Consider the following 72,089-nt stretch of genomic DNA (forward strand, 5'->3'; position numbering starts at 1 on the left):
TGGTTGTTATCTTTTAAGTTAATTAATCCTACTTATTGTTATTAAGTGTTAGAAGAACTTCAAAAAAGTATTATGAATTGATACCACTTTTATAACAATATATTTAAAATAACCAAGAAATTTCTACATATTTAATTAAAAATACATTACATTAAACAATAAATCAATCTAGTTAATTAAAAATTAAAACTCCTCTTTTGCATAATTTCTAACTTTCTATTTTGAAAATACGCTGCAGAAATTGGATCCAAATTAGAAATATCCATTTTCATATTTTGTTCTTTTTTCTCAATCCTGTCCAATTCTTGTTTCTCCTAACTTTGTTGAATCATCATAGCTTGTTGCTCTAACATAATTTTTCTATCTTGTTTCTTCTGATCCTACATTTCAACTAGAGTATCCCTGAATTATTGTAAGAGATTTGTTACAGTTACCTCCCCAACTTTATCTTTTGCTTGTTTATGTTTAGGTCATTCCTTTGCAGCCTTCTGACCAATTGGTCTATCTTGATAAATCAACGGTTCACTGTCTTCTCCTAAACTAACAGAATCAGAGGTAGATGGAGCTGATGAAGCCGGACTTGCATTGACATGACCTTTTTGTTTCTTGTTTGACCTTTGATGTTGACTTGCGCGCTCAAATTGCCATTTGGGCTCTTTTCTTAAGATGACCCAACAATGTTCTAGTTGAAATCGTTTGCCAACGCAAGAAGTATATATTTGTCAAGCATCATTAATCTGGTAAAAAATTAGAGAAATTAAATAATGTTAAAATATGTGTTAAACAATTTAATATTAAAATTACCCTTGATTCTTCGGTCATTCCACTTTGCTGACGATTTTCAATTTGAGTAACAAATCCAACAAATTTACCGACTTCTCTATTTATTTCTTGCCATCTACTTGAGATGCTTATTTGGGAACGATTATTCAAGTTTCTTCCATTCTCTATAAAGTAAGCATGTACTCGAGCCCAGAACTGTTTTGTTTGTTGTTCAACTCTTGTAATTGGATCCTTGCTTGTATTTAGCCATGTAGAGACAAGTAAACAATCTTCCTCTAGTGAGAAATTTTTACTTCTTTGTGATTTTTTTGCCGAATGGACATTTAAATTCGAGTATGTTAAGTCATCGATTAATTGATTAGAATCACTTGATTGAGAGAGAATATCTTCTGACTCACTCATAAGAAAGTTTGTAAAAGAGCTTAGAAAATTTGAATCCATAAACATTAAAAAAAAAAACTCAAGTTAAAACCTTATAAGAGAGTGTAAAAGAAGCTCACATTCAATGTCTAGTAATTTTGTAGTTTCCATACATGTGAATTAATAATAAGCACTGCCTCCTACTTGTTCTAACATAACAATTTGACCATTTTTTGGAACTAAAAGAGGATTGATATACTGGTTTAATTGCATTTTCAACAAGACAAAATATAATTGACCTCAAATTAAAACAGACAATCAAAAATAAATTTTAAATATGTCACTCTATATTTTTATCAATATCAACTACTATTATTAATTCCTCTCAATTTTATTAAAGATAACAACATAAATAAAAATTGTCTTCCTTAACCCATATCAAAAACATAAAATAACAAAGAAATAAAAATCATCACAATATCAAATTAACAACAAAAGGTCTAAAAAATCAAGAGATATAAAAGAGAAAATAGAAAAAGCTTTTAAACAAGCATACCTTTTAATTTCAGCTAATTAACACAACCGATGTTATTAATTAACCGAAGAATAATTGATTCTTGTTTTTCTAAATTTGAGAGAAGGGTGATGCACAATACAAAATTTTAAATTTTACAAGTTCTTTCCTCCTGCTTTTAAAGGAAAAAAAATAAATTGTTGGCTAACGGCTATAAAAATAGCCGTTGGCCAACAATCATTTGCTTTTGCCATTTCGATATGGAAATGTAGAAATGGCTCTTCACAGAACAAATAGCTAAAATAGCTATCCGTTTGCCTGAGGCGTTGGAATGAAGAAATACAGAAACGAAAGCTAAAAGTATAATTTTTTACATTTGGCTCTTCATTTAGCTCTCTCGTTGGAGATGCTCTAAAAGGGTATCTCCAATGAATTATTCTAAGACATGTGGTAAATTATATGTAAAATTTAGATTTTTGATGTGGAAATTACTTCCTATCCAGATTTACAATATTTACAATATTAAACATATTTTCTAATTCAATTATTAGTGGAATTTTACATGATATTCTAACATATGTTTTTATCTTGAATTAAAATTGCAGACTAATAAATAGCATGAAGGTTCCGATGATAAAATATGGATCAGTGCATAAAAAACGGGAAGATAAATGGTTGTCACCCAACAAGGTTTAAGCTCATTTGTGGGGGACACATACACACATACAAAAGAAAAAACAAGGGAGACAAGACTTTTGTCTCTTGCCCCCCATTAATGCAGCCGACCACTTCTAAACCAAGGAGTCAAATTCTCTTGTCTCATCATTTGAACATTTTGTATGTGTTGCAAAGAAGAGCAGTCGGCCAGAACAACAAAAACAACCCCCTCCCTTTGTTCTTCCTCACCGAATCCCTTGGCTGTCCTTGCCATAATAATGCTTGAGTGAGATTGTAAGTTGCGAAGAAGGAAGCTACACTAAGGGAGATTGAGAGGGAGAGTCGCGAGTGGAGAAGAAGAGTGTAGGGAGGAGAAGTGAGCATAATAGGAAGAAGGAGAAGTGGTCTAGAGAACTCAAATCTTAACTCAAATTTGTTTGGTAAGATGGCTATCATTGTTTAAATTGTCTTAGTTACAATTGATGAAAAAGATGAAAAACCCCCAAATGTTGTGACCTTAGGGTTGTGTGAATTTTTTATAATGGAAGCTTGGTTAAACAAATATGTTAAGCTAACAAAGATAGGACATAAAATGAAGGAAATAGGGAAGAAAATTGAAAAAAAAAATCAAGTGGGAACCTTTAGCAATAGGCCGGCCAGTTTTGGAGAAAAAAAGGAGTGATGGAAATTTCATTCAAGGTATAAAACTAAGTGTTTAATATGTGAGGTAAAGGTTAATTTGTGATTTAAAATGGGGTTTGGTTAAGTTGAAGAATTGGGTGTTCTTTTGTAAATGGAAGGATAGTTTTTGGTGTAGGGTTGGGAAGGAACTTGTTGTGTAGACATGCTTAAAATTAGAAACAAACGTGTAGGGAGTGTATGTATGAATGTGGTGAAGAGCATGAAGTATTTGGAATGGAAGAACTTGGATGGAAGAATGGACATGTTAGGGCCGGCCATGAAGGTGGTTCAAGGAAAATTAATTGATTGATGTCAAATGCTTGTGGAGTGTAATTGGTTGTATGTAAATGTGATGAGGATGATGAAAGAACAATTGTTAGCATTATTCATTAATTAGAATTGTTACTACTTTCGTAGCATAAAGTGCAAAGGTGGATAATAGATTGATTTTACAAACATTTAAAAGGAAATCCACCTCCGCCATGGATGGAGGTTTCGGCCAACCTCCCTTGAAAGACTTAAAATTGATGGTTTAAAATTTAAATGAGATATGACATTGTGTAAAGCTGTTCGGATGTCAAAGGAAATGATTCATTAATGAAAAAGCAAGGAAATTTAAGCAACTTTTGGTGTTCTTTCTTGGGCATGTGTCGGCCAAAGAGAAATTAGAGGAATGAAAGTGAATGGCTTAGGGACCTCCACGTGTATAAAGTAGCACTAGTAGAAAGACTTAATGAAAAGGTGAGGACTAAATTATGTGAAAAATGAGAAGTAGGGACAAGTCATGTATAAATAATGACCTTGCTCATAAATGAAAAGGTCCCATAAGCTGGACAGTTTTGTTATCTAATTTCCAATCGAGGGTAGGACTTGAAGATGATGAAATTTAAGGTAGGGTTCTTCATAGAAGCTGTACTTGGAGATATTACCTTTCACATAGAACTGACAATGCTGAAATCGAAGTGGTATAGCTCCATATATGATTCAAAAACTGAAGGAATGTCAAACCAGCATAAATCTGGACAGATTTTGATGCTACTGTAATTGTTTAATATGAACCTTGATCGATATAATTTGGAGTTAGTTCCTTTACAAAAACTGTAGGTATGGATGTTATATTTTACAAAAATTTGATCTTGATGAATTTAAAGTTTTATAACTCCAGATATGGCCTAAGAACTGAAAGAGGGTCGGATTTAATCTTGTAGGACAGATTTCATTGATTAGGATAACGGGTAATTTTGGGTATGTTAAGGGTAGAAATAGGTTTCCTATCTTTAAATAAAGTTGTATATTAGTGTCTTAGGTTTCAAAAGAACCAAGCTACGTCCAAAACCGAGATCTATAATTTTACTTGTAAGCAAAATTCTAAACAATGTTCTTGAGTAACAAAAGTGGAATTAGAAAGTGTAATGATAAAATTAATCGAAAGATAAAAGAATTAATGACCATGAACTTGTGTAAATAGAATTTTAAGGATACGAGAATTGATGTTATGGTAAAGTTATGAAGTGATAATGATATCTCTTAATTCAAAATAAGAGAAGTGTCTAGAGCATGATTGTCTGCAGATGACACCCTGATATGGCCTTTTCTAGCCAATTGACACCATAGTGGCAGTTGCGCCAGCCCAAAGAGGCCAACTCAGGTAGCCTTCAACAAACAAATTTGACAATTCATAATAGCCACTTTGAGCCAACGGTTAGGGATCCTTAGGGGTTGAATCAAAGGCCAAGATTTGGCACAATGACAAAATGTCCATCTTCCACCTCCTATAAATAAAGGTGGATTCCATGACCTGAGCACCAAGAAAATTATGTGCAAAGTTGACAAAAAAATCATCCTTCCCCCCTTTTTTTTCTCTATAATTTTCTCCTTATCTCACTCTACTGCCCCTTCAGCCATAACAACTTCATAACCACCATGAACTACCATAGTTATTAAACCCGGCCCAGGGGTTGACCCTGCCAAGGGGCCAGGTTTCATGGGTCAACCTGAATCAACCCAGAAAATTTTTTTAAAAAATAAAGTTTTAATATTTTATATGAAAAAATTAAAAAAAATCCATGTAAATATAGGCTATATATATTTTTAAATAATGAAGTTTAAAAGAATATTTATAAAAACAATTTATCCCACATTAAAAAGATATTATGTTAATATTTTAAGTTGAAACATTTAAACCAAAAAAGTTTTTTATCCCACATTGAAAAAACATAACTTTTTTTCTTGAGAACATATAATATATATACTAATGGGTTTCAAATCTCACATTGAAAAAAGATAGCTTCTTTCTTGTGAACATAGAGTATATATACTAATGGGTTTCAAATCCCATATTGAAAAAACATAGTTCTTTTTTCTTTTTTCTTGGGAACATAGAGTATATATACTAATAGGTTTTAAATCCCACATTGAAAAAAGATAACTTTTTTCTTGGGAACATAGAACATTGAAAAAACATAGCTTTTTTCTTGTGAATATAGAGTATATATACTAATGGGTTTCAAATCTCACATTAAAATGATACTATGTTATCCTTTTAAGTTGAAGTATTTAAATCAAAAGGTTTTTTATCCCACATTGAAAAAACATAACTTTTTTCTTGGGAACATAGAGTATATATATATTAATGGGTTTTAAATCCCACATTTGAAAAGAAAAGAAAAAAACCAGGCCTGGCACGGGTCACGCCCGAGTCCCGGGTCGACCCGTCGGGTTGGTCTGGGTTTAATAACTATGACAACTACAATACAACCTCCTCCACCAACCCATCTCCTTGTCGGCAATAAGAACCACCACTGTCAATCCTCCTTCTTCCTCTTTATCGTAGGTTTCTTCCCTAGCAACTGACACCAGTTGCCAACTCCTCCACCAACGTCGCCACCAACCTCACGTCGACCTCTTTTCCCTCTTTAGCTACAACCATGACCGCTGCATGCAAAACGTGAATTCATTTTGCATGCAGCGTGGGATTTAATTAAGCATGGTCATCGGGCTAGGCCAGTGATCATACAATGATGGGTTGAACCAGTTCCAGCCCAGCCCAGACGATTGGGTCGGGTTAAACCCACCCCTAAAAAAAGCCATGTATGTTGGGTCGCCTGGCAGCCCAACCCGACCTGACTAGGTACGACCCAATCCAATATATTTAATAATAATATAATAATATAATAAAAAAATAAAAAAAAGAGAGAAAAAGAGAAAAAAATCAAGTTTTCCAAAAGGCATTTTAAAAATATTTATGGGCCCCTCGCATGTTTTTCCAGCCATTTTGCACATATATTAGGTTGAATATTTACATTGTAAGATATAAATATGATATTAAAATACACGGTTTTCTTTGAAACTTTTCCAAAAAAATTAGAAAATTAAAAAAAATAAATTAATTTCCTCTTTAAAAAAACAAAAAAATATTTTGTTTTAGGCATACGGCCGAATCCTAAAAGTTTTCAAGCATATTTTCATAAAAACAAAAAACTGCATCCATCTCATGTTTTAAAATGTAAAATGGGTATCATAACCAGTTTATGATTATCCATTAGGGTTTGACTAAATTATTAAAAATCATTCACTAATCATTTTGTTCACTTAATATTTAAAGTGTTAGGATTTAGCTATAGACTTTAATATTTAGGGGTATAAAATTACATTGAAAAGTATACCCTTAGATATTAAAGATACAAAACGCAAAATAAATATTTTTGCGCCCCACGACATTGGTTACAAGATGCATCATAAAAGGGTTTTAGCCCATATTAAAAGGTCTTGCTTCACAAAAGTTGACATTTCAAAATCTTTCATAAAACATTATTTTTAAAAAAATCAAAGTTTTCTTGTTTCCAAATAAAAAGTATAAATTTTCATTTTGTTACACATCAACAATGCCTTAAATAAATGAACCATCACAAGTAATTACTTTTAAGTATCAATTGAGGGTAACACATTCTTTTTCATGAAGCTATTTTGATTTTTAAAAGATGAAACTTTCTTTTCAAAGTAAGAATGCATGAGTTGTCAAGTTGTTTGTTTACTTATGATGTAAATAATGACATCAATTATAATCATTAATACTCTGATCTTGAGAATTCTCCATCAAAAATACATGTACATAAATGAGTATTCACAGATTGTTAAGTCCATGTATTAAAAGGGGGCAATATACATGCAAATATACTAATATACTTTAAGATAAATGAAATCTAACAGGTCGTTATCTTAAAAGTATTTTGGTCTCATAAGGGACATCCACTTCTATATACCTTTGGATCTTGCTTCTAAGTAAATGAATCGTTTGTGGTCTCTATTTGGATACATGGGACTAGGATACAAAAAAATAATTTAATAAAGTATGAATGATCATTCATTTAGGATAAATGAACCTTCACATGTTGTTATTTAATTTTTTATCCAATAATGGACATCAAATTATAAACATCTCTAGATCCTACTTTCAAATAAATGAATTGTTAATAGTCCTACTTTCAAATAAATGAATTGTTAATAGTCACTATTTGGACACTTGGGACTATGGTATAAAATATCATTAAGCAAAATACGAGTGATCTTTAATCATAGGACAAATAAGCCGTTACTGGTCATTGTCCATGGACATTGGTTGCATAAATAGATGTTTAGCACCACCCCTCATAGGTTTAAAGTCTAACCAACTAAGCAATATATAGGCTCATTCGGTTACTTACTAACATTACCTGAAAAGACTGTCACTGGTCATGGGTCTCGATTAGGAATAATTGGTCTTGCTATTAGACATGCCAATTCACTAATTGTTTTTAGAATAAATAAACCTTCACTGGTTGTTATTTTGGCAACAATCAGAAATGGCAGCATGACTTGGATCTTAGAAAAGATAAGTTTTGGCCCAATCATCTATCTTTTACATCCTGGGTCTAACTCATTACACTAGATCCATTTTTAACCATTGACAACCATGCAAACAGACTATTGGTATATTAGGCACAACAAATCCATTAGAAATAGAAGACAAATAATAATGCAGTTTACTTTAGATAGGATATTTAAAGGTGATAATATCTTTCTTTTAGGATAACCAATCACTTCCTTAGAATTCTAAAAGATCAATTAGGGTTTCTAATTACCATAATACTAAATAGTGATTTCTTTACATGTCATACACGTTTTAGATCTTCCCCTATTTCTCACATAAAAACTTAGAAGGAAAAAAGTGGTTGTTACGATGTCGAGTGCAACAAAAATAATATTAGGGTTATGTTTAGTTCAAGTTAACAATTTGGAGGTTAAGAGTTAGGGAATTAAATGTTAAAGATATAAAAATGTGATTGAAGGTTTTTAAGGATATTTAGTTGATGTGGTAGCTAGGGACCAATAGATTTTAAATTGAAAATTAAATTAAATAAAATTAACAGATAATAAATAATTATATAATGATGGGACTTAATGTTGTTTCAATTAAAAAAAAAAGGAAAATGAATGAAATAAATAAATCAAATAACAAAAAAAAAATCCCCATAATTTTCCTTCATTGGCATTTTGTTAATCTAAACTTAACCCTCAAAATGGGATTACATATTAAAGGTAGAAGTGAAGATAGAATTTTTAGGCAAGAAGGGAAAACATAAAATTTGTTGATTTTCATATTTAAACTAATTTTATTGTAGTGAGCAATTGTATTTAAATAAAATCATTACATCCAAAATTAAACATAAACAATTACAATATAGTAAATGTCAAGAATCGATCAACAAGTTTTGAAAAATATGGAGAGAAAATATCTAGGAAGGGGGAGGCAAATCTAAACTGACAAAGGTTATCATAAAACTTTTGAAAAAATCCCCATTTATCATATAGTATTTTATTTATGTGTTCATTTTAAAAGTAGAAATATAATTTTTACACACTTTCACTCATTTTTTCTTATTACTTTTTTATTATATTTCCAATTTACTCAAAACAAACATTTAGCTTGGAGGTAAAAGTGAAATATCATTTTTAAAATAATCATCAATATTTTTTTTTTATTTGAAAAATTATGTAAATAAAATGAAACAGTTAATGTGGGAATGAGGAAATACAACCCAAAGATAAGGAAGATAGATAATGCTTTGTCACCGAGAATTGTAAACAATGACAAAATTATAAGTTTTACAGTTCTCCTGCTAATAGTTTGTTTCTTTCCATTTAAATCCGTCAAGCAAATCTCCTCCCCTTTTGTTTCAAGGAAAACCACCTGAAGTCTCCTCGTATACGAAGTGGAAGAGGAAACCATTAATTTAATTTTTTTTTTATGAGAGTCTTAATGATTTAATTAAATAAATTTAGAGTTGTTTTGGATTTATATATTCTTTTCAAGTTTAAATAATTATTTTAAAATTAGATTGTCACAAACTATGTATCGTCTAACTGTTCAGTTTCTAACAGTAATCCATGCGAACTACCAATAAGAAACACCTAAATCCTTTTAAGAGAGAGGGGTTAATATACATTTGAGTACTAGCTCTTTTCTTTTGTATTTTAGGTATTTCTGTATTATACTTTACTCATATAAAAAATAAGAGGCATCGTTTTCTATTTATAGCAAAACCTAAAAACCATATAAATTATAAAATATTAATTTTCCCCTTAAATAATATCACATATATTTTAAATGGCTAATTTTATAAATTTTTTCAATCAAGTACTTGATTGTTTCTAGATATAGAATTGTAATTTTCTATATTAATTACATTCTAGTCCTCAATTTCTAAAATTTATTTACAATCAAGTCACACTTCGTTAATCATCTCATTTTAATTTCTAACCAATGGTTTTTATATGTGTGACTCATTAAGTTCCCTAATAAGTTGATCCAAATATAAATCACAATCTTAAATACAATAGGATTAAATAAATTAAACAAATTAATTTATTATCAATTCAGCAATTGATTGGTTTATATTTAAAAATCAAGTAAAATATCTAGCAACCTGTTATAATCTCCTCAAATATTAGATAAGTCATAAGTGGTTTGATTTAATCTTTTAGTTACTAGTTTTTCATTGTTGTTATTATCTTTTCATTAATAATCTTTCAATTAAATATATAGTATAAAGTGTATTTATTTTATTAAATTATATTTGTTTTCGTCACCATAGGTATTATTTTTTAAATAAAATTTGAGACTTGTTAGATAGGTGGAAACTAGATGAGCAAGTGGATAATCCAATTCAATGCATGACAATGCAGGTTTGGAGGCCTTCTGGTAAGCCCCATGGATTGCTCCACTTGTGGGTGCCTCCTGGATGAGGAGGTGGAAGTGGTGGAGACGGTGGACGTTGGTGGATAATTTGGCGGTCTGATGGATTAGTGTTTGTGCATGTTAGACGCATGTGTTTTAGGTTCTGCCTAGCATTTTGTTTTTCTGTCATCTTGTCATTAGCGATCAATGAGTATTTTGTCTGATGTCTGTTTCTATAGTGAATTTCATTTTGAGTTCTTTTAATATGTTTTGGCTCTCGCTGGCATCAGTGACTCCAGAAATTCTGGGTTCGATCACCAAAGGAGTCGTGTAACCTGAAATCCAAATGCACCATTTAACATGTAACAAATAACCCAAGAACCCTCTTGATTAAGAAATTGATACAACTTCTTCACTTGATTTTGGTTACAAACCTTTTCTGAGAGATTATTAGGATGAAAAAATAGGTTGAAGATCATCGGCTTGCTCTCAGCTGAGGACATTTTCTTGGAATGAGAGTACAATGGTTTAAAGGAAAGATTTTTGAGCTGCTGCAAATCAGGGATTCGTAACCTGCTTATTTGATTGAAGTTACAGGGCTGTTCTCATTCAAGGGGATGCACGACTTATGGTGTTTGGGATTTTTAAGTTTGAATTGGAACTGAAAATTTCGTAATTTGCTTAAACTGGTGGTCACATTCCCAGTATTAAATGAAATCCAGATACGGCAAGAATCTCTGCTATCGTCCACGCCCTTTCAATAACAGCACATCCTTGAAAACAAATCTACTACTGCTGACACGGTTTGGAAGAAATCGAACTATCGGCAATCAGCTAGTAATCATATCAAGTTGCCCAAATCTGAAAATTCTAAAAATTCATATCAAAATCTGTTCCATGTACAACTAAAACATACAAATGCCAACAATAGGCTGCACATTATTATCTTTTAAAATTAATACAAAGAGAGACGTGACAAAAATCTCACTGTTTCCTTTGTTCATGTCAGTTTAATCAAATTCTTGTAGGAAGCGACACTAAACAACAAGATAATTGGGTTATAATCTCCCACCTTCAGCTAATCACGTCTGATTTGCATTAGATGCAGCTTTTAGTTCCTCCAATTTTTTGCGAAGATATGCTTGTTTGAGCTTCTCATGTTTAGCTGCTGCCTGCTCTTGTCTATGCAACTTGAGCTCCACTACCTTTTTTCTGGCTTGATTGGCTTCTTCATGAACTTCTCTGAGAAAAACCACGATGCAAAAGGAGTTACACTGTGGGGTTCGGTAACAAGATTCAGATTGTGGTACTATAATACAAATCAAGTAACAGAATCACTAAAAAGCAAATCATATCAGGATACCTCTTTTTGCCCCTTTTTTTTTTTATAGATAACAGGTAGCTGAACCACTTGCACAAAAATAAGATTATTTCTTCTCCTTTTTGGTAATTATTAATGGGGAGAGATTGTTTTTTGGAGCTAATACACAAAGACATGAACTTCCAGATCTAGAAAAGTGCCAAAGTGATGTCTTATCGCCCTTTCTTTTCACAATTGCAGTAGATGTGTTCAGTTCGGTCATCTAATGGAGCACAAAGCAATACAGGTTCCATTAAAGTGCTAAAAGTAGGACAAAGGCTGGTTCTCAGAGCAGACAGGGTTTTCAGAATTTGCTGCCTTGCAATTTTTTGAAGGAATTTCTAGATTAAGGATATGCCCAGAAGAGGTATCACCAGGATTCATTTAGGTCAACTAGTGAGGTCTTATTTAGCATCTCAAGTATGTTGTACAAGACTGGCCTTCGTTATGTAGGGTTCCATTTGGTGGTAAATCTATAGGTTTTGTGGTCTAATGGTGGATGCCTGAAGTGTTAAGACAGGTAGCAACTTGGGGGGCTTTCAGTATGGTTAAAACACTAGCATTTAGACAGGTCTTCATGTAAGATCCAACTTGCAGTGCCTAAGAATATTGAGAAAGTGATGTGAAATTTCGTTTGAAGAGGGTAAAGGTAAGGAATAAATTGTTTGGTCAGGAAAGAGGGGAACTGTAAGCCTAATATGAACAAGGGTTTAGATCTTGGACATTTTTGTACAGAAAATTATTGCCTTGGGGTGAATGGCAATGCATTTACCTTTAAAACCCAAAGCCCTTCAGAACAAATTAATCTTGACCAAATATAATCTCCACTCAACTGGTTGAGTAGTTAAGATGCCAAGGGTCTGCCTTTTCATATCAAAGGTACCATTAGTTTCCCACTGTTTAAGTCACAAGGTAGGCAATGGATCTTGATTTTGGGAAGAGGGCGTGAGGGTGTCTATTGAGCAATGATTTTTTAATCACTCATATAGCTTGATCCACCAATTCATCTTGTTTCCCACTAGGGTTGTAATAATTTCCCTCTTGCTAATAGTATTCAGAAAAGTCAAGGTACCGTCCAAGTTAAGGCATTATTCTGGATACTGAAGTCAGTTCCACAGGTTTTTTTAGTAATGAGAGGCTCCATAAGGCACAATAGTGTATTGTATTTTCAATGCAGGAGTCATGTTGGCACCTTTACTGGCATTAGCCTGTGGGATAGCAAATGTGGTTAGGCTTTTTGCTGTTGCTGGTGAGCAGAGGGTTGTGAACCATTTATTATATTCTTTCTGAGCAGAAACATATAGGAGGACCCTAAGGAAGGGGGAATTCTTTCGGAGTTCATAAACAGATCATAATTTCAAAATTTCTAAGGAAAACCACTATCTAAACAGCTTCAGCAATAGTTTCCCAGTTTCTTAGTGTGGTCTGCTTAGGGGACCTTCATGGGATCTCTATATCTCAAGATTTAAAAGGATTGGAAGACACTAAATTTCTGGTTATCTTTCAGGTGTAGTCTCACATGGTGGACATCTTATTTTCAGTGGTGTAATAATCTTCAAATGCTATTCAAACGCTATTCAAACAAAGTTTCATTTTATCAAATAGCAGGCTAGCTCGACCTCTGCGTGGACATACTCGTTACATTAGGTTACAAGAGAATCTGACCTTTCAACAAAGAAACATTTCTAATTGTCATCAGGAATTGCAAGTTAATTCAAAACCGGCCACCTCATTTAGTTCACCTCAACTCCCCCGCCCACAATTTTCGTAAATAAGATCATCCAACATACAATATGCCATACATAAACATAGGAACAGATTATAAGCCTTACCTCACTAAACGATGATGTTGAGCTTTGTCCACAGCTCCAGCTGTCCGCCCCGGCCCAGCAAATTTGGTATTGAATAACACAGAATCATCACCGTGACCATCAACTTTTCCTTCATCATCAACGGGTGCAGCAGCAGAAGTATTATTCCCTCGAGGCCGCGTCGACTCATCTTGTTCCACACCCTTCCTAAAAAAATCAACACAGTACTTCTCATTCTCTTCCTCATCAGACAACTCTCCTCTCAATAACTTGTCATACAACTCCGCCTTCCTCTCCAATGCAGCATAGCTAGCTGACCCATCATTAACTGCTTTAAGCTCAAGCTTGTCCCTGAAATTAAAGAATAATCAGAAAAAGAAAAAAAAGAAAGCCCTAATAAAAGAAAACGAAAGAAGAGTACTTGTGGGCACGGGATTCGACGCCGGAGTTTTTCTTGGAGAAGGTGTCGAGAGAAGGGATAATCTTCTTGGCGCGATGGTATTCAAGATCAGAAGGGGAGATATCTTTAGATTTCTTGGCTTCTTCTTGGGATTTATAGAGTTGGGCTTTAAGTTCAACGATGGAAGAAGCACCAACTCCTTCTATGGCTCGATGTTTCTTTGGTAAAATTGATGATTCTGTTAGCCATCCTAATGATTCCACCATCACTCTTCTCTTCTTTCCCTCTTCTTCTGCTTCTCCCATTCTTTTCTTCTTCTGTTTTTCTCTACAAAATAAATTAATTAGTTATTTGGCGATCAACCTTTCAATCAACGAGCGAGATGTCGGTTGGGTGATGTTTGAGTCAAACGACAACCGGTCATCACTTTCTATTGATATAGAAGAAGCAAATATCGTAAAGATAGAACACATATATTCTTCTCTCATTTCTATTCCAAGAAGATAAAAATTCATTTAAAAATCATCTTAAAAATAAATTTATTTTATATTTTTATCTATATCCATCTAACCACACATGTTTTTATCTTTTTTATACTTATTCTTTACATCCTCGACACTAACCATAATATGTTTCGTGGTTTTAAAAGTGATGACATTGATGATGATAAGATATGTTTTAAAAACATGGTGGTTATTGTTATGGTCGTAATGATATTAGAGAGTTATAATGGAATAATAATAAAATAGTTCCTATATTAGTAATAACATGGTTTCTATATTAGTAATAACATGGTGACAGACAAAGGTGACTAAGTTGTTGTACTAGTGGTGATGAAAGGTTATGGTAAGATAATAACATGGTGGTAGACAAAATCAAATAATTTGCAAGAAAATCATTCTCCATCCGATTGCGAAGTCTTGTTTTAATAATCTTCATTGTTGAAAAAACTCGTTCAGTAGTTGTTGTCGAAACAGGAAGAGTCAAAATAAGTCGAATCAACCTGTCAACAAGTGGATAAATTGTTGATTTTTCTATTTCAACCAATCCTTGACATAATTCAGCAATCGATGACATATTCTTTAACTTTGGATGATTGGGTACATCAAGCTCATAATGCTGCAACTGAAATCTCAAATGAGTTTTTTCTTGGTCAGAAAAGTCTTCAGGATAGAACTTGTCAACAAGTAAGCATATATCTTCAACACTTAATAATTTATAGTTATTTTTAGGATCTAAAGTTGTGCTCAACTTAAGAAGCTCGATTGCCTGCTCATTGAATCTATTATTTAGCTCTTGCAACTGTTGATCAATGATAGCTGTAAATATATCAACTCGATAGTGATGCTCAACTGTTATTGATTTTGTTTTACGGCGAGATCGTCCCACACTAGAAAAACAAGCATCCATATCAGGAACTTCAATGTCTTGATGCTTACAAAATGATGTCACTTCTTCTAAAAGAGTTTCCCAGTCATCATCTCTTAACTTCTGAATTAAAGTCTTTGTGGTAGTCACCAAATGCATAACATTTAAAATGTCTTGAGATTTCTATTGCAAAGCTTGGCAAAGCACATCAGTAATTCTCATAACATTCTTCATTATATGCAAGATGAATGCAAAATCAAATGACATTAGCAACTTAAATGAAAAAGCCGCATCACCACGTTGAGAATAAGTAGATCCATCTAAAGCAATGTTTTCAAGAACCGAGCAAGTTGCCCCATACATTTTTATCAAACTGCAAATTGATTTGAAGTCCGAACTCCATCTGCTATCTCCAGGTCGTTGCAAACCACCTACTTGATTAACTCCTTTACCCGTTTCAATCTCACCAATATCAACTAAATGTTCAATTGTAGCTGCTTGGAAAGCTCGTAATTCATCATTACGCTTGCAAGAAGCACTAACAATGTTAACAATAAAAATCAAGTTCTGAAAGAAAGTGTGAACATCAGATATTTTTCTAGCTGCAGCAATAAGAGTCAATTGTAATTGATGAGCTAAGCAATGTACATAATATGCATAAGGACAATCATTAATGAATAAAGCTTGCAATCCATTCCACTCTCCACGCATATTACTAGCACCATCATACCCTTGACCCCTAATATTTTAAACATCAAGATTGTGATGAGATAAAACAAAGAAAATCTCTTTCTTAAGAGTTGAAGCAGTTGTATTTTTGACATGAACTATATCCAAAAATCGTTCTCATATAAATCCACTTCTATCAACAAACCTAATAACAAGGGCCATTTGCTCTCTTCTGGATTCATCTCAAGCTTCATCAACAATTAAGCAAAATCTTGCATCACCAATCTCATGACGAATTGAAGACTGAACATTTCTAGCAAAGACATGCAAAATTTCTTTTTGAATTTGATGCGAGGTGTATTTAGCATTTTGTGGAGCATTATCCAAAATAAGAGCACCTACTTGTTCATTGTATGATGCTAAAAGTTCCAACATTTCAAGAAAATTACCTCGGTTTTTTTATTATGGACGTTCATCATGTCCTCTAAAAGCACATGCTTGAAATGTGAGCCAACGAACAATATCTATTGAAGCTTTAATACGCAATCGATTATTTAGAATTTCTTGAGTAGTTTGCCTCTTAACTACCTTCTCAATATAACATGACTGATTTTTCAAATTTTCCAAGCACCTGGTAGCAAATCTATGAGCTGAATTCGGACTTTTTCCCATATGAGTTAAAAAAGCACATCGTTCTCTATCATTAACTTTCTTCCAACAATTGAATCCTTTAACAGTAAATGTGTTTGAGCCTGGCTTTCCAGATGACTTACTTGAAAATAGATAGCAAGGGAAATAAAATGCAGTATTTTTCTCTGAATATTCAAGCCATGGATAACTTTTGAACCAATGAGACTGAAATCGACGAGGATGTTTTTTACCAATCAGCGGATATTCAGACATCAAAGGTTGATATGGCCCTAAATTAATGTATGTCTTTCTAATTTCATCTTGTTGATTAACTGGGTATTCCTAAATTTGTGGACGATTGCTTGGATCTCTAATCAGATGAGCAATATCGATTCTAGTAGGAGGCTGCTCGTTAATCAATGCAGGTTCTTCATGAACTGAAGCACATTGGGGTTGTTCAACCATAACTTCAACATCACACATTGAAGTTGATTCACTAGGCTGTGAGTTATCAATATTTTTTCTCTTTTTCTCAAAAAAGGAATCAATTCTTCATATTTTGTTCATGGTTCAACCTAAAATCAAAACATCATAAATTTGTATTGTTTCCTATTTAAAAAATAAATACAAATAATGATGTGTTAAAGCAATAATCAGAGCCAAAAATAAATTTTTACATGTAAACCACACTGACATATGAAAGCAAAATTAACATATTAAAAAAATAAATTGATATATAAAAGCATATCTAACATGAAAAATGGGATTACTGGTTCCTAAAAAAGAAAACTTACATTGAATCAAAGTTGGGCATACGCTCTTCAAAGTACTCAATTTGGCTAGAAAGATCGTGTCTAATTGTATATTGGACCTGGTGATAGTAAAGTACACGTGAGAAAAAATTGATAATTTTGGTGGCTCTGCTAAAAACAAAACATAAGAAAATCCAAGCATAATCGAAACAAACAAACCCATAAAATATATCCAATTAATTAGAAAAAACAACATTCACTATAACAAGAAATAAAAAATGGTAAAACTAGTACTAAGAAAAAAAATAGCAGAATTATATATATATATATATATATATATATATATATATATATATATATATATATATATATTCATCACATTCTTAACAAACATAAAAAAAAAAAATACTAATTACCTTGTATCGATGGAGAATTAATTGGCAACAACTTTGCTTTAACCTTTATGCTTTGTATTATTAATTTTTTCGGTTAAGGTTGCAGAGAAGAAAGAGAGAGACAGTAAAGGAAGGGAATTAAATCTTATTTGTCCTTTTGTTTTCCACTTACATAGAGATACACAAAAATTTAGCTTTAAAGTCAAACATAACTAATAAAATAATAATTTAGTATTAAAAAGCCTATTATTTGTTATATTTTAAAAAAAAAGTTTTGCAGGGGCCCGGCCCCTGCTGGCCTCCCCTTGGTTCCGCCGCTGGTTATGGTCGTAATGATATTAGAGAGTTATAATGGAATAATAATAAAATGGTTCCTATATTAGTAATAACATGGTTTCTATATTAGTAATAACATGGTGGCAGACAAAGGTGACTAGGTTGTTGTACTAGTGGTGATGAAAGGTTATGGTAAGATAATAATAAAATAATAATTACAATAATAATAAGATGGTGGTTGTAGTAGCGGATGACATGATGGAGTGGTGGTGGTGGTGAATTTCATGAGTTGGTAGTGTTAAAGGATAATATTTTCTCCTTTTTCTTGAAATTAAAATATTTTCTTCCAAATTAGCATTATTCAGGAATTGATTGGAAGATATATTTTTTAATTAATTCATTTTCTAGTTATTTTCTAGTATTTGTTTCATACTGAAAAATAATATATATATATATATATATATATATATATATATATATATATATGTGTGTGTGTGTGTGTGTGTGTGTGTGTGTGTGTGTGTGGGCGCGCGCGCGCACATGCACCAGTGCGCGCGTGTGTGCGTGTATTATCAACAATTGAGGGAAGGCTTAGAGCTACTAAAAGAGTAGATTTATATAATCTAGTAAAAGCAATATAAATGACTCATCTATAAGTCTATTATAATATAATGGTTTAAGTAATATATGACGACACCAAGATTAAAAAATGAAGAGACTTGATGGATGTTTTTATTAAGCAATATAAATTCAACATGGATTTAGCACTAAACCATTAAAGTTTGCAAATTATGGAAAAGAATCCGAAATAACCAATTAAAAAATATACCTAGAGATGACAAGGGATGAAAGCCCAAATTAACCCCTCATTGATTGAAAAAGAAATGATTTTACTTTTCTTAAATACATTTAGAACACCATACTTTGAGTATCTGGTTGGGCAGTTAATCTTAGCATTTCACATATGTAGTTATAGTGGTTGAAAGGGTAGAATAAGCTATAAGAGTAGGAAGATCTATAGGTAAGAAGAAGGATAACTAGGTTCACAACTTGGAGAAAAATTATCCCCATTGTAAGAGGCAATGGGATAATAAACAAAAATTAAATCATCATGATAATTCCAATAGCACTAGTTTTTCAACCTCTATGTGCAGTCTAGCAATTGCAAGTCTAAATTTTTCCACTCAATTTCCCAACAATTAACCAGCCAATATCCCTTAGAACCAACCATTTTTTGGATAATCCAATAACCATTCATATACCAACAACTAATCATATAAAAAACCATTGAAGATACTAAGAGCCTTTACCACCACTTTTATTACCCATGAGCAAAATGATAAAAAAAAAAATGGTTAGTATAGGAAAAATCACTCTCATCCCACATAAACCATACCTACCACCCTATCCCAAATGGTATAGGTTAGACTAAACCATGAGTATCATTCTGGTGTTATAAGACATAATCTTGATAATTGAAAAAGAAGAAACAAAAACATAAAATTTTTGGTATTTTTCCTCTTTTTTTCTCTGTTTTTTTTTCGTTTCCCCTCTCTCAATTTTTAGTGGCAGATGTTATTATCATTGGTGGATGAGAACTTGGTGACTTGAGCATCAGTTGTTGCTGCTATCAAAGTGGAATAGCTGGCGATTGGTATGGTGAGGCTTGAGAAAAAATTAGGGGAAGATGATTATATTTTGCTTGGATCAACAATGTTTGGAGAAGGGAACTAATGTTGGGCTGCTGGTGGTGGAGGTTGGAAGCATCGGGTTTATTATTGCTGCTTTTTAGTCTTTTGGCTGAGAGCTGGGGTGTAACAACCCCGATTTTCTACATTCTTTTTTGCGATACATTGGAAATTTTCAGGAAATTTTTTTTTTGATATACAGGTTCCACCAAAATTTCCACCAAAATTTCAGCAGAGTCTCCCCTATACTGGGAGGTCCCAAGTTATCGACATATACCCTGTTTACACTTCTAATATCTCACATCTCCTCATAACTCAATTACGACCCAATCGTCCTGGGTCTCAACCCAACTTATTATCATCAACACAACACATCTTATTCAATAACATCATATAATAAAGTTCAAATGAAAGATTCAATTTCAACTATAAACATGCATGGTTAAATAGGTACTTAGAGTTTCAACCATTAGATTAAAGACATACATTCAAATTTACGGATTGATATTACATCTCAAGTTCTAGGAGATAAGTCTTTTAATTTACAAATAATTTACATGGTCAAAAGCAAAAGACAACTAAACTAGTATCACTCTTGACACGACTCTGATGGACCTGAAAATAGAAATTAACATGTACACATAATTATAAAAGATAGTAACAAGCAATAACAATGGCAGACAATAATCTCTACAGAATTTCTTTTGATATATAAAATTAGGCATAAACCTCTTTTACAACATACATTTTCCATCTATTACCAATATCCATCTAATATCCTATCTCATTTGCCAAGAATAATTCCATTTTGAAAATCTTAACACAACTCAATGGTTTGCGAACACCATCTCCTTATAAATCAATTCTCACTTAATTCCAAGATATTCCTCTCTTGGTATCATTAGCTTATCTCATTCTTTTGGAATAACTAATCCATATATTCCCTTTTTGAATCTGTTGCTAAAAGGTAATCACTGAAACTAATAAATCTCATTAGTATCATTAGTCTTCTAATATTGGGCTAGACTAATTAATTACATTCACATGTCAAAATCAATACAACCGATCAGTATCATTAACTATTCCTTCCTTATAATGGTTAATCAAATCTTATTCATATCTGGTTTACCATCAAAATTGTTGATGTCAAGAACCCTTGACATCATTAGCCTCTTTACCTGGAGTAGCTAATCACACCAGAAATGGTTGTCGATACCAATGTGACCTATTGATATCATTAACTATTCTTGACCCGGAATAGTTAATCAATGCCATTTGATTCTTCCATTCGTGTTAAACCCCTTTCATTTTTCTTATTAACATCATATGCATTGTAACCACGGTTGCCAAGTATCATTCGCACACAATCTTAGTTATCGACACTACGGTCACTAAGCATCCTTCACATAACTTTGGTCACCATCATCACAGTGCTAAGTATCAATTTATGCCCTTACCCACCGTCATTATGGTGTTAAGTCTCATTGTAATGTATCCTTAGCCACCAACACTATGGTAACCAATTATCTATCAATTCCCCTCCAATCTCCAAGTCATTGTGTCTACCCAATAACCACATTAATTAATTTACTCAATATCTTAGTCATATATTAATTATTTTACTCATAACATTTAGAATTTACTACTTCTAACTTCAATAAATTAATTCACATAATCTCTTCAAAACTTAACTATCCGGCTACTCATCCTGATTGCCAATAATTCTGGTAATTTCATATAATTACCCACACATTTGGTTAACCTTCCTCGGTTACCAATAAATCTAGTAATTCCATACGAATTACCCAGCCTCCAGCTAACCTCTTTTGTTAGCCAATCAATCCGGTAATTCCATACGAATTACCCCATATTCGGTTAACCTCCTCGTTAACCAAAAAACCCGGTAATTCTCTTAATTACCCAAGAAATCTGGCTAACTCATCCTGGTTGCCAAAATCAATATGGTAATTCCATACGAATTACCTAGCATCCGGCTAACCTCTTTTGTTAGCCAATCAATCCGGTAATTCCATACGAACTACCCCATATTCGGTTAACTTTCTTGTTAACCAATAAACCCGGTAACTCTTTTAATTACCCAAGAAATCTGGCTGACCCATCCTGGTTGCCAAAATCAATCTGGTAATTCCATACGAATTATCTAGCATCCGGCTAACCTCTTTTGTTAGCCAAATAATTTCGGCACTTTCTCTTAACTTACCAATAGTTCTCATTTGTAATAATCACTCAACTTATTCATTTGTTTCATTCTTTTAACATCAATTAAACACACAACACAGATATTTAAGAAAAACCGATAATTACAAAATAAGGTGATGAATCACCTACCTAGAATAGGTGCACGTGTTGTCACTCCATGCAATTGTCCAGTCCCCATAGCTTTCCCTGTACCACCAGAGATTCAATTTTTATCAACAATACAACCAACATCATATCTTCAATTAATTCTCATTCAACTAGTATTCTCAAACTAATCACAAGGAATTTTCTTTAAGATCTCATACTCTTACTCATTTTAATGTTTATATTCATTCTTATAATTTTGTTATCAAAACCATCACTCAACAGCAATTCCAAGCAACGATTAAAAATTGTCTAATTCCGATCAATTAAGCTTAACCAACCCAGAACACTATCTAGTGCCTTAATCATAACTAAAGTTGTAAAACTCAGTTTTGGGCGTGATTTATCTCTATGAAAGGCTAAACATAGAGATACAACTTTTATGAAGAAACCAACTCCAAATTATTTTGTTTTAAGGTTCAAAATCAACAAGCACAATAGCCCCTTCTTTATAGCTAAAATTTTGGACAACGAGGATTTTCATTCCTTGGAAATCCTTTTCAACTTCCAACTTATTTTCATGCAAAATCAACATCATCCAAGGTCATTTGGCATCATTAAATCACAAATTCAAACCAATTCTAAAGCAAAACATTCGAACAATTTCCCTACCTCTACAATATAGCAAGATTAGACCAAAATAAGGAAACTCATTCCTTTTGAGATTTCTCCTATTATTATTATTATTAATACAACAAAATGATGAACCATTCATTTTCTTTTGCTTTCTCCTCGTGCGATTAAACATATACGGCAAACCTTAACAATTAATATTCTCATATCATTATCACAACCATAATTTCACCCTACTAATTGGGATCCATGACAACCTTCATTCACTAACCATTTGCTAAAAACACTTATGGCTAGCTTTAAATATGTTTTATTTTTTTCAAATTTCTTTCATTTCAATTTCTTCATGGTTCCACCCCATTTATATCCACATAACCAACAAGTTAGCTTTCTATTCAATCAACATATTCATATAGCAATGTTCCTTACTATTCTTACACAATAATCATTCTTCCCCTCATATAAAGAATACATAATTAATCTATAATAATACTAATAACAAGAACATATTTTACCATTACATCTTCCATAAAACCTACACCCACACAATTCTAATTTCATCAAAACATGTATTTAATCAAGCTTACTACATTTTGCCAAAACTAGCAATAGATTCAAAAGGCAATAAGTCATCAACCTCTGATTATTATTTCAAACCCAACGGTCAGACTACATATCATAGAGTTGTTCATAATATATCTCAAAATCATAATGATCAACGGTTAAATCTCCCTAGATCTGAAGAACACCGAGCTTATCTGAAAATGGGCGAGATACTGTTCAACATGCATGAAACCTTGCTGGAGCAATATTTTCCGATCTCCACCGTCCAGAATGAAGGTAACATCTAGGCGCACCACATAACCAAGAATGAGCATGATCCAACGGTGGAATAGAGAGAAATCGGCCAGCGACCAAAACTGCTCTGTAGAATTATTTCCTTTTGTTTTCCAGAAACGTTCGGATGCTGATTTATGTCAAACGGATTGTGTTCCTTCAAATCCCCGGTCAGTTAGTAGAGAAGTGTGAGAAGAACAATATATCAAAAATTCAGTATGATCCAACGGTGGATTCTAGATATATGGCCACCGGAATATTATTGTTTCTTCCAAATTCTGCACCCCTCTCTCTAGCCGAATTCTCCATTGTCTCTCCCTCTTTTCTTTTTTTTTTCTTTTCCTTGAACTGGTGGCCCTTGGCTGTTTTAAATGTACATTTTCCCCTAATTACAATTATGTCCCTCATTTATGCCTTGATGTATTTTATTTTATTTTTCATGTAAACTATCCGATTTATTTTTGCTTAAATCGCTAGTCTTTACTGAACTCTGATTAGGATGTGATCTTTAACCAAGGTAGGAAAACATATTAATAGACTTCATGCAAAATTGCATCCCGATCCGACGATTGGATTGAGAGCTTTGCTTTCTAATGTAAAATTGGTCATTTCATGACTTTTCATAAACAATCTAGATTTTTCTTGTTCAATCTTCACATAAATTCATATCAATTGTCCTTCTAACCCTTTAAGGTCATTTTATTATTTTGGAATATATTCATTTTAGAATTTCCACCTTTATTTATTTATCGGGCTTATTACCGTTTCAAAATAACATCACTAATTTTAATCGATGTTTGCACCTTCAGTCCTACCCTTTTCATTGCATTATTCTTTATTATAATGTATTCTTTATTACCTCACTTATTTCCTAGAAATATTGTCATTTTTCTCATTATTTTATCCATCAAAACACGTTACCAGTTTCTCTGTCCTTATGAATTCTAAATCAAAATTCATTTTATGGAGGTCATCTTTTCCATTATATATCATTATTTATCTATTATTTCTAATCTTGGTTTCCATCACTCATTGAAATATTACCACTTTCAGTCTTACGTTTACATAAGGGTTTACGCATCTGTATATTTAAATTATAAATTTCCAGGGTTTCACATGGGGAAGATGAAGAAGGCTTTTGCTAGAGATGCCCAGGTTGATAGTGAGAGGGACCATGGATGGCGCAAGGGCTGATGGATAGTCTAATGCTAGGCTTGTGTGATTGACAATGAATGGGTGGTTTTTGGTTTGTGTTTTGACGAGTTAAATAGAAGAGGTTGGACGGGGTGAGGGGGGAATCTTCTCATGGTGATGAGGTTGGCATGAAAGAGGTGGTTGTGGCAATGATAGTTTTTGATGGGTCTCAGTGACTGGTTTGAAGGCTCAAGATAAGGTGGGGCTATCGATTAGAGGAGGAGAATCTATTACGATGCTCATGGTGTTTGCTAGTGTTAGGTGCTGCTGGAGTAGTTTTTAGTCGTCGGTTGTTGTTGCTCATGGCATTGTTATCGGTCATTTTGTTCAACATGTGAAATAATTAATGTTAGGAATAAGGCCTAAAGTTCAACAAGGTGTTATAACATAATCCAGGCAAACATAATAAAAGATAAATAGTAACCTAAAAATGATGCTTGGATGAAATTTATGGACTAAGGTCAAACGCGGTTTGAGTTTAAGTTTTTCAAAATAATAAGCTAGGCTTAGGCTAGATCACAGACTGAGGGCAAGTTATCTATTTCCAAATAATAACTATTCAAAGTTTTTTTTCAAAATGCTATAAAGGGAACTAACAATACCAAACATACGTAGAAGGGCCACTTTAGCAAACATAGGCAGGTTAGTAAATTAAGTGACAAGTGAAGAAAGAAGCTATCATTTTCAATTGACAATGAAGGGATTGAATTTTGAATGGGAGACCTATATTTTAAATAGGTTAGTATACTGATGTATAATAGCCTATGATTTTCACATAGAAATTTGCTTTTTAAAGCTCCTTAAAATTCCGATAAATTATGGACTCACAAGACTTTTGCATTGGGAATGTATAAGTTTTTTTTTAAAGCAAAAACTTTGAAAAATAAAGTTGGTCACATTTGATTTTATTCGATTTTGATTTTTTGCAAATAAGGTTGGTTGTATTTGATTTGAGTCTATTTTAAACCTTTGGAAAATAGGGTTGATCACCTTTGATTTGATCCGATTTTAATTTTTTGCAAATAAGGCTAGTTGCCTTCGATTTGACTTGATTTTAAGTTTTTACAAGATAAGGTTGATCACCTTTCATTTGACCTAATTTTAAACTTCTGCAAAAAACATTTGATGCGAACCTGTGAAGTAACAACCATTGAATCCACAATCAATACAGAAAACAACCTAAAAAAGCTAAAATCAGATTGATAGAAAACTCGACCTAATGATTATTTGAATTAAAGGACCAAAATTATTGAATGAAAAACCTCAACTCATTTATTATAAATAATCAACAATTGGAAGTACAAGGAGAAACACTATAAAGACAATTAGTCTTTGATAAGTTCTAAAGAGTTTAATGAATAACCACAAGTATGAACAACCTCATATACACACAATATTATTTATGAATAAACCAGGTCTGTAAAAAAACTAAATATGATCTAAGTAACCCTATTTATACTAGGTAAAACATCCTAAATAAGACTAAAAAAAAGAGTATTAATCAAAATAGAAAAAAAAAACTTAAACTAGGAAAATCATAAGGCTTCATCATAAGGCCTTATTAAACACTGATTATCATAAATTTTAGATCTATAGAAAATAAGGCCTTTAAAATTTTCTAGCAAAATTTTTGTCTAATCTAACGGTCAGATTGAAAGTTATGCTTGTTAGTGTAAAATTGAGCATAAGAAAAATTAAACCAAAAATCACCTCTAATGTCCTTAAATAATAAGAAAACCTTTCCAAATAGAAAATCCATAACACAAAAGGAAATACAAGTTTTTACCACCTCTCTCTATACTACCAAGGCTTTGACTCCTTAGGAAATAAGAAAATTGTGATAATTAATTCTTTAAACTCCCACCTAAAAATCAATGGGAAGTTAGGATTCCATGCAAAATAAAGAAAACACTTGCTAACTAATTCTTTAAGGTATCACCTATGTGTCCATCGTACACAAGAAATCCCTGCCTTGTAAAATTCACAAATCATATGGAAACAATTATTTTTCTAACTTTCCTTGTTTGTTAGTAGATTTTAAGTCTAACTTTAAACCTATTGTTCTCTCTCATCTGAATGATTTAATAAAAATACCATATATGGATGGAAATTTTAAGATGTTCAGTGTCCATCCCAATTAGAATCAAAGAAAAAAATCCACTTATAACTTCATATATGGCCTAAAAAGTACATGAAGGTCTAGTCTAGTATATTTGTAACTTTTTAATCCAGACATCTTGACTTAGCTCATTAAATTCATTTTTTATCTTCTTAGAGTGTGTTTGGTATTGCGGTAGCTGTTGTGGTTGTGGTTTGAAAAAAGTTGTTTTATAAAAAGTACTTTTAGTTGAGGTTAGTTTGGAAAAATATATGTTTGGTTAAAACTGTGGTTGAAATTGAGGTTGAACAAAAAGTAGTTTAATGTGTTTGGTTAAAAAATGCTTTTCAAATTGAGGTTATAAAAAAATTAAAAAAGATATATATTAATATTGATAGTTTTTAATTTAAATATTGTAAATTTAAGTGCAATTATTACATTATTAAATAAATAATACTTTATATCAAATATTTTTTATTATTTCATTAACTTATCTATAATTTCATCACGTATGAAATTCATCCAATAAGAATTTCAATTTTCATGGTTTTTTAACCGTGCAATAAAATCAAGTAACATATCATTAGAAATGAAATTGGAATTGCGATCAAATTCTGCAAATACTATGTTATATAGTGTTATTGAATAATATTAAACAATATTTTTTCAAGTCAAACATAATTAAAAAAAAAATTTCAATGGGTCATACGGGTCCAATGCACATTGGAGACATTGTTAACGTTAACAGTGCCAAGTGAATTAATTCACTGGGCACTGTTCACTTCAATATTCTTTCTTCCATGTTTCAGATCTTTCTTTCACCACTGAAAGTTGGGAATATTAGAAGAAGCATCACTGAAGATCTCCTCAGCAGTCCGGAGCAACAAATCACGGGTTGACTGGTAAACATCATTTTTTTCACTGTCACTCTCACTCTCACTCTCATCCGTGCTCAATTCTCCCTTAATTTTCTCGTCAGAACTATCCACCTCCATGCATGACAATCTCTTCGAATCAAAACGAGTTTTCCTGCGTTGACGAGCCTGAGCCCTTTTCTCCATATCCATCTGTTTTTGTAAGTTGATATCTCTGCCAAATTCATCTAACTTCACTGGCAGATTTGCTTGATCTTTAAAGGCAACTAATGCAGCTGCTGCAGCACTTTTCTTGAAGTGAACAGGCGGAGTGAATTAATTCCCTCTGCACTGTTCACTTGAACAGTGCAGAGTGAATTAATTCCCTCTGCACAAACGCTAAGGAAAAAGCAGATAAATGTTGCTTTCGGCGAACCGGCGTTTGGAACGTTAATTCTGGTGGGTTCTACGCACAGTAAATAACGTTTCTCATTTTACCAAACGATTTGTTTCCGTGGTTTGCTTCAAACGCAGAAGCAATCACGGAAACAAACACGCTCTTAGTTTTCGACCTTGTAATAAACCCAATAAGTACTTTTAATGGATCATTTGGTGATGCTTGTTTATTCTCATCATTTACCATCTCTTTAAAAGGATTCATCCTCAAATCAATAATAGAAACATAATATATGGGCAATACATCTGTAACACCCTCAAATCATAATGTCATGAAATCTCCAAACATTTCTTTACCAATGTCAAGTATTGGGTAATATGTCTAAATTTATGGGATTTTTTTTTAAAATTTCGGCAGAGTTTCCTCTATTTTCGTTGGTACCAAGTTATCAACAATACTTCTATTATATGTCATTACGACTTTCATCTTGATCCAATCATCCTGGATCACATTCCATTCATCAAACAATAACTCAATACTTATACTTATCAATATATTCAAGTCTCATACTATCAATTAGTAAATCAACATAAATGTACTACCAAAACAACTCAAAAGATAAACAAATTCATCACAAACGTAATAAATGCTAACTAACTATATATATGCCTTTAAACTACATAAATACAACATTAAGATTAAGAGTCATATTATATTTATAATAAATCTTATCTTATCATTTTGAAAATAATTTGTTCATACTAACAACTATACATATATATAATACATCCACTACCTATTACACCTTCTGCTTGATTTTTCTAACACAAAAGGATTTACACTGAAAGTAAAGACATGAATATTACATTCCAAAATGGTAATTCATAAACAGGAGAATTCCTACATCTAACGATCTGCAACACCTTGCGGTGTATCTGTTTCAACAATAACCATATTAATTAACTTACTCACTATATTAGTCTAATATTAATTAATTACTCTTAACCTTTGAAATTTAATACTTCTACTTCAATCTAACTTAATCCTATAATTTACATAATCTTTTCAAAACTTAAAAATCCAGCTAACTCATCTTCATTACCAAATAAATCTAACACATCCATATAATTACTCAGAAATTTGGTTTTCCTTCCTCAGTTACCAATAGATCCAGTAATTCCATTCAAATTACCTATCATCCGGCTAACCTTTTTTGTTAGCCAATCAATCTGGTAATTCCATATGAATTACTCCTTATCCGGTTAATCTCTTTGCTAACCAATAAACCCGGTAATTCTCTTGATTACCCAAAAATCCGGCTAACCCATTTCGGTTAGCAAAATCAATCCGGTAATTCCATATGAATTACCCAGTATCCGGCTAATCTCTTTTGTTAGCCAATCAATCCGGTAATTACATTCGAATTACCCAGCATCTGGCTAATCTCTTTATTAGCCAAACAATCCGGTAATTCCATACGAATTACCCCATATCCGGTTAACCTCTTTGTTAACCAATAAAACCGGTAATTTCACATAATTTACCGATAATTCACATAATCATAACTCAAATTATTCATTTGCTCAATTCGTTTAATATCAATTAAATAAGCAACATAGATAATTAGGGAAACTAAAAATTACAAAATAAGGTGACGAATCACCTACCTTGTGCTCGAGATGACTCAGCTCCTCCTGTATGAGACACAACTCCTGAATCAATCAAGTGTCATTATATCATTAGTCCATCAATATTTTTCTTACGTGTCGAAACACAAAGCACGTAATATTTTTATTTGTAATTTGTTCTAATAAAAATTCATTCTCAAATATAACATCATTATTTTACATATAACCTCATATTTAACTCAAGTTACTTCTTTGCTTACTCTATGTTCATAATTTCTCCATCAAATAATTCTTCTATTCTTTATACCCTCATATCATATTATTTATTTTATCTAAATACTATATTCAAACACAATCTAGACATCTTGTCTTCATATTTTCTTTTAACTAGTTTATTTCTCTTTTAATTTGAATTTACTTATAATTATAATAATTATTATTATTTTCTCAACTTAAATGCTATCTCTTCATTTAGTCTTTCTTACATTTTCATTTATCATGATTAAACATGGTTTTTTCTAAACATTAACATCAAAACTCATTCTCCCATTTTTTCCTTCATATGGCCGAATGTGATGTTTCTTTTTCCTCCCCCAAATTTTTCTTCATTTACTTGTTATTTCAACTTGTTTACATTCTATTCCACTTCAATTTCATCATTTTTCCTTCCCCTCCTAATTCCCCCAAATTCACATAAGAACCCTAAGTTCAAAAATCTAGGATTTAAGGGAAACTAAGGTAAAATTCCATGAAATTACTCCTAACTTAATCAAATAAGCTTAGGAAAACATCTAAATCAAACATTAAATCCAAACTTCTCATGCTTACCTATTGCTTTTCTTCCAATTTCTCTTCTCTTCCAAGGTTAGTTGAATTCCCCTTCTCAAATCCTCCTTCCTTCACTTGATTTAGTGTTTTATAGGTTGAACTTGCAAGTTTATAAAGTTATTCTCTCAATTTCCTTATTGTTTTTCCTTACTTTTCTCTCTTTCTCTCACGTTATGCTCTGTTTTTCTTTTCATCTTTTTGTTTCTGCCCATTCGGCAGTTAATAAAAGAGAAGGAGAGCTTATATGTTTTCTTTTCAATGGCAAATAACTATTCTACCCTTAATGAGTATTTTTGCCTCTATTTGACGGTCCTTATTTTTTTTGCTAGCATTGCCGAGCTTCATTTATCTTAAAATTTTAACCAGATTTTATTCAGTATATTTTAAGATTCCTCATAAAATTTTAGCTCAATCCGATGGTCGGATTGAAAGTTACGTCCAATAACGTAAAACTAGTCGAATTGTGATTTTTCGTCAAATTTCCGAATTTCTCTAAAAATTCTGAAATTTTAACCCAAGATAAGGCATCATATTAGAAGGCTCCATGCAAAGTTTTAGAATTTTATGATAACCCAATCAAGAGTTATGAATTTTTTTGTTTTACCTAAAACTAGTCAATTTATGATTTTTCGCCCGGAGGTTTTACAACATCCTATAACTGCAACAAAGAATCATCAACACTATTTTTCATAGGCTTGTTAATATAAAAATTTATTTACAACCTCTTTTTTCTTTTCTTCACAAGTGGCCCCTTTTTTATTTCTCTCATCTCAGCCAACTTACCATTTTCTTTCATCTCGACCATTCTTTTATTGGAAGTTAATCCCACTAACATATTTTGAATAATCACATTCCTTACTAGAATTTCTTCTCTCTCATATAAGCAAACATGCATACGAACTCATTGGTCATGGATTAAAATTCCATATTGAGGTCTAAGGTGCTCTCTCTCATATCTATATGAAGGAAATAAAAGCCAATACTTCTCATTCTTATCACTAATATGGCATCTCAAATGAAACATATTTTTTTTTATTTATACAAATCATTCCCTTTTACTTGTAAACTCGATGAACACATAACCATAAATGACTCACATGTATGTCCATGACAAAGCCTGGCTCGAGTCATGTTTGGACTTAGGTTTAGATTTATAATTCTTTAGCTCATAAAGAATTATTTTTTATCAACCTATTATTTTGTCTTGCTAGCCCATGAATAATAAAATCTAATCAATTTTTTTTTCAAAATACTTTTTCAAAATCTAAATGGTTTTTTCAACTAAAATATATCATATTTAAAGCCAAAACCGTGATGATTAATTTGGGTTTTATACCAAGTAATCAAAGCTAGTAATGTTAGGAATTAATTATGGTAATATTTATAGGTTTTGGTATGCTCTTGTAATGATAAACTAAACAATCTATGTTTAATAGTAGTGATTTTGGATAATAATTTCACCCAAATGTGATTAATTTGTAATACGAGATAGATTGTGGGGTAAGATTTTGATTATAAGATTATAGACTCGTATAATTTGAATAAACTTACTCTTTAATGTATAATTTCAATTGAAAGTTTTTGTGTTTATAACTTGTATAGATATCATTATCTTGTGATTAATTTTATTAATTTAATTAGATAAAATTCTTGATTTTGTATTGGTGTCCAACTGAGTTAATGCTAAAATAAACTGAAAAGCCAAATATCTTAAAATTTGTAAAATCAAAGATGAAAAATCCAAATCGTAAAATACTAAAAGATTGACACTCTCGAGTTTTCTCTTGTTATTTACACCACTCTTTCAAATCTGACACAAATGCAATCATTACAAACATTACAATTGCAGTATCTTATACAAAGAAATAGCTGCACAGTTGCTTAAATGTTCCCTTTCAAGTGCCAAATACTACCGCAGGAGATATTGATGTCTGAGATAGCTAACTGTGCTATTACACTCTGCTTTTTGTTGCATGAACTCCACTATTAAATGGAGTGCAGGCATCAAAAAGGTAAAAAAAAACAGATTAATTGGCAAATCATACAAGTTATATGGTAATTTATACAGAAAGGTGAAAGCAAAGCAATTATTCCCATGAACCCACTGTGTAATTAGTCAAATAAGTTCTTAAGTGAATTGCGTTTGCCACATGGTTCAGGCACCAACACCTTTTGATTGTGATCATTTTGTTGATTGCATACTGTGGGAGTGATTGGCACTTCAATGTTACCCAAAATCACTCCTTGCTTTTGCATGTACTCCCATTTGTCTTGAAACAGATAAAAGAATGCCATGAAAGAGACCTGGGCTGTGAAAAGTATAGCTAAGAGCCTTGTGCTTCTAGACATTTTCTTATGATAAGCACTTATGCCTGTATAAATGTTGATGATTCCAACTAGAGAGATCACAGTTCCTAGTATCCAATGCACAATGTACCATGTTCTTCTTCTTTTATTCCCTCTGCAGGAAGGGATTAAGAATCGTTAATAGTTATAAAAAGCTCAGCAGTCGACCATTCCATATATATACACATAATTTTGGATTATGATTCTCGTGTTTCCTTGAAAATGATTAATCACTTTCTTGAAAGATTAATCACCCTGATCAGTGAAAATAATAAATTATTTTCAAAATAATTGGATAAATCTTTTGATTTTCACCGTGCAAGTGGATTATATATTCATATAGGTTTTAATTTGTTAAGAGAAACCAGATGAATTACCTCCGAGGCCTCAAAAATCCCACAACAGCTTGCACCCATATAGCTCCATAAAGTCCAAGACCTATTCTCTGGTGATTGTTGTAAAACGAGTTCTCAAAGGATTTTATGGACATGATAGCTCCAGCTGTGGCAAGAAGAACTGATAGAATCTGCATGTCAAATCGAAGCATGCATGTGTTTGACTTAGTTAATACAGAAATTTAATTCAGGAGCAAGAGTTATTCATGATCTTTATCTTTTTCTGAAAAGAAAATCTAAAGAAAGAAAAAGTAATCATTATAAGATCTCATATTGTATTTTTATTCATCATAAATAAAGTAAAAGTTATATATAGATAAACTTCAAACTCTCCATTTATGAAAGCGTTGAGGTCTCTTCTGCTGGATAAACACACAGAAAGAGAAAAATAGCAGACATCATTATTAAAGTTAAAGTGCCTATATAGCGAGCTATCATGGCGATTTTAACAACAACAACAAAATAAGGCTCCATTATCACAACCATTGACTGTAAGAGACTCTTTTCTCTTTCTTAATCCACCCACTTCCTTATCTTTTCTTCCCACTTTCATTTCTAATGAAAACCTAAACCATGCACGATTTGCAAAAGAGATGAAAGAGTTTACCTGCAAAACAAAATGAAGATAGACTAGAGCTTTCCTTCTTCCACCTTCCTCTCTATGGGACATTCTGACAGTGATCACCCCGAGAGGCATTAAGAACCCCATGGAAGCCCATAAGAGAACCCCGTGAAGATTGATATCCGAGACCAACTTAGGGCTCAACTGTTGAATATGTGAGGAAGATGTAGTCCATATCAATAACTAATAGTTAAATATAGAACGCCCACACATAGTTAGCCGATCAGTATAAGAAGAAGATGATTGATGAAAACATTTGACATGTAAATCCGTTGGCTTAAGATAAAATCTGAAGAAAGAATACACGCACATATATACCTTGTGATTGAAGTTGTGCTGTGCGCCCTTGTGACCCTTGACATCTTCATGGGATAAGCAAGCAGCAAAGGGTAAAAGTACAGCATAGTATGATATGACAGACAAAGATGCAAACGAGTGAGAATTTCGCATTCTTTAGCCAACAAGCAAATAAATGATCATCGATATACAGCAGGAGCACAAAGAAAGAGAATAAAAGCACCAACAAAAGCTTACTTATGCTAGTGATGGGGTTATAAAAATGACCACTATATCTAACAGCTCGTAGATTTATAAGCACGGGCGGTTGCAGTCTTGCAGAGAACGATTGGAAAAGAGAACAAAGAAAGCGCACCCTAATGTTTTCAAAAAAAAAAGTTTTCAACAATGGGGGGTAGACATGGACAGGCTTTTTGGTTGATTACATATATATAAAGGAACGTGGGTTCGGCACTACACAAGGTGGTCAATTCATGGATGCATGAGAAGTCAGGGCAATTTGGTGAATTAATGCAAGAATTTGCCATTGTTATATATATATATACACACACACACACACACGTAGAGAAGAATGAGATGATTTTTAATATACATAATTTCTTATTAATATATAGATGATTATAGTGTTTGCTTTATATCTCAAAATAAACAAGATAAGATGAAACAACGTAAAAATAATAAGAAATAGATATGAAATTATATCCGGTAAATAAACAAAATAGAATAAGTGTTTTTATATCATGATAGGTTAATAATGGTATGTATAATGGTATGTATAAAATATCAAAAAACAATATTTTTATGTTTATGTTATTTAGTCTTTTTGCAGCACATTTGAACATTTCTACAATCAATGTTTTCTCATTTTATTATTTTGCATGCTAATAAATTATTTATTTAGTAATTACTTTATATTTAAATTTCAAGAATTATTCATTCAATATATTATTCATTTATTATTTTTTTATTTTAATGTAACTCTTAAAAAATATTTTTATCTAATAAATTATAACTTACTTTGGTTAATTCATTTTTTATTGATATAAATTAGGAAAAAAAACATAATTTATTTTAGCTAGTTAACTAGATCATTGGTCTACGTTGAGTTACAGGTCAGATTAGTTTTCTAATGTAAAAACAAAATATTCAGGCATTGTTAACATGTTTTCTAATAAAAAAATTATTCATGAACTCAAAATATAATACATATTATACAAATTTATTTTTAAATATTAATATGGTGACATATTAGGTGACATTTGATTTCAGATATTAAAACGATGACATATTGGATCAACTTAGGTTAATTTGTCAATCTTGCAATCCAGGTCATAAGACCATGATATCCTCTAGCAAGCAAATCAAAAAAATAAAATTATGAAAATAATTTTCAACCAACCTAATGTTGAAGAATAAAATAAAAAAAATCAATTAAAAAAACAACTCAAGTCAACTTAAGTTAACCTATTAAACTCGCGACATGGATCATAAGATCGGGATAACTTCATAAAAATTATATAGAAAAAAATACAAAATTCCATTTCCAACATATTTAATATTGAAGGTTGGAATTAAGAAAAAACCTAAATCCATAAGACCATGATTACTCAACATAAAGAAAAATTAAAAAAGATACGAAGCCCAATTGCCAATAACCTAATATTCAAAGATAAAATTGAAAAAAAAACTAAAGAAGAAAAAGAAGATTGAGTTGTTAAAAGGTGAAAATCATTCAATTAAAAAATGATAAAAAAAATAAATAAATTGAATCAACCCGGATCAATCTACCAAACTTGTAACTCGGTCATGAGATTGAAATAACCCTATAAAAAGCAAATTAAAAAATTTACGAAGTCCAATTAAAAAAGGATAAAAAAATAAACAGAGTCAACTTACCAAACCCGCAATCCAGGTCATGAGATCAAGATAACTAGATAAAAAACAAATTGAAAAAAATATAAAGTTCAATTTTCAACCAACCTAATGTTAAAGGATGAAATAAAAAAAATCAATTAGAAAAAGTAACAAAAAAATAATCTAAGTCAACTCGGGTTAACTTGTTAAACACGCGATCAAGATCATGAGATCGATATAAACTCATAGAAAACAAATAAAAAACAATTATAAAGCTCCACTTCCAATAAATCTATTGTTAGTTGAAATAAATAAATAAATAAAGTAAATTCATGAGACTAGTATATAACTCAATAGAAAAAAAAATAAAAAAATTATGAAGTATAATTTCTAAAATAATTTAATATTAAATGATGAAATTAAAAAAAATTAAAACAAAATGCAATTGAAAAAAAACTACAAAAAGACACACACATGACACTATTCTAGTTAATTTTTACAAAAGAATACTTTATTCATACTCTTTAATATTTTGTGGGTAAGACTATAATAATTTAGTAATACTCTTTAATATTTTGTGGGTAAGACTATAATAATTTAGTAATACTCTTTAATATTTTGTTAATTTTTTTTTAAAAAAAATTTATAAATGATTTAAAAATATAATAATACAAATAGATACATAAGTAAAACTAGAAGGTTATATGTAAAAAAAATGAAGGAGCTTAAAATACAAATAAAAACCCGATTCTGGGCTTCAAGTTAGTGGTTATTGCAAAGACTTTCTCAAGAATATTGCTGCCTTTTTCTTTCTTGGTTCTCATGGTGGCATATAGAGGGATTTCATTTTCAATGGTGACCTTATGTAAGACCATCATGATCATGCCCTACGAAGAATATATAGGCCGCCTTCATCATTGTGATTCGGTATATCAATAATGATTGCCTTTTGACCCCTTTTTTTTATAAGTATTTAAATTATGCCAATGATTATTTTTAAGAATATTTTTTATTTAATAATATATATAAAAAAATATTATTTTTAATATTTTAGAACAATTCAAAAAATAAAAATAATAATTAATTTCAAGTAAAATAAAAAAATCATGAAAAACAATTGCCACAAAAAAAAAAAGAATAAAATAAAACTCGAATTGATAATTTGAATTTTTTTTATTTTAAACTTTTTATAATTTTAAATTGTTTTGATATCTAATATTAAAGATAAATTTAAAAACAAAAAAATTGTATTAAATAAAAACAAAAAAATAATTATTATTATAATTTTAAATACTATTTTAATCAAATGTTTTCAAAAAAAGATTATTTTATTCTGAACAGGAATCTACCAGCCAAACGTTGCACAAGTAAACCAAAATCTATGATTAATTAATTAATCCTTTTCCCCCCTGAAAAACGAGTATAGAACGGGGAAATGTTATTCCCACACAAATTTTTGTTATTCGCAAAACAAATTCTAAGTCCAAGTTACTCTTTACAAAATCAAATATTATTTTACTATTAATAATTTTAAAACTAGTTGTGTTCATGGATAACATTTTATTCCTATCTTAAAACAAATGAAATGAAACAGAATAATATGTAAAAGAGAGGATAAAACATGAAATTGATATAAAATTATGTTTAATAGTAATGCATAACATAAAATAAGTGTTTTTATATTATGTTTTCTTGATAATATATAAGAAAATATAGAATACTAAAAAATTATGCTTACTCGACTAACTAAAATTGCCAAATAAAAAGATAAACAGTGATCGAATGATATGTTGTCTAGGTTAAACCCTAAAAATTAGGGTTTTTGTAAGTTGGGATTTGAATTTTTTTTTAATTTAGTCTCTGTTCTTCCAATTGCTTTTAATTGCACCCGTAATCACATCCTAACTTTTAATTTTATGCAATTTCATGCATGTCAAACTCAATAGTCAGCCCTAAAGTTCACCCCTTTTTTTATTAGGTCCTTAATTTCTAATTTATGCAAATTGATCCTCAATTAACCATCATACTTTCAATTATCTTCAATTTGGCTCTTGATGTTGTACTACCACTCAACAAGAGAACCAATTTCCCTATCTAGTAGGATGATCACTAGTCATACACCTAAAGTAATTCTCAAGACATTATTTACCACCCCGGTCTACCCATCAGACTGTGGATTGTAAGTTGTAGAATAGTGTAGATTAATCTCTTGTTACTTGAAAAGATCATTCTAAAACTGGTTCCAAAAAACTGGATCTCTATCACTTACAATTGTGGCCGGAAAACCATGTAACTTGAATACATTACCCAGGAAACCTTTAGCTACTGATGATATTGTGTAGAGGTGAGTTAGAGCCATGAAATGAGAATACTTACTAAACTTGTTAACCACCACAAGAATCATTTTTTCCCCGCAGACCTAGGCAACCCTTCAATAAAAATCCATGCTAATGTTAGTAAATGGAGATCATGGAATAGGCAAAATTTGTAGCATTCTAGGTGGTAACACATTCTCAGTCTTGTGTATTTAGCAAGTGGAACATTTTATAACAAATTGCCTCATATATATTTTTTCGTTTCTTCTAGTAGAACAACTCACCAACCTTCTTTGCAGTCACTATAGAACTAGAATGTCCACCTATAAAAGAATTATGATACATGGATATTAGATCATTTAATAGGCCAGGGTTATTACCCACCACAATCTTCCATTTTTCTTGTAAAGGATGCAATCCTTTCATTGATATAGAGGGTGTGAAATAAGGTTAGCCACTAGATCTTGAATTATATTCTTTACAGTGAGATCATTTTCCCAAGTTTTCTTGAGTTTTTCCATGAGGTCAGTAAATATTGAGGTCATTACTAGAGTATTTAGTTCATTGCTAGATATCCTAGATAGACATCAGCTACTATGTTTTCCTTTCCTTTTCTATACTCAATGTCATAGTCAAATCCCAACAACTTAGTCAACCACAAGTGTTGATATAGGAAAGTTGTCTTTTGATCTAATAGATGTTTGAAGCTGTTATGATCTGTGTGAATTTTAAAGTGCCTCCCCTATAGGTAATGCCTTAATTTAGTGATTGCTAGTAAGATGATCATCATCTCCCTTTTATAAGTAAAAAGTGTTTGTTGCCTGGGATCAAAAGGTTTGCTAATATAGGTTATATGGTGTTTTTATTGCATTAACACAATTCTCATTCCAACCCTTAATGCATTTATTTCCACCACAAAAAGCTTGTTAGGATGAGGTAGGGCAAAAACTTGAGGGTGTGTCATAACTTCTTTTAGATTAGTGAAAGTTTATATAGCCTTGTCATCCCATACAAAAACATCATTCCTTAATAGTTGAGTCAATGTTATGCAAATAGATCTAAACCCTTTCACAAATCTTCTATAATAACTTGTGAGATTAAGAAATCCCTTTAATTATTTAATGGTCTTAAGTACTGGGAAATCTAGAATTGATTGGATCTTGTGAGGATTTGTTGACTCTTCTTTTCCAGAAATCACGTGGCCTAAGTACTCAATTTGAGTGCTACAGAAAACACATCTACTTCTTCTTGCAAACAAACGATATGTCTAGAGTAATTCAAAGATAGTTTAGAGGTGCTTTAAGTGATCTTCTAATGATTGACAGTAGATTAGGATATTATCAAATAACACAAGGATAAATTTCCTTAGATACATTCTGAATATGTCATTCATTAGACTTTGGAACGTGGCAGGTGTATTGGTCAAGACAAAGGGCATCACCACAAATTTATAGTGCCTGATGTGTGTCTTAAAAGCATTTTAATGTATGTCATTAGGAGCCATACAAATCTGATGATACCCTAACCTTCGATCCACTTTGGAAAAAATAGTAGCCCCAAGTAGCTCCTCCAACATTTCTTTAACTATACAAATACGTAACTTTTCTTTAGTAGTTAATTTGTTTAAGGCCTTGTAATCAACACAAAACCTCCATAAACCATCATTCTTCTTAACTAATATTACTAGGAAAGTAAATGGGTTGTTGTTTCATTGTACTTCTTACCTTAACATTTCCTCAACCATCTACTCAATTTCATCCTTTTGTAATCCTGAATACCTATAAGGTCTCAGGTTAACAGGTTGCACATTAGCCTTGATAGGAATGGCATGGTCATGCTCTCTAGGAGGAGGTAAGCCTTGAGGTTCTTGAAATATCTTTTAAAAGATTGCTAGCAAGGCAACTAAGTTAGTGAGTTATGTCTCATGTATAGGTGGGGTAGTTGTAAGTGAACATAGATTCTTGTCTTCAGCTCCCAATAACCCGGGGCTATATATACTAACCCTAGCTACCTAAGTATTGCTATCAAGTAAGCCTTTGAGCTGCTCCATCTAATAGTCTGGAAAGGGATGGGGTTATCACCTTTCAACAACACTTTTTGCCCTTGCAAAAAAAAAAAAAAACATTTGAAGCTCCTTATAATTGGAAATAATAATGCCAAACATTATTAGCCATTAAACTCTAAAAACCATATCACAACTATTTAAATCTACCACAAACACATTTGCCTTAAAATCTACTGCTTGCATCCTCCATTTAAAATCCTTACATATGGTAGTACAACTACAAATCATGATGCCTCCATTAAACGTGTCTACTATAAAGGGTTTGATAAACTTGAAATCACATTGTAAAAGATTAGCCATGTGTGTGTCAAGAAAACTATGTGTACTCCCTGAATTCACCATAAAAAATAAGGGTTGTTTATCGACCTTCCTATTAACCTTTAAAGCTTGGAATCCAATATTATCTTCCAAGGCAATAAGAGATAAATAGAGGGTTGTGACTTCAGCATTGAACTCATCTCCCTTGTTGTCCTCATTTAAGGCGTCATCTTCATCATCTATTATGTGCATGGAGTATATCCTTTTAGTCTTACATCTATGTCCTGGAACAAATTTCTCGTTGCACCAGAAGCATAAGCCCTTGGCCTTACACTCACCTAGTTCTTTATTTATTATGGCTTTGGTGGGTTTGGTGTTAGTTTTAATGAGGAAGCTTTATGGAGGAGGAATTACAATTATATTTAGGGGTGTGTTTTGATTGTTTGTAAAGGAAGATAGATTTCTATGGAAGGTTTGAGGGGAGTTAATCTTTGGTTGGTTATGTGGGTTGGTGGGTATGATAGCGTGCTTAGTACCCCCTGAAAGGAATGTATGTGGTAAAGGTTATTAACCTATAAACAAGCTAAGTTATAGGCTTCATACAATGCTTTTGGTTCAAATATTTTCACCAGGTATTTGATCTCTACTTTTAACCCTCCTAAGAAAAAAACTAAGGCCTGGTTCTCAATGATCTCTACTCTATTCTATAGTATATCAAAATCCTAGATGTAAGCTTTCAAATCACCCTCCTATTTCAGGTTTTTAAGCTCTTCTAGTGGGTTTTTCTGCCCATCAAACCCGCAACATAATGCCTCCACATACTCCCTTAAAGTAACACCCTAGTTTTCCATGCTTCTCATAAAATTCTGGTGCCAGTATAATGCTCTACCATCTAAATAATATATTGCCAGTTCGAGTTTATTAGCCTCTTGGATTTTCTCAATCTCAAAGTACTGGTTGAACTCGTAAAGCCACTTGTGAACATCATCACCATCAAAACTTGGAAAGTCACGCCTTAGTTTACAAACCTTATAGGGTGGACGATGGTCCCTATAATTGCAACAAGCATTAGGGAACAGATTGATGCAACCATATTATTCGATAGTTTTACCCATATTTACCTAGTATTTTGCCTATGTTTTATACATAAAATGCCTTGATATTCTTTGTTTTATGTTTTGAAGGCACTTTTGAATGTAAGATTCAAAAAGAAGTAAAGTGAAGATAATTGACAGATTTGACCTCCGATTGATATTTTATGTAGAGCTTGAGCTCTAGAGGTAAAAACAAAGTGATTCTAATGGCATTAAAAAGCTAACATCCATACCTTTTTATACATATATGGAAAGAAAACTAAAAGAGAAAGATCATGAAAATCACAGCCTTCAAAGACAAATCTTGCATTCTGTCAGTGTTGATCTTTGATCATTCCAACTTGAATATCTTGAGTTAGAGAAGTCCATTTGATACAAACTCAATTTTTTTTGGATTCCTAACTAGAAGACCTATCATCCTACCAAATTTCAATAGAAAAAGAGCTCATATAAGAGAGATATGATTTTCTAAGATATCATATAAATTTTGTCATCAGACAGGTTTTGTGAAGAAACAAGTCCAATTTACTTCCTAAAGTATCCAAATTGACATCCAAGTTTTTATTTGGGAAATTTAACTCCTTTAAATCCAAATTCAAAGCTTGAAGATTTTATACAAGACTATTTCTTATTTTTTAGGAAAATAGTTATTGCACTACTTAAATATAAATTGTCTACTTAGAAAAAGACTATTTTGTAGGAAAGAGGGATTAGGGTTTCCTATCAAATAAAAAAAAAAAAAAAAAGGAAGAAAAGGGGTGGCCAGAAAGAGAAGTAAAACTCACCATTTCCTCTTATACCCGAAATCATGTATTCATCTTTTTTTTTTATTAGTCTCTCAATATTAGCTTGATTGTTTTGTTATAATATAGCCTAGATAACCTCAAAACTCTCCCCAATTGCATATCATCTAGCATAAAAATCTGAACTAAACCTTCCTCATGGGATTGACCCCTTGCTTGCTCTCTACTATCTTGTTTATTTAAGTTAGGGTAATTAATTTGTGTGACAACGACAACGCAACACAGATCATGGTTCTGAGCACCTTGAGTGTCCATAGTTGCACTAGATTCCCCCACATGTCGTTGTAGTTTCTGTATAAGAGAATATTGTTGAAATGACAGTCCATTAATAAGGTTTTTTAGTTCATCAATCTTTATTTTGTTTCTAGTTCTAGTGTTCTCTAACTTCTAGCCATACCCTTCCAATAACATCATCACTTGTTCATATTTTTTAGCTTGCTCCTTGTTAGCTAATTCCAAAAAGTATTCTAGCTTCTTAAGATCTCGGGACCTCATGTTTGGTGTCATTCCCTGAGGCCAAATATCTGTTTTGATACCACTTGGAGCGAGTTGGATTTTTACAATACCAATCTAGATTTGATCTAGCAATAGGTTCAAAGGAAAATTAATTAACATGAGGGGGAAGAAAAAGCAGTTGCTCTCAAGGTCCAACAATGGGTAGTGTTCAAAGTAGTTAGCAGGAAAGAGAGGGTTGTTAGGTTTCCTCATGTCATCATTTTTATTCATGGGCAATACCAGAAAAAGTTTGTTACATATATAACTAACATTTCTTCTAGAATCAATTCCCAGAATATATAAGAACAAGGGAATTAATTCATTCTAACCAAAACATAAAGTAAAAGACTAAACTAAAGAATTAGTTATTCTAGTCAAACAGTGTGTAGAAGGAACAATGATGAACCCATCAATTAAATGAAACAGTGTGCATTACTTCTTAGCCAAATGGTGAGTTTTGAACAACGGTATAAAGATAATGGTTATTTAAATTAAATCTTCTTCTTCACTACTTCATTTTGCGCTCTTGACAACATATCTCTAGAAAAAATCCAAAATCAAAACAATAGTAGAAGCCTTTCCTTCTCAAAGTCATGTTATATCTCTCTGTAACAATTCCTTATCTCTTTTTATTTACTTGTTCTGTCTTGAAATTGAAAAAAATAAGAGTTAATTTTCTACACTTTTTTCTATCTCTTTGTAATGCTTATTCTCTTTAGATTCCCAAGATTTTCTCTTAGGTTAGTGCTTCTCTCCATATATCTTTTGTATGTACTTATAAATCTGCTATTTTCCTCATCTGGGTTATCTTTTTTTGGCTGTTTTGGTGTTATTCAGTGACTCAGTGAGTGGAGATTTGATTTTAAGATAGGTGGATTCATTTATTAGGTTGTTTCTATTCTTTATGTTTCTATACGAGTGAGGAATCATTATTGTACAAGTTTTGAGGGTTTTAGAGAATTTGTTTGAATTAATTTATTAACTATACTATTGTCCTGATTGTTAAAAAGTAGTCCTTATTTCTAGTAGGTTAAGGTAGAAACAAATTTATATTGTTGAAATTGTATGATTAAGATGAGTATTGGCATATTGTTGGTATCATTGGTTTTGCACATGCTATGATTGAAACTAGAATGATATTTTTTTAATCATTTTCACGAGTACTCTTAGTTTGGTATAAATAAATTTCTAGCATTGATAATACTTTAAACTATGGTGGGAAAACGGAAATCAAGAGTTGAAATTAATGTTGATTTGATAAAATGTGGTGTTAGATGCTGCTTTTTTACTTGAATTGCTTTTGATTGGTCTTTTGGTTAATTGTTTTTTTTCTATTTGCAATAATCAACTCGATAGAGAATGAGTTGATAATCTGCGTACTCAGCGTTTTACCTGGTTATGCTCCATCTTTACTTGACCTCAACTAAAATTACCAACAGATATGGGTTGACACCAGGAGGTTAGGTGGCTGGATTTGTAAGGGGGTAGCTGGATATATGAAGGGGTAGTGGATTTACAAGTTGGTTCTGTTATATATATATATATATATATATATATAAAGAGAAAAGAAGAAATAGGGGGATAGAGAGGGTTGTTGGGTTTTTAATTCATTTGAATTTTCCAACGGGATTTCATTGGCATTACTGATATATCAAATAACCGATAGAATTGCTGATGGAGTTTTTAAAGCTAGACTAGTTTTCAAAAATTACAAACAAAAACAAGAGATTGACTTTGATGAAACCTTCTTGTTGATAGCTATATTAAAGTCCATAAGGATTTTGCTTGTTATAATTGTATACTATAATTATGAGATTTGATAAATGAACGTCAAAACTATATTCCTGAATGGGAATCGTCATGAAGATGTATATATGACATAACCTAAAGGTTTTGAAAAGCTAATGAATTTGTCAACAAAGTATACAAGCTATAAAAATACATTATATACTTAAGAAAGCTTCAAAGAGTTGTAATATATGTTTTGATGAAATTATCAAAAAGTTTGATTTCATAAAAAATGTGGATAAACCTTGTGTTATATGAGATAATCAAACAATTTGATTTTATCAAAAATCCATTATGAACTTAATCATGCTTCAAGGTTAGTGGGAATTGAGTTATTTTTATAATATTATATATATATATATATATAGTATGTTATTGATAGGAATTTGTTCTTCTACTCTAGTCAATAAAGATATAGTTGACCAATAATCTCTTCATGAAGGATATAGGAGAAATAACCTATATACTAGGAATAAATATTTATAGAGATAAATCTAAAAGGTTGTTTGGATTATCACAATTCAGATACATAGACTAAATGTTAAAATAGTTTAGCTTAGAAGAATTTAAGAAAGGATAATTATCTATTTTTGCAAAGAATACGTCTCTTCAAGTAAATATGTTCTAAGACTCAAATTGAAAGAGAGGGTGGAAAGGATATCATATGCTTTGGCTATAGGATCCATTACGTATGTGATGTTTTTTTAACATAACGAGTAGATATCAATTTAACTCATGTGGGGTTTACTAAAAGATAGTTCAAAGCATTCTTAAGTACTTTAAAAAAATTAAAAATATCTTTTTGTTCTATGAAGAAGATGAACTAGTAGTTCATCGTTATTCATATGCTAGTTTTCAATCAAATATTAATGATAGTAAATCCCTATAAAAAATATTTTTACTCTAAATTGTGGTGGTGTGAGTTGAAAAAGTTCTAAATAAAAAATCACAACAGATTCTACAACTAAAGTTGAATATATCTCTGCATGTTATACAGCAAAATAGGCTATTCAGATTAAGAAGTTCATCACTGAACTAGACGTAGTTTTTAGCATTGTTGATCTCGTAACTTTGCAAAACGGCTCAATGAATGCTTTATTTTATGCATGATTTTTATTGTATTATTATCAATTGAAAGATGCACCACTCAAGCTCTTATGAAGAAAATGGAACGAAAGTTTCACATCATATACCACCCTGGCTATTTTATTTAGAGTTGCCATGATGGTGATATCAGTTGCGGGAGATATTTGTGTTAGGGGTGCCTATGGAAACACCATGTATGGAAAAGAAACTACAAATCAGGAGCAAAACCCAATCCTCCTGGTTGGTCTAAGCGATAACTGATTGTACTTTTATACAAGTAGATACTGTATAGTAACTTGCTCCTGTTAGAACACACATTACCAGGTAGAATCCGATTGCTTCCGTTGCTTTGCAGTGCTGAAAGCAACGTTTCTGCCTTTCTTCATTGAACAACTAGGAGCACCTAGTTCCAAATGCCAACCCCCTTTACCATGTCTACCATTTACAGAAGTCCTGGCAAGCTCAGGCAGGTGTGTACAGGTTAACACGAGCCGTCCAGTTTCACCAGATTTCCAATCCAACAGTGTAAATCAGATTTGACAATTATATCCTCCGTATTTACTGCTTCCAGCTTCCAATGCATACACTCAATCTTTCAACATCCATGAAAAACTTTTTTCTCAACCAAACTCCTTGTCCTTGGAATGATGTAGCTTCGTTGAACTAAATTTGATTTGAAAAGGACTGATGCATGACAATAAGGCCAGAACTCTCCACTTCAACCAGTCAAGGCACCAGAATAACCCTGCTCTGGCACCCATCTCGTCCGAGGCGACCACCATCATCACAATCGTATTAAGTGGCGGAAATAGGCTGCCGAGAAATGTTATTGCTATTTGCAGGAAGAAAAGGTATCGTTTTAACGAAGCTACAACAGATAACTATTAATAGACCATACATAGCATTTCATAATCTACCAAAGCAAAATTTCAAGTGCTTCACAACCTCTTGTTTCTACATGAGTTCAACATGAATCACTGCAAAGGTGAAGGCGAAAATCTAAACAGCAATTCTGAACTGCAAAGTAGCTTTACTCATATCAAAGAAAGAAGTCTCCATTTGGAACCAAATAAAATCAGATCCTTCAAGATCACAGCCTTCTACCTCTTCTGCCACCCTTTCTACGAGTGCTATCCGTTGGAATTGGAGTAACATCTTCTGAAACATCAAAACAAGCCAAAAAGAAAAAATAATATTAGTACTTCCATATCCCATAGCTAACATATCTGAAAAATTAACATGCAAAAACAAAACCCAAGTCATACACAAATTGCTACTCTAGGCAACTAGTTCACTCTAGAAATTGAAAAACAACAAAAACCATAAGTTCAATTAACTAAAAGGTTAATTGAGGGGGAATCTGAAGGAGAAAAGGAAATCTTATAGTAAAGAAGCCTTCATTTAAAGCAAGCAGCTTATAAATTGAAATGTAAAACATTGGTATAGGAGACATGCACAAGGGCCAAAATCCACCAGAGAAATTTATCAGAGAAAGTGATTTGCCAATAAGCACAGCCTCCAACACAATCTAGGTGGATGGACCAATAAACCCAGGATTTGCAACAAAATCAACCGAAGAGGAACAAAACTGATTGATACATTTATAGATAATCTTGCACAATTCAAAGTCAAACACAGGAAAAAGGACTTGCCTATGCGGCCAATTCTCATTCCAGAACGGGCAAGGGCACGCAGGGCAGACTGTGCACCTGGACCAGGTGTCTTTGTCTTGTTCCCACCAGTAGCACGAAGCTTAATATGAAGGGCAGTGATACCGAGTTCCTGCTTGATAGGAATGAAAAACTGGATAGGTAATTTTGCAGTTCTACATATGATGCTTCACTATTTAAAAAATTCTAATGCTAAATAAAATTGTTCGATTGTGCAAGTTAACAAGGATAGTGTCAGATTTGAATATCTCAAAAGGAAATAAAGCCAAAAGGTTTTCCATAAATCACCACTTAAGTGATTGATGGCAGGCTCCAAAATGAGATCATGTATTTAATATTTAAATGAAAACAAAGTGAAGTGCTTCCCAGCTTTATGTTAAGACTGGATACAAACTGTAATTACTCAAGCAATTACAAATGGCATCTCAAATTCTGGGCCACTCATGTAATATACAGCAAGGGCACTGCTAAACCAATAAGATACTAGCCTCGAGTGCCTCTTGACACTGTTGAGGCAGTTTCCTAGGCACTAAAAGTCACCTCAAAGTTAGGGCACTGCAAGATTGTACAGCTTCCGATTCAATGGCATCTTCTCTTATGATCTTTCTAGTTAGCGCATAGTGGCTTAATTCGTATTCAATGAGAAAAATCAGTCATTCAAAACCACTGATGAAGGATTTCTTGAATTAAGTACGGTAGAAAAGCGAGGTAAAGAGAACCTCAAGGCTGCTAGCAAGGGTTAAGGAGAGGCTCTCTCGATAAGAGCCTTTTCTTAACCTCTCCTTATGCCTTATTTCTGAGGTTATGAGTCTCTTTTCCCTGCAGCTAAACAACGGTAAGAGAGGCAAACCTCTCTCATTGCGTATGTAGCTAAGCTCCCGAAGGACTTCTTTCTATGCCGCTAATGTAGCTAATCTGCATTCTCACTAATAGCTTACCATCACATAAGCAATAGGTGAAGCACCAAGCTTGGTTTTGGCTACAGGAGTCCATATACCAAAAATGAAAGCAATCTCCTCTAACCTATAATGAATACATTATAAGAACAACATTTTTTACAAAAGATTAAGACCTTGCATCTCTGTGAAACATCTTGTGCAGCAAGCATGGCAGCATATGGTGAAGATTCATCTCTATCAGCTTTCACCTTCATTCCACCTGTAACAAAATGATTATCAACTTTGTTATCCATACAATTAGAGTTTATTGATTCATGTGCATGCATGTATTTCTCAAAACCTATAAGGAATAAAGCCATACTTATCAAACATACACAAAGCCACAACTCTGTACAAAAGAAAACATAAAAGTAGCAGATCAAGCTACAAGCATCACTCGCACATACCTACATCAATTTTAACTACCCTACACTTGCACAATATACAGCATCTCATATAGGTGGAACTCCTGATAATTAATATAAGAAAAGGCATCACTTACCAGTTATGCGGACAAGGGTTTCTCTTCCAGAGAGATCAGTCACATGCTGCAGTTGAAACAATCAATCAAAGTAAATAACAAAACTGAACATCAAGTAATGCCACTCGACAAGGTATCAAGAAACCTCTGTTACTCACAATGAATGTGTCATTAAAAGATGCGAAGATGTGAGCAACCCCAAAAGCATGCTCCCCTTCCCTCACGGTGGGTCCAAGGGTCACATTTTCTTCCTTTGGTTCTCTAGTCCTTCTCTTTGACTACAAAATCCCTCATACCATAACATAAAAAGCCAAGTACATTAAAATTCAAGACATCTTCCAAATGCTAAGCAAAGCTTACTGTCTGTCTAAACAAACCACAGCAATTAACATACTGTAATGTTCCAACATCAGACCATAATGCAAAAAAAAAAAAAAAAACCATAACTGCAAACTTCTTTAGAATAACACAACATGCCGAAATATATTCAACTCTGCCCACTTAATAAAACAGGCTGTTAATTAACCAACATCATACATTTTTCTCAATTTTTTCTTCCCAGGATAAGTTTTAAGTAAAAAAAAAAAAACGTTAGTCGTTCAAATTCTCCCTCACCAAGGTTCAATCTTTAAACTCCTAAAAGCAAACAAAATCAATAATTACATGCTACTTGACAGTGATTCTACAACAAAAGGGGTATCGTAAAATTTGAGTTCCTCAACAAAATAAATCTCTCAAATCAAGATAACTAAATACCCTGATCTTTTCATAAATCAATGTGCGGATCAATGGTTAACAAGAACAGTACTATCTGAACATCATAAAACGAATCAAGGAAAAAGAAGGATCGGCTTACCATGGCTGCGAAGAAGTGAGATTGAGATTGGTTTCTGCGGAGGCTGTGTTTGGTGAAATGCGAAAAGAAAGAACCTATAGTGAATCGGCTGCGATTATATGAGACGTGGACGGGTTAGGGTATGACTCCTGCGTGAGACTGTTTTAAGTTTTGGAGTTTCCATTGAAGCCCTATAATTTTAGGTTGATAGTAAAAGGGGTACCTATGAATCGTCTTATATCTTTTGTTGTCATGCTGCTCTCTATTTTTCTTATTTTACTAGAAAAGGTACAAAAATATTCCCTTAAAAGTTGAGATGCGCCAAAAAAAAAAAAAAAAACAACCGATTAAATCAAAAAAATAAAAAAAAAATAACTAGAAGAATCAAACAAAAAAAACCGAATTAATTAATTAAAAAATCACAAAAAAATTCCAGTTTGGTTTGATTTCGATTTTTAAAGTCTGAAATTGATTGAATGGAACCGGTTCAACTAGGCCAGTACTTAAAAAAAAAACAAGTATAAATAGGATTTTTTTTTCTAACCCTAACCCTAAATTAGTATTCCCTAAAAACAAAATTAATCGTCGCCCCTCCCTTTACTCTTTGCGTCTCTCTTCTCTCTGATTTTCCTCTATAATCCACGGTCCATAATTGTTAAACTCTGCTCTATGCTCCTCAATCTTTCAATCAAAGGCATGCCCCTCTTTACTTTTGCTTTTAATATTTTTATCCTTTTTCTTTCTATTTCTCACATAATCTTGTAATTGTTATATAATTTTTCATGCTTATGTAACCGAAAAAGATTATAATGTTGAACCAGTAAAAGGTTTTTTTGTGCTTTCCTTGATATTGATCTTGTAAGGACAACAATTGGGAATCAGGTTTGGTTATTTATTGAAGAGACCGAGTATAAAAACATCAAACACTCAATCAATGATGAGGATTTATGTAAACGATTTGTAATTGGTTTCCTCTCGTTCAAATAATAATGTTTTGATGGTTTTACATTTCAATAATAGATATCTTTTGATCTTCCCTTTGTTTTTTGTTTTTTTTTCCGGTCAAATGACTTCTTTTCTTTCCCATAAAGTTTAATTTTTGGGCAAGAATCTAATAAAAAGAAAATTAGGGTTGGATTCTGGATATCATACATGCTTAACCGATTTAAGAAAGAGTCATGCTTGTTAAGAAAGCCAATATTTCTCATAAAATAGGCACAAAGCTGTGAAAATAGAAATAAGATGAAAATATAATCCCTAAAAAAAATAACTAGTGAAAAAACCCCGAAAACAACAGAAACAAGATGAAAATAGAATCTCTGAAAAATATGGCTAGTGAAAAAAACCTAGAAAAAAGCTCAATTGAAATAATTTTGGTTTAAACTGGTTTGAAAGGGAAAACCCGAACCAAACATGGTTGGTTCGAACGTGTTTTCAGTTCGGTTCGATTCAAAAACTTGAAAAAATTAATTTCATTTTGGTTATTTATTTTGACTCAAAACCGAATCAAACTGAAAATGTTCACCCCTACTTAAAAGTTAGAAAGAAAGAAAAAGCTTTGTGAATACGATGTCGCGCTACACCGTGGATGCATGTTTTTCTTTGCATATAAAATAATGTCTTAAGTACAAGAAGCGTGTTTTATAAATTTGTTTTCTTTTAATTATATATTTAAAAAAATGAAAATGATGGTGAAAAGACAAAATTTCTATTGACAAAAAACCATAATAATTTAGAAAAAAAACTTTTGAAGGTATATAATTGGATAAAAAAGAGATAAAAAAAAACTCGGCTCAAGTCAATCCAAAGCAGCGTGATAGATATTTAACTTGGATAATAAGGGTGAGCCAACTCAGGTTAACCCACAAAATTCGTGACTCAGGTTATAAAATTAGGATAACCTAATAGAAAAGAAGTTGAAGAAAACCAAAAAACTAATTTTTTTATTAAAAAAATAATGTCGAACAATAAAATCCAAAAAGAAAAGAAGTCATAAAAAAAGGATGTTGACCTGCATTAACTTTCCAAACTCATGGCTCAGGTCATTAGACCGAAAGTACCATATAAAAAAAACTATAAAAAACAATCCCTAACAAATCAAATGTTAAAAGATGAAATCGGGAAAAAATCAAGTACACAAAAGGATTTAAAATAAAAATTAACAATTAAAAGAATAAGAGTGAAAATAAAAATAAAAAATAAATTAGAGGGCAATAAAAAAAAATTATTAGAAGGTTAAATTGAAAAGAAAAAAATAACAAAAAAAATCAAAAGAAAGATGACCAAATTAAAAACAATACACCATAAACTTGGATTGAAAGATGAAATTAAAAACCATCAAAACTTTTACAAAAGAACCAAAGAAAAAAAATACAAATTGAAAGAATAAGGACCAAATTGAATAAAACTATATATCAAAAATTATAATTGAAAGATTAAATTGAAAATAAATGAAACTTTAACAAAAGGATCAAGGAAAAAAATTAAAAAACAAAAGAATAAGGTTAAAATTAAAATATCAAGAACAAAAAGGACTAGCTTGTATTTTTTAGGATAGGAGAGAGAGAGAGAAAAAAAAGGTCAACCGGCAACAAACCACCACATTGTCACATCAGGAAGAAAAGGATGCATCGACACATCTAACGGCACAACAAAAGAGCATTTTCTTCCATTGAGAGGTGCTGCTCATGCTATCCAAAATACGTAAGTGCCTCCCACACATCGACGCATACGTTGCACATGCCACCAACTTTTTGAAAATAATTAATATTCAATCGATGTCAAAAGACAAGAATACCTTTTAACACCTTGATAATTACAAAAAAAAAATGAAGGAAAAGACCAAAAGGCTTATGAACCTATGATTTTATTTTTTTAACCCAAAGGCATATTTGTCAATTTATTGTACATGGTTAAAAGAAAAGATATTTCTACCCTTTTTCACCAATTTTATAATCTTATGATTCTAGGGACAATTAGATCATTTTATTGTGCTTAAAAACATGAAAAATACAATTATACCCCTGAATAATCCTTTAATAATTAATGCACCGTATGAAAAGACCAAAGCACCCTCAACACAAAAACAATTGGGTTTTTTAGGAATGGTGAAAGTCATTTTACTATTGTAGTGAATTGTACACTGAGTTTAGGTGCACAATACGGGTCCATAATATTTTTGCCTTAAGCTTTAGTTTTTATATTTAACAAGATATATAGGACTTGGTCATTTCACTGTAGCAGTAGAAATTGATTATTGTGGATTGCTACAATGAAATGACTATTTTTCCCTTGAGTGAAAAAAAAAATATGAGCCTTAGTTGTGGGGTGCTTTAGTCTTTTTCAATGGCTCAATGATCATTAAAAGATTGTTCGGGGGTATCTAAGTCTTTTTCAGTTTTCTTGCATAAAAATATGTTTTTACACCCGAAGTCCATAAAATTTAAAGCTATTGATCAATGGTTGTTTTGACTTTTTATAAACTTTTAAATGGTAAAAATACTTCTTTGCTTCCGTGGTAAAAAAAGGCTGGGTTGTTAGACAAGGGTTTACTGGCTCGATTGACCTGTCTAAACGTGGTCTCAATTCGATCAAGTTAACACTAAGAATTTTTTTTCTTCAAAAAGAAACAAAATAACATCGTTTTGATAAAAAAAAATAATTTATCCAAATTGATTTGATAACCTATTAATTGACTTGACAACCTAATAATCGAGTCTTTTTTTGGGTCAGACCTCCTAACAACTATGGTTTTTTATGAGTTTGATCGATATTTAACCAAGTCAATAGCAAAATGATCCACACCTTAAGTGAGGACTAGTCTCATATTATTAGGTGTGATTGTTACATGTTACTTGTTTTTTATGTTTATTTACTAATAAGAAAATAAGTCAAATAAAAGATTTTATAGCCAATTTAAAGTTTAAGGAATAAAAGGCATAAAATATTTTATAGTAGAGAAAGCACAAAAAAATATAGTTTCAATTATATATATATAAAAAAAAACACTAAAACATAATGTTCTTTTACTATGTAAGCATTGTTTCCCTTCTCACAAAATCATTTTGGATGGCATTGCTAATTCTATATTGACTATTTTTTATTTCTGTCCATGAATTTTATTTATTTGCTATTATATCCTTGCAATTGATTTTGGCATCGATTTATATGTTAGGATAATTAGTTAATCTCTTGATTCTAGCAATCTGATTCATTCTCACTTGATAGGGTAAATGGTAGTCGGTGCTTGATACTTGTAAGAAGTCCTATTTTGTGGATTTGGGGACTCTTTAATGCTTGAGTAAGTATTTTTTGAGAAAACATTTATTGATATTTTAGAGAGAGACTCTAAAATAAATATGTCATGTAGAATAAAGATTCAGGAAGTACCTTCTAATGATCTAATAGGTCTTTATATCCCATCTTTCTTATCTTTTTATTGTGGGAAGGACTAAAAGGTTCCATTTTTTTTTTTATAGATTTCAATCCTCTTATGTCAAAGAGAGAAAATATCTCTAACTCGTTAGAGGAGAAAATATCTCTGAACTTATTAGAGGAAAAAATTTTTTTGACTTTATCAAAGAGAAAATATCACTAACTTTATTAGAGAGAAAATATCTTTATATGTGTGTGGACTTAGCGCTTAACTGAGCCCATAGATATCGGGTCTGGCAGTTCATCAAACTTGTATATTTTTGGGCACAACGCTTAGCTGAACTCAAAGATGATAGGTCTGACAGTTTTCTAGACCCGTATATGATTGAGCTTAACACTTAGTTAAACCTAGGGATGATAGGTTTGACAGTTCTCTAGACTCGTATATGCTTAGGCTCAGTGATTGGTTGAACTCAAGAATATTAAGTTATAACCCAGCCTTTGGTTTCTTTAAATGAGGATCCAAGAAAAAAAAAGTAGAAAAAAAAACATGTTGATCCATAAATTATACATAAATTCTTAAGGTGTTCTTGTATCCTCTATACATGCCTTGGATTCACAACTTAATGGCCTTTTTTTCATCAAAGATTTCCTAGACATCTAGAGATGGTTTCAAACCATTCGATATATTCTAGCAAACCCTTTTTATATCCTTGACATTCTTACTCTAGTTCAAAGATTTCCATCATCTAATAGATGAAGAAATACTTCTAAGCAAATAGCCTGCATATACTTACCTATATATGCATAAAGATATGTGTCATTCACATACTAGGTGTATGTTTTCTTAGTTAGTGACTATGAAAAATTCTTTCAAGTTCAAATCATCATCTAAGCCATAAACATCTAGGGTCTCTCTATAACCTTTATAAGATATTATGTGACATCCTCTTATTTTCTATTAGAAATATTATATTTAGATTTAACTTAGTTTTTTTTTTGATAAATCTGCTAGTAGATTTTGCTAGCTTTTACTTAAATAACATTTTAAAATCTCTTTAGTGAGATAGTGATGTTGATCACCAAAAATACTTATAATGATTTATTTTGTGTTCATAGCATGGTGGGTGTTTAATGGTTGGATGTTTCCCCTATCATTTATTTGAACAAGTGGTATAAGCATCCTCAACAGGCATCATTATTTAAAGGATAATGGTTTTAGATAGTTTTGTCATAAGAAGTAGTTGAGTGATTCTATTGAGAACTTGGATGAATATAGGATTTTTATTATTGGGGACTTCAAGGTTTATTGTTGATCTTATTGTATATTAACATGAGTTTCTTGAAAGATTTGTAGGATATTAATCATGACCGAAAGACCTGGATATAAGGTTGTTATGGAATAAACATAATCACGGGGTCAAGGCAGGCCATCTCTTAAGGTGTTGGCAAGCTACCACTTTCATTTTAGAAAATTTATTTGTTATTATTACCCTTAACATTGACAAGGTTAGTGTTGTCTACATTCTTATTAGGATCAAGTAAAGTCACATCACCATTTTGTATGGATATGTTGATTGTAGAATTATCATTTTTCTTGGTGGCCATGGAAAGAAGCATTGTTTTTTCACAATCACTAATTCCCTAGTGGAGTCCCCAAAATGTGTGTGAGGATTGTTGAGATACTAAGAACTAGTGTTGTAACTTATAGAGCAATAATACATCAACTAAGAAAGTGTAAGTAAGTGGAAGATCGTGAATAGAAAAGGTTCAAATAGATTAAACCTTAAAAGTTGTGTGTTGTGAGATCTTAGAAAGAGTTTTAATTAGCAAAAAAAATCATAAAATCAATAAAAAATCAAAAGATCCAAAATAAAAAGATCTCCTCACAATGTTTTGAGGTTGGTACTTATAATGAAAAGAGGATGTTCTTGACCACTAAATCATATCACATCATCTATTTATGAATGGTCAAATTTGAACATATAAAAGAAAACGAGTCATTTTGGGCTAAACTCCTTTAACTTTATAGAAAAGGCTAATGCCCCGTTTGTTTCATGGAAAGTGGTTTTCTGGAAATTATTTTTTAAATTTCCTGTGTTTGTTTGTCATTATAAAAGTTGGTCGACGGAAAACATTTTCCAATCAAAGAAAAATTTGCCTTGATTTTCAGGAAAGTGTTTTCCTTTTATTTTGGGTGAAAACCACTTTCCAGAAGTTGTGAAAATTTAAAAATGTCATGTTATTTGCTGATTATATCAAATTTGGTCCTCAAACTTTTGATTGCTATATATTTTGTTTTGAATTTTTTTTTCAATTTCATCCCTTAAAATTTGATTTAATTTAATTTTTATATCAACTTTGATCCTTATTTTTATGATTGTTAATTGCTTTTCTATTATCATTTTCTTAATTGAAATTTTTTATCTATCAAATTTGATTCTCATTCTTTTGATTTTTATTTATTTTATTTGAAATAATTTATAAAATTATAATTTTTTTTATTTTATCATCTTTCAATTTTTTTATATGTTAGATTTGATCTCTATTATTTTAATTGTTATTTATTTTATTTGAGATAATTTATGAAATTAGATTTTTTTTTAATTTTATTCTCATTCAACTTTTTAATTTATAAAATCTGTTCCTCGTTATTTTAATAAACTTGAAAAAAATATTAATAATTTATTTTCCAGCTCATTTTCCTTAACATAGCTAAACACTGGAAAATATTTTCCAATTTATTTTTCATGATACCACCAAACATCGAAAAATAATTTACTTTTCATGAATTAATTTTTTAAAAAAACTACATTTCAAAAAAAAAATTATTTTTCAACAAACAAATAAAAAATAAAATCAACTTTGTTTTAGCCAACTATGCTTAGAGCCCACCAAGTCAATCAGGATAATACATCTAAAAAACAAGACATGGACAGTAGTCCTACCACAATACATGTGCCCATCCTTGCGCTACTTGAACCCTATGCTTGGCAAAGCCATCTCCTATTCATCTGGTGTGCAACTTAGATAAATGCCGAACCAGAAAAAAAAAAAAAAAAACTCTTGAATTAGTTCATAATAAATTAATTAAATTTTTTAAATTTTGGGGACAAATCAAATATATAAAAACCAAAATAAAATTTCTAAAAAACAGCATTTAAAATTTTTTCAAAGCAAATCAAATCTACAAAATGTTCCCACAAAATACTGACACGTTGAACGATAAAGTGATAACATGTGGATCCTACAAATGCAGATAATTGGTTAAATGCGCTGTTTATTTTCGCAGCCCAAGAATAATTTTTTAAAAAATTGAATTTTTAATTAAAATTAAAATTTTTATAATTTTAGATCGTTATAAAGTTTTAATATTAGAAATAAAATAACAGAAAAAATTATTTTAACATATTAAAAAAAACTTTTAAAAAATAATGTAAAATATACCCATCTATATTCCATACACCCATCTCAAGACTCAATATCACTGTTGCGATATTATCAGCTCCCATCTCTCTCATGTAGTTTTATTTTGGTCTTAGAGCTCGTAATCTACTTGCAATTACAGGGTCCAAGGCGCCAAGCACGAATCCAAATCATTTGTCTTGAGAAAATTCTCCTCGGCTACATTCCCCAGCTAGATCACAGAATCGACACAAGTTAGGATTTTTCTCTTCATCCTTAAAGTTATTTATAATTGCGAAAAAACGGCACCAAACTACTAATTGAATGGTTATATGTTCTTAGATAAGCTGCTGCAGATTGACTCGCAAATTTGGGATTACCAGAGAGGACCACCATTTTCACATCCTCCACTACATGGGGATCGCCACCCTCCACCAGGATGTTTATGTACAGCTTATCTAAACATAATGCAGGAGAAAAGATGGAATATTTCCCAACATCAAAAGAAGCTTAATGATTTCTGTTAACAAACAAACAAATCAAACCCGCCCGCTGCCGCTGCCGCTGCAGCTGAAGTGACAGGCGTTAGAAGGAAGAAAAAAATATTACACGTATTGGCCCCAAAGATATGGTCTGGACTAACACCCTACAGTTAAAGAGAAATGTCCAATCCTGACTCAATGTGCCTCGAGATCTACTACATCTCTACCTGATTCTCTAAATCATATTTACAAAAAGCTTCGGTTTAAAGGGAAGAACTCCAAAAGAAGAAGAAAAAAAGCATTTGGAAAATTAAAACCTAGCGCACTAACTGCAAAAGTGATAAGAAGAAATGAGCAAAAATGCTTCAGAAACTATGCAGATATTAGACCTACATACCCAGCAAACAGAGCCAGCACTCCAGATATAACATAAGCCCCAGCAACAATGACTGGTTCCTTTAGCCCACATAACTCGAGGTGGTGATGAATAGGAGCCATCCTGAACAAACGGCACCCATCTCCTCTCATGCGTTTGGTTGTCTTGAAGTACAGCACCTAATGTAGGTAATGGTTAGATTGGGATAATCACTTTCAAATTAACAAAACCATCACCGTTCATTTCATAGGTCCAGCAGCTGCACACGAATCAAAAACAGAATTTCTTCGTTGTAGCAGCATCACGTGAAAACAAAAGTAGGAGGAAAATTTACAATGAAGTATACTGCAACCTATCCATTTAAGCTCTTTTACTCCTCTTGCATTGTATCTAATAGATGACAGCAAAGAATACAAGGTACAGGTGCATCAGCAAAATACTGGAAGTTGCTAAAGAAGAACTAAATCAAAGTTGGCAATGCACAGGAAAAAATACTTCCCAGAGAATTATAATCCATGGAAACATCATCAAAAGAACTTGAAGGCAATATCATCACAAATATATGTGGCTTGGACAAAAATAAAATACAACTAATTAAGACAGAATTAAAAGTTTAACATAGCATGATTTTTGGTTTATCAACACAGCAGAGCACAAGAGCTCTATGACTTGGTTTATAATTTGACAAGAAAGTACTGATCTAGAAGTATGCCTCTGAAAATGTTCACTAGAAATCCACGAAGCTAGTAGGATACCAATCACCATTTGGGAGGATTGGTAGTGACCACCTGCTTTAAGCAAGTGGCTAGGGTTCAAGACCTCAGACCTTACCCTACTCCTTCCCTTGCAAGACCAAAAAAACAAAGTAGAAATATAGGATCTACAAAACTATTTACTCCAAGAATGAGGTCTTCTGTCGATCCATCTCAAACTTGCAGCAACATCGTGTTTCTATCTCCTTTTTATAGTTCCTGAAGCCTGATTGATATTCCACTACCAACTTTACAGAATCATTTACGTGTTTTATAAGATCAGATATAAGCAGGCATAACTTACAAGGTAAAAAATACACTGTAGGAGAGGACACAAGAAATTGACATCAATGACAATAATTACAGAATGCACTAGGTCATGGAACGCAGAATGAAAGCACATGACTACATAGGCATATAATAAATAATAGCACTGATCATGTGTAGAGAAAAATAATTGACATCAATGATAATAATTACAGAATGCACTATGTCATGGATCGCAGAATGAAAGCACATGACTAGGCATATAATAAATAGTAGCACTGATCATGTGTAGAGAAAAATTCTTCCCGAGAAAGAAGAAATTGTGTTTTGTTCTAAACAAAGAAAACACATAGCACTAATCATGTGTCGAGAAACATTCTTACCAGGAACAAAGAAAGTGTATTTTGTTTGAAATGAGGAAAAGAAAACATTGTCAAATTCGGAACACCAGATTTGCCTACATTTCTTGATTAGAACTTCCTTGTGTTGTCATGGTAAAGGGACAATTTTCTATCATTGATAGATTATATATCAGTGTCAACATTTATGTATACCTGCATAATCACTGATGATGCATCCAAGAAAAAGATCCCAGATGAGATAAATAATGGAAGGAACATTCCACTACAAGCAGCCATTGCAGCTAATGCTCCACCCAATGCCAAGGATCCAGTATCCCCCATAAATACAGAAGCCTTGTACCGGTTGTGCAACAGAAAACCAAAACAGGCCCCTGCCATCGATGCCCCAAATATAGCAAGTTCTGATTTGGAATGTAAAACAAGAATTAATACAAATAAGTTTACAGAAAAGGGTAAGATCTCAAAACAATGAATTAATAGTTCCAACATAACATTTTGAAGATCATACTCCTTCCCAACATTCAATTGCACACCTAGGCAGCACATCATTGCTCATGATGGATGTCATAAGCCATCCACTTTGTCAAATTCCTCGAGGGGCTCAAATGGAAAAGGTTTAAAAATATGGTACAAAAGTTAACAAGCATATTGACTTGTTCATTTAGCTCTAAATGATCTGATGGACTATTGGTGTTGGCATGCAATTGCATTTTGCAGTAGTTAGTAAAATATAAAGAAGAAATCTGCTTCTATATATAACTACGAGTTGACGAGCTAATTTTCTCGCTATGGTATCAAATGAATTCACACACATTTGTCAAGTGATTGCTTCATAAGACACTAACTTGACGCTGTTCATCTTTTCATGGTAAGATACAAGGGTTGAACAAAATTAGGCGATTACAAAGATTCCCTCCAACTTACATGTGATATTTATCATGCCTGCCTAATAATGTAAACTGCCTCTGCAAAATGCAGGCGGGGCCATAATTGACTTCGAATTACAAAGAACAATGTTAATTTTTCTGAATCTACCGATGGAATTAGTGTGAGACCCACTCATCCAATGCTCCAACTTTTCTGGGGAACTGACTCTACAACTAGACTTAGGTAAAATTAGCATTTTTAATTACTAATGGTGGGCTAACCCATAAACTCATCTCTCATCAACAGTCTCACTGATTCTTCAACATACAAAATAGCCATAAATCTGGTTTCCCCTACAACAAAAATCAGAAATTCTTGAAGAGGAAATGCAATATCAAAGGCTGACTAGATTAGGATTCTATCCAGCATGCTTTGGGCTTTCTACAGCGATTTTATATCCAATTGCTTGGGCTTACAGCATATAAAAGGAAAAGAAGAAGAAAAAGAAGAAACTGAATTCCAGAACAGGTGTAATGTTTATAGTTCCCATTGCTTAGCAAATTTCCCTTTCCTGTTTTAACTTCTTAACAGGAATAACGTTTATCAAATGTCACTTTCCAGATCTTTAGAGGAAACTTCCCAAACCTTCTGGATTTTCAATTATACTGAGGCTTAAGTTCATTAACATCCATACTAACCAGGACATATTGGCAACACTGCGATCGACATTCCTACAAAAGCCAATGCAGCCGTTCCAGCAGCCAGGCCGTCTAGACCATCCGTTAAGTTAATGCCATTTCCCATGGAAACAAAACAAAATGATGTCAATAAAGAATAATATTTTCCTAGGCATATGAGGCCCAGTGGTGCAGGTAGGGCAACCAGCATTTTCCTGTAGTACAAGACATCAATGGATGAGAAAAGAAAAATGTTGAGAATATTTCAAACAAGCTAACTTGACACTAATAATTAATATGTTGAAATTCTACCATTATCACATATTATATCATTAAGTGATTAACATGAGATGACATATCAATTCAACCAAGTTTTTCCACAGTAGTTAATACCATCGAAAAACTTCAAAGATACAGAACTAAAACATTCCAATATATGCTTTTAGAAAATTCATGATAAACTTCAAAAATAAATTTAATATATGTTTTTACAAATCTTTTAAAAGAACTTCAATAGAAACCAAACTAGAATTTCAATTTTGTGGCAGAGTAGATGTAGCAACTTGGAACAATCAAAATTTACGTTGCTAGACAATTATAAATTTCCTGCATTGAATGCCCAATGGCCTTTCAATCTTGAATAGCAAACAAAATGGAAGTAATTAAGTTGCTCCTTACTGTACTAATATAGAATATTATAGTGGCATTAGAAACTCTATAATTTGCTAAAAATGAAACCGTAAGAACTACCTAATCTTTATTCATTTATTTTATTTGAGTCAGGAACAATATTTCTACTTCAAAACAGGTAGCATTACAATTGGTATCTGATCACAGAATCTCTAATTACAGCATAAAATGTTAATTAATCACAAAAAAAGCTGCATCCTCCCTTAAACTTTTCATCACAAGATTAGATATGTGAGTTACCATCATAAAAATGTTGATCAAATTAGTAATAAGAATTTATACATGCTGTAGGGTGATGATATACTCGTAGTATGCAACCAAAATGAAAAGCAGGTCCCAACAGCTACCTGAAAAATACATGAGCAGTTATCTCTTGCAAGAATGTTATCAAATTTAACATTGGAAGCAATTAACTAAATAACTTTTACCTCCAAAAATATTTTCACCCACACAGACAAACCACTATTTCGATTTTTTATGACGGTTACAATGTCATCTAGTAAGCCAATTGTTGCAAATGCCAGAGTTGCCACTGCTGTTCCAGAAACTTCAACAGAAGAGAAACCAGCAACAAATTTTGCAACGCCTACACCAATTGGTACAAAAAATAGTCCACCCATTGTGGGGCTTGCCCTTTTCTTGGAGTGCCGAAGTGGCCCTTCTTTCCAGATATTCTGATGAATTCTTAACTCACTAAGTAGTGGAACACAAAGATAACCCAAAAAAGAGACTAGAACTGCTGATATAAAAAATGGACGACACAAGTAAAATGGTTCTAGGGGTAATCTGACAATCTTCCATGCACACCAATCAACAAATAAGAGAAGAACCGTCAAAAAGGCTAGCAGACACAAATTAATTAATGTCCCGAGTTTGTTCCTGCAATTGCAGTATGAAAAGAACTAGTCAAACCAAAGTAATGCATATAGAATTCATGAAAAAGAATCGACTGAAGTATCATCCCCTACAAACATGGAAACTCTCAACTTTCCAATTAAGTGCACATGTAATCTCAAGAATAGAGGCAAACTTGGCCAGCGAAAAACCAAATGGAAAAAAAGTTAAACATCACTAATGGAATCTAGACATGCCCTTTTACAGCTGCAACTAGATGAATTTCCTAGGATGGACCTTTATAAGGTATAGCATTAAAAACATGAGATTCAACTAAGGAATTTTTGCACTGAGTTTTGATGCCCAGATACGGTACAGTGCAAAACAACATCAAATAGGATGAGAGGTCCTAGGACTACAAAGCCTTGATTGCAGTGAAATTTCTTTAAACATCCAAAAGCAATCAAGCTATTTCAATCCATGTGCGAGACTGATTTTGCATTAAAGTGTCAGTGACAACCTGCAACAACCAAACATTTTAGGCACAATAGTGACCTTAACCCCATTTTAGCACAGCTGACAAAGGTTAACAAGAAGTTATATACCCTTGCTAACCCAGGGCTACAATTACATCGATCTTGTTTTCCTTTTAATTTTTTTTTTCACTGCCCTATTCACTCTCTAAAATCCATATAAACCATAAGAGTTTCATTTTGCGTAACAATGCAGCACACTTGCCTACGTTTTCGGGGGGCCCTCCCAATCATTGCAAGCCTGTGAGCTGTAAGTGTGAGAGCATCATTAGTTGATACTTTAGCAGTAGGCAACTCCATATCCGTCACCGGATTTATAATATATTCTCCATCACTGTCTTCCCCGTCACTGGATAATAGCATGTAGCCAGCAGCCCCATCATTGTTAGCCCAGTCATCAAGCGGGGAGGATACACCAGACAAGTCCTATAAAACCAAAATCGAAAGCACTGAGAATCACAAGAACTGATTGCTTGCAGGTAATGTATCATGTGCAAAACTAGTGAGAAATGGACATTTGGATAGATTACATACCTCATCAAAGGCCCTGACTTGGACAATCTTATGGCGCAATCGTCGTCCTCCAGCACTTGATCCATTTAACTGCACAAATTAGTCAGTCAATAATCAATTATCTAGTTTCCAAATTCATTTCCGGCATGGATGTTTAAATAATTGTTATGCATTAATAATTTATTTTTTAGAAAAATTGAAAATAAATAAATGAAAAAATAAAAGGAAGAAACTGACCTTGAAGTTGTGGAATGAATTAGAATAAAGGGGAGAGGAAGAAAAAGGTTTTGGTGGTCGAGAAAGCCGTATACGAGAGAGGTGATGGTGGTGGTTTATAGAAAGCATGACTAGTCCAAAGGAAAAAGGAAGAGCAGGAATAATTACAGTAAATGAAAGCAGATGGTTAGATCCAAAGGAGAAGGAGGAGGAGTTTGGTGAGAGAAGAGAGGCCATCAAAAGAAGAAGAAGATGCAAGGGCGTGTTTGTGTTCGTGTTCGTGTTCGTGTTTCTTTCTGAAGAGGGAAGGTGAAAGACGTGATATAAATTCTGCTTCGAAATTCCCGCAACATCTGACAAGGTCTGTTTTTGCCCTGTTTGAGACCACCCTCCTCCTCATCCTGCTATTGTTATTACTAGTTTAGTGCCACATGAAAATATTTTTTTAATTTAAACAAAAATGTTAAATTTTTTTTATTATTAAATTTGATATACAGAGTTAATTTTAAAAATAAAAAGTTTAAAATTAAATTATATATTCCATCATAATTTATTTAATTTTAAAAGTAATGAGTTTAAAATTAAATTATACATGAGTTTGTCTTGAAGTAATTCATTTCACTTGACATCTTTGAAATCTTTGAAGACAATTTAGAAAACTTATGGTCTGGTTTAAAAATAAATTAAGATAATGTTTTTTTAATATTAAAATGATAATATATTAAATCAATTTATAGCTCATAGTTTAATTCGCTATACTTGTATTTTCATAAAGTTCAATGATTTTTTAAAAAATTATTTTTTATTTAATTATATTATAATAAAAATAAACATCTAGGTTAAAAAGAAAAAAAAAAAAAAAACAGGGTTAAAATATTTTATCAAGGGTGTGTTGTAACCACATTATCTCATTAATTTATATTCAAGTTGTACTAGTTTTTTTTTTTTTATTTAACGTGGATATCCGGACCAGCTTGCGCACACCTCGACTAATCCCATGAGCAAATTGTACTAGTTTTGATATGGGTTGACGCTGTTATGTTTTTGTTTTTGTTTTTATTGTCTTCCAAGGGGTAGATAGCATACACGGAGCTCACCCATTGGGTGCGGTGCAGAACCATGTTTTGGTTTGAAAATTTTATACCTTGTGATTTTCTGTTAACCTCATTTGCCAGTTCCTAATCTTTAATTAGCTGGCCTCATTTGCCAGCACATTCCGGGACACAGGCGAATTACTTGGCAAGAGCTTGGGCGATCACCGAGCCAAAATCACAAGTCAAATCTTGTTCCTGGTGATCTGCCCTGACGAAATCTGTTGCTCAAGAGCGCGCTCCTAGTGCCTTTAATCAATGTTCCTTTGAGCAGAATCAATCACAGAGAATCCCAGAAAATACATTTTAACACAGAACAAGAGGGCATTATACCACATTAAACCAGGCCCTGTGTTTCCAAACAATTGCTTTCCAGAACAATACATTTAGAGAACACATGTATCAACGAGTCAAATGCATGTAGTACTACAACTCCTGAAGGGTTGCGTTTCTACCAATACGCAAGCACAGAACATGAGCCTGTACTTGATAGTTCGTAATCAAAATGGCACCCATAAGATCAACCAACAATCCAGCAGAGAGATTAGGATAGTTATCCTTCCATGCAATTCAAACACCACTTCCATCTCCCATGCTACTGCAAACCACAAGTTATAAGGCACATTTTATACAAGTGTAACTGTCATATGGTTTCCTGGCTTTGATTAGGTATGGGAGGTCGGCCTCGTCCCACCGCGAATCCCCTGGTTCCATCAGGCATTTTTGGCCCAGGAGGTGCTTTCGAGAATTCAACAGCATTATAGGATGTAGTTCCATGGCCTGGTAAAAATAAAACAAATGATACCAATTCATTGTTATGTATAAATGCAAGATATCCTTAAACTTGTTATAATTTCATGAACATAATAGGTTTTCTAATAAAATTGAGCAGTAATCTATATATAACATTTTCATATGAACTAAGTAGAGAAAATTAAATAAACAAACTCTTTCTTCTCCTTTTTTATTTCTTACAAGTTTAAAAACTCATGTTGCCTTCTCAATTGAACTGTTTAATCTATTTTCAAATACTTTTATACACCATCACAGACATAATAAAAAACCCCTAACTAATTTTTTCTCCAGCTCTTTGACTCACAAACTTCCCGATTTAAACACAGAAATTTATAAGCATTTACTTCTTTTTATCTTCTTTTAAGCTTCCAAGTGTTAATTAATTTTCAATTTCAAAAGTTTTGTTCCTATTTATACTTTGGTGAGTGACCTAAAGAAATCCATAGACATACTTTATAAAACAAGCCAATATTATTAAGGCTTCGTTTGTTTGCCATAAAATAGTTTCCTTTTGAAAAATAGTTTCCATGAAAAGTGAATTTATAGAACAATATTTGACAATATTATGAAAAATAAGCTGGAAAATGTTTTATAGTGTTTGGTTATGCCATGAAAAATGAGCTGGAAAATCACTTATTAATGTTTTTTTTATTTTTTTTTCAAGTTCATCTTAACATGTATAGAATATTAAATTTAACTATTTGACCACTTACAAGAAAAGAATGAGAAAAAAAAAATATAATGGTGATTTATTTTTATTATATCATATATTTATATATAGTTTATTTTATAATATGTAACTACTAACTATACATATAATATAAATATTTTAAATATAATATTATAGATATATAACCATTTTTTGGTGTTCGGAGAACAATATAACACAATTTACATGATTTAAAATGAACAAGTATTGTATAATATAACATGTTTCATATTCAAATGTATTTTCTAGTAATATTATATAAATTAAAGTATCATATGCACTAATATATCAAATTAATATACTTTCATATTGTATATTAATATACCCTAATATATTATTTTCTATATAATATTATATTTTAAAGTGTTTTATTAATAAATTATTGTTTATATATATAAAAGAATAATGAAGTATCATACCCCTTTAGTTTTTGGGTCTTTCATGAAAAGTGTTTCTAATCTTTTAAACGGGAAAACACTTTCCTCCTCCATCTAAAGCTTATGTTTTCTTTAACCAAAAAGTGAATGTCGTTGATCAATTTTCACAATGTAACTAAATAAGAGAAAATATGGAAAGTGCTTTTCAAGAAAACATTTCATCAAACAAACAAGGCCTCAAACAATTACCAATGAATTTCATGGTTTGAAAATAATTTCTTAAATTTTTGTGTCAATAAGATTCTTGAATGGTGATTAAATAATGCATACTTATCTCTATTCAAGTATAGTTTAATCTCTCTCTTAATACATTGAATAAACAAGGCCCAAAACGTTAGACATGTAATTTTTTTTATTATTGGTTGAATAAACGTGTTCCACAAACTAAAATTTTGTAAATGTGGGAAGAAAAAATAAAAGAAAAAATTAAATTAATTTAGGAAAGATTTTTTTTGTTGTTGTTAAAATAGGTGTGTATAGGTTTGCAAGAAAGATGAAAAAGAAGATGTTAAGAAATAAAAAGACTGTCGATAGCTCAGGAAAGAGAATGACATATAATAATTATATTTTAACATAACCTAATATTTTAAACACTATTAATTAATTTATCAATTACTAAACTAATATTTTTCACTTTTAAGCTTTTATAAATCATATGAATATATTTCTAATGTGAAATTCTTGTATTTGGTTATTTAACTATTTTTTTATATAAAAAAAAAAAAAATTGAACATCACATGTGCCAAAGTAACTAGTAATAAAAAAGGAGGAAAAAAGAAAATACAAAGTGGCCAGTCTAAATACCCATCCCATTTGTAACACGAAATTTGTTCTTTCTTGATCGCCCTCGATTTCCACCTTGCTGACCATTTTTCTCCTTGGATATATGCTCCCCATCCTGAAATGATATTTGATGAAACAGGCACGAAGACAACATTTTCTTAGACATCCAATTCTCTCAATTTCATTTCTTATGAAAACAATTATCATCACAATTCATGTTCATTCTATCAATATTTGTAGTTATTTTTCATGTTCATTCTTCTCATAGATATCCTTAAAGGAGATTTTAAACTTCCTTCGTATAGGAATGCTTTCATATAATCAATCAGTGAAGGAAGAAACGATAACCCAATCTAAATTCTCTGTGGAATTTCAACATCCACTAGAAATGCTCTTTCTAAGGGAAAAATGAAATCTCTATTGCATTTACTATAATAGAGGTGTAATATCCTTGAGAGGCAGAGTTGTAACTCTGGTTGATAGTTTGGTTCAAACAACAATATAACTTGACTAGCACATCAAGTTATCAAGGACTTCTATAGAAAAAAAGATTATTAATGACTAAGAAAGAAGGCAATCATCTCTAACCTCTTCAACAGGTGTATCATCATGATGCTCACTTGAATCATGCTTCTCCACATCTCCTGCTAGATTAGTCCCACGACCTTTGCGATTCTTCTCAGAATCAGGTTCCCTCCAGACTTGTCTTCTCTGCCCATGCTTTGCCTAGAGCAAGAAAGCTTAACAATACTACCGGTTGTTGTTAATAATAAGGAGAAATATCACTTACCATTTGATTAAGATGCTTGACCCGCATGCCATTTCTCCAATCCTGTTCGTTATTTAAAGCTGCCACCTGATCCAATTACCAGAAAGTACTGAGCATTAGAATTATACAATCAAGCACCTTAAGCAAAAAGCAATAGATTTTACACAACAGCACTCACAGCTTTCTCAGCAGCCTCTACAGTATCATACTCCACAAAGGCATGCACCTACACACAGAAACCAGAAAAGGGATTGATAGCAAAAAACATTAGTTTAATATTAGCAAACAAAATGTCCATAAAACAACAACAACCACAACCATGCCTTAGTCCCAAACTAGATAACTAAACAAGATGTCCATAAATAGATTTGAAAAAAAGAAAAAAAATCTTTATGAGCAGCAACATGATGTTACAAAAACAAAATGCAGGGATTGTAGCTAACATAAGGATCATTGTGGCTAAAGCTCACTTGAAGTTCTTTTGAAACTCAAAAAGGATAATCTAAAGGAAATCACTTTATCCTCAGAAAGTCAATAGCTACAATAAAAAAGTATCAGCAGTGACCAAATTTGACAAGAACCAAACAAAAAGGTCGGAGACACAACAACCTTAACACATCTCACAGTCGGAAACTACCATTTGCATATCCAAAAATCATTGCTGTAAGGTCCTCACAGCTAGAGCTAAGATTTTATATTATGTTTTTGGAACCCAACAGTCTCATGTAAGGCACCAACTACACGTTCCCATGGGCAAAAACAAAGCACTACAAGTCTGCCCATTGAAGCTCATTCCAAACAATGGTCACTCACCTAAACCCGATACAAATCTTATTCTTGCAGAACATAAATGCTCACTTTAGAATATTACCTAGTGTACCTCTCAATAAGATAAGTAAAATGCTCATACACTATTCTAGAATTCATCTCCTAAACTTCATATTGATAAGCTGCATTCTTTGTCAAATCACAATAGAAATCAAAAGGCAGAAAAAGGTAAAAGGAGGAAATGAAGATTAAAGCAGATGATGAATAAGAGTAAAGATGAAGCAGCTAAAGAACTAGCCAATGATAATATACCATTCTTGTAATAAAGAACGAGTTCAATGCAATAATCCTTCAGATGAATACAGTTCCATAATCCATACCTTGCTACTGATCAAAATATCTGTTTTACTTCCTTTCTTAGACTTTTCCACAGCTAGTGGATCACGGATGGAAATATTCTTTATCCTGAAAGTTGCAAACAACAACTTTTAGAATGAACAGACCCACCTAAAAGGCAATAAGAAAGCAAAATAAAAGACTAGAATTAAAAAGATTACTTTCCAGCAGCACCAAATATTCTCTGGAGGTTGTTCAATGAGTGATCCTCTGGAAGATTCTCAACCAGAACAGTGCAAAGCTAGGGTCCACAAATTAGATGCTCAAAGTTTTATTATAATGCCAGTCCAAGTGATTGGGGGTGGGGGGGAGATCAAGTTCATTAAAATACCTTAGGATCCTTAACCTCAGCAAAATGAAAAGGATCAAGGCGCTTCACCTTCTTTCCATCTGAATTTACAACCTGTAGATTAAGGCAAATAAATTTGTGACAAGCAAACTTTTTTCTGTCCACAAAATCCAAATTCCATAAGCATGACATAAAAGAAAGGGAGAAGATGAAGCTTCTTACAAGAATGGAAGACTCCCTAAGCGCAGCCACAATAAATGTGGAGTCTTGAGTAAGCTTCTTCATTTTCCTAAAAGAAGCAATAACTGTGATAGGAACTGCAAGAAAACACTTACCATGAATGTGTATAACTATTACATGAAAAACATCACGGTAACATGTATGAACAATTAGCAATATTTAGAAGCCTAAATCATAACAAGATTGTCTACAAAAGCCAAGGGAAACCATTCTCCAACTCAGATCATTTCATACTTTGATGAAGTAGTGCAAGCAGACTCCCAATTCCACAAGTATGAAGATGGTTAATTCAAATGTACAAACAAAATCATCAAAATTGTTGTGTAGATACAACATATAAAGGAGAGAAAGGATAGAATTTGCAAATGGAGAAACAACTATATCATAGGAGTAAAAATATAAATAAAACAGGGAGATGGTCTTGTATCGAAGCAGCAAGAAGGTAAATTCGTAACTCCAAAAAGAAGAAAAAATCATGGCACTGCATGGCAAAAGAGTTTCAGAAGGCAGTTAGAAGATAGAAAGCAGACATTGATGTCCAACTTCATTATCACTAAATTTACATGCATAGTCATATCACTAACCTAGCATGATTTTATTTATTTATTTCTTGGCATAATCAAGATAAAAGGTCAGCAATACAATTCTAAAAAAACAACCCCTTCGTCACTCTTTATGTCTTCCACATAAACAGGGAGCACTATAACAATGGAACCAGACCAGAGAAGTGAGCCGATGGCAATTCAAGTAAATAATATTCGAACTGAAATAAGCACTTTAGATTATTTATTAATTAATAATTAAAGATATATTAGCAATCACTACTCAATTCACTCATTAGCTATATTTTCTACTTCGCCAGCTACAGAAGGTTCTCCGTTTCTCTCTAACCCGTTAACAAATTTATCAATTGACAAGCTATAGACATTAAAAAGGGAAAAACAAACTATTTACCAAAGCCTTCTTTGTTCTTCTTTATCAAACTTATCATATACTTGTCGGTAGGCAAATTCTCATCACTAAAATAATATTCCACCTGCAAAACAATAATTTAGGAGTTGTAATTCAGTAACTTCATTCGCAAGTTGAGTATTATGCAATAATTAAGACTTCTTAACCACAATTGTAATTGAAAGAAATTCAAAAGAAAAAAATATACTAAATTAAATTATTGCCAAACAGCAAACAATATATATATATATATATATATATATATATATATATATATATATATATATATATATATATATATATATATAAGAAATAGAAAGAGAGTGCTTGCCTGCTTAATGATTTTATGCTTGAGATCCACAGTTTGAACGGTAGGACCAGATGACTGCTCGTGTTCGCGATCATGATCCGGATCATGATCTTCATCAGACGGCAGTGCGTGGACGTCGACCTCAGGAGATCCAACGGGGGTGAGTTCAAGAGGAGATTCCACGGTGGGAACAGGGGGGCCCACTTCACCATCCATGGAGGAGGAGGAAGAAAAAGGAGGGCGTCTGGTTGAAACAAATGCCGTAAAGAGACTAAACCATCCCGCTCTTTCTTCTCCTCCTCTCTAGTGGCTTCTTCTCCTAAAAGCATTTATAGGATTTATAGGAGCATTTATAGGGTTACGCAACAGCAGGGAAATATTTGTCGAGTAAGGTTTTGTTTGCTATTGTTGTAGATTTTATTTTAAAAAAAACAAATTATATAAAAATAATATTAAAATTTTATTTTTTAAAATTTAATCTAAAAATTTTAAAAATGTTTTTTTCTTAAAATTGTATAAAAATAATA

The 72,089-nt window shown here is 32.1% G+C and overlaps 5 protein-coding genes across 8 annotated transcripts; all 5 read right to left on the bottom strand.

Annotated features, from left to right (window-relative positions):
• Positions 1-10,572: 10,572 nt before the first annotated feature.
• On the bottom strand, positions 10,573-14,134 carry LOC7497068 (uncharacterized protein At4g18257). Of its 2 annotated transcripts, none has more exons than XM_002316695.3 (4): positions 13,804-14,134; positions 13,404-13,733; positions 11,284-11,453; positions 10,573-11,072 (listed from the first exon to the last, which is right to left on the bottom strand). In XM_002316695.3, the coding sequence occupies exons 1-3, from the start codon at positions 14,085-14,087 to the stop codon at positions 11,294-11,296; spliced, it is 774 nt and encodes a 257-aa protein (XP_002316731.1). In that variant the 5' UTR covers positions 14,088-14,134; the 3' UTR covers positions 10,573-11,072; positions 11,284-11,293. The 2 variants fall into 2 exon arrangements, with proteins under 2 accessions (XP_002316731.1, XP_024437448.1); XM_024581680.2 differs by having other exon boundaries at positions 10,573-11,081.
• A 17,931-nt stretch (positions 14,135-32,065) lies between these two features.
• Positions 32,066-34,381, bottom strand: LOC7497066 (cytochrome b561 domain-containing protein At4g18260). The gene is made up of 4 exons (XM_024581678.2): positions 34,015-34,381; positions 33,682-33,840; positions 33,057-33,205; positions 32,066-32,794 (listed from the first exon to the last, which is right to left on the bottom strand). Exons 1-4 carry the CDS (start codon positions 34,144-34,146, stop codon positions 32,446-32,448), a joined length of 789 nt encoding a protein of 262 aa, XP_024437446.1. The 5' UTR covers positions 34,147-34,381; the 3' UTR covers positions 32,066-32,445.
• Positions 34,382-46,629: 12,248 nt separating this feature from the next.
• LOC7497065 (40S ribosomal protein S14) lies at positions 46,630-49,885 on the bottom strand. The gene is made up of 6 exons (XM_002316693.4): positions 49,697-49,885; positions 48,999-49,118; positions 48,862-48,907; positions 48,494-48,579; positions 47,404-47,533; positions 46,630-46,909 (listed from the first exon to the last, which is right to left on the bottom strand). Exons 1-6 carry the CDS (start codon positions 49,697-49,699, stop codon positions 46,842-46,844), a joined length of 453 nt encoding a protein of 150 aa, XP_002316729.1. The 5' UTR covers positions 49,700-49,885; the 3' UTR covers positions 46,630-46,841.
• Positions 49,886-58,068: 8,183 nt separating this feature from the next.
• Positions 58,069-64,426, bottom strand: LOC7497064 (phospho-N-acetylmuramoyl-pentapeptide-transferase homolog). 3 transcript variants are annotated; one of them, XM_002316692.4, is made up of 8 exons: positions 64,045-64,424; positions 63,829-63,897; positions 63,500-63,720; positions 62,356-62,806; positions 62,210-62,274; positions 61,259-61,452; positions 59,886-60,094; positions 58,069-58,491 (listed from the first exon to the last, which is right to left on the bottom strand). In XM_002316692.4, the coding sequence occupies exons 1-8, from the start codon at positions 64,258-64,260 to the stop codon at positions 58,309-58,311; spliced, it is 1,608 nt and encodes a 535-aa protein (XP_002316728.3). In that variant the 5' UTR covers positions 64,261-64,424; the 3' UTR covers positions 58,069-58,308. The 3 variants fall into 3 exon arrangements, with proteins under 3 accessions (XP_002316728.3, XP_024467500.1, XP_024467499.1); XM_024611732.2 differs by having other exon boundaries at positions 58,426-58,571; positions 64,045-64,426; XM_024611731.2 differs by lacking the exon at positions 58,069-58,491 and adding an exon at positions 58,582-58,702 and having other exon boundaries at positions 64,045-64,426.
• A 934-nt stretch (positions 64,427-65,360) lies between these two features.
• On the bottom strand, positions 65,361-71,891 carry LOC7483585 (la-related protein 6A). Its single transcript, XM_002316690.3, has 11 exons — positions 71,584-71,891; positions 71,256-71,337; positions 70,284-70,378; positions 70,104-70,175; positions 69,934-70,013; positions 69,757-69,841; positions 68,787-68,834; positions 68,630-68,695; positions 68,428-68,565; positions 67,861-67,954; positions 65,361-65,894 (listed from the first exon to the last, which is right to left on the bottom strand). Exons 1-11 carry the CDS (start codon positions 71,776-71,778, stop codon positions 65,758-65,760), a joined length of 1,092 nt encoding a protein of 363 aa, XP_002316726.2. The 5' UTR covers positions 71,779-71,891; the 3' UTR covers positions 65,361-65,757.
• Positions 71,892-72,089: the final 198 nt, after the last annotated feature.

This window comes from Populus trichocarpa, chromosome 11, assembly GCF_000002775.5.
Source record: "Populus trichocarpa isolate Nisqually-1 chromosome 11, P.trichocarpa_v4.1, whole genome shotgun sequence".
Taxonomy (NCBI): Eukaryota; Viridiplantae; Streptophyta; class Magnoliopsida; order Malpighiales; family Salicaceae; genus Populus; species Populus trichocarpa.

Excerpts from the sequence above, each read along its gene's own strand:
- LOC7497068 (XM_002316695.3), bottom strand. The coding sequence starts at position 14,087 with ATGGGAGAAGCAGAAGAAGAGGGAAAGAAGAGAAGAGTGATGGTGGAA. Across the intron at positions 13,734-13,803 it reads GTCGAATCCCGTGCCCACAA|GGACAAGCTTGAGCTTAAAG; the intron begins GTACTCTTCTTT and ends CTTTAATTTCAG. Across the intron at positions 11,454-13,403 it reads CAACATCATCGTTTAGTGAG|AGAAGTTCATGAAGAAGCCA; the intron begins GTAAGGCTTATA and ends GGTTTTTCTCAG.
- LOC7497066 (XM_024581678.2), bottom strand. The coding sequence starts at position 34,146 with ATGCGAAATTCTCACTCGTTTGCATCTTTGTCTGTCATATCATACTAT. Across the intron at positions 33,841-34,014 it reads AGCACAACTTCAATCACAAG|TTGAGCCCTAAGTTGGTCTC; the intron begins GTATATATGTGC and ends CATATTCAACAG. Across the intron at positions 33,206-33,681 it reads ATCTTCATTTTGTTTTGCAG|ATTCTATCAGTTCTTCTTGC; the intron begins GTAAACTCTTTC and ends TTTGACATGCAG.
- LOC7497065 (XM_002316693.4), bottom strand. Across the intron at positions 48,580-48,861 it reads AACCCTTGTCCGCATAACTG|GTGGAATGAAGGTGAAAGCT; the intron begins GTAAGTGATGCC and ends ATTTTGTTACAG. Across the intron at positions 46,910-47,403 it reads AATGAGAATTGGCCGCATAG|AAGATGTTACTCCAATTCCA; the intron begins GCAAGTCCTTTT and ends TTGATGTTTCAG.
- LOC7497064 (XM_002316692.4), bottom strand. The coding sequence starts at position 64,260 with ATGGCCTCTCTTCTCTCACCAAACTCCTCCTCCTTCTCCTTTGGATCT. Across the intron at positions 63,721-63,828 it reads AAGTCAGGGCCTTTGATGAG|GACTTGTCTGGTGTATCCTC; the intron begins GTATGTAATCTA and ends TTGGTTTTATAG. Across the intron at positions 61,453-62,209 it reads ATATCATCACCCTACAGCAT|GAAAATGCTGGTTGCCCTAC; the intron begins GTATAAATTCTT and ends CTTGTACTACAG.
- LOC7483585 (XM_002316690.3), bottom strand. The coding sequence starts at position 71,778 with ATGGATGGTGAAGTGGGCCCCCCTGTTCCCACCGTGGAATCTCCTCTT. Across the intron at positions 71,338-71,583 it reads AGCATAAAATCATTAAGCAG|GTGGAATATTATTTTAGTGA; the intron begins GCAAGCACTCTC and ends ATTGTTTTGCAG. Across the intron at positions 68,566-68,629 it reads TCAAGCATCTTAATCAAATG|GCAAAGCATGGGCAGAGAAG; the intron begins GTAAGTGATATT and ends TTCTTGCTCTAG.